Source organism: Globicephala melas, chromosome 8, assembly GCF_963455315.2.
Source record: "Globicephala melas chromosome 8, mGloMel1.2, whole genome shotgun sequence".
NCBI classification, from domain to species: Eukaryota; Metazoa; Chordata; class Mammalia; order Artiodactyla; family Delphinidae; genus Globicephala; species Globicephala melas.
This window is the reverse complement of record NC_083321.1, coordinates 101,480,962-101,553,050: the sequence shown is the minus strand read 5'-3', so window position 1 is coordinate 101,553,050 and position 72,089 is coordinate 101,480,962. Positions and strand designations below refer to the sequence as shown.

Here is a 72,089-nt window from a genome sequence, read left to right as displayed (position 1 = left end):
ACCTGTAGGCAGAAAATTATAAGACACTGATGAAAGAAATTAAAGTTGATACAAACAGTTGGAGAGATATACCATGTTCTTGGGTTGGAAGAATCAACATTGTGAGAATGACTATACTACCCAAAGCAATCTACAGATTCATTGCAATCCCTATCAAACTACCAATGGCATTTTTCACAGAACTAGAACAAAAAATTTCACAATTTGTATGGAAACACAAAAGACTCCAAATAGCCAAAGCCATCTTGAGAAAGAAAAACAGAGTTGGAGGAATCAGGCCCCCTGGCTTCAGACTATACTACAAAGCCCCAGCAATCAAGACAGTATGGTACTGGCACAAAAACAGAAATAGAGATCAATGGAACAGGATAGAAAGACCAGAGGTAAACCCATGCACATATGGTCACCTTATTTTTGATAAAGGAGTCAAGAATATACAATGGAGAAAAGGCAGTCTCTTCAATTATTGGTGCTGGGAAAACTGGACAGCTACATGTAAAAGAATGAAATTAGAACACTCCCTAACACCATACACAAAAATAAACTCAAAATGGATTAAAGACCCAAATGTAAGACCAGACACTATAAAACTCTTAGAGGAAAACATAGGCAGAACACTCTCTGACATAAACCACAGCAACATCCTTTTTTGCCCCATGTCCTAGAGTAATGAAAATTAAAACAAAGATAAACAAATGGGACCTAATGAAACTTAAAAGCTTTTGCACAGGAAAGGAAACCAGAAACAAAGCAAAAAGACAACTTTCAGAATGGGAGAAAATATTTGCAAACGAAGCAACAGACAAAGGATTAATCTCCAAAATATACAAGCAGCTCATGCAGCTCAATATCAAAAAAAACAAACAACCCAATGTAAAAATGGGCAGAAGACCTAAATAGACATTCCTCCAAAGAAGATAAACAGATTGCCAAGAAACACACAAAAGGATGTGCAACATCAGTAATCATTAGAGAAATGCAAATCAAAACTACAATGTGGTATCACCTCACACTGGTCAGAATGGCCATCATGAAAACATCTACAAACAATAAATTCTGCAGAGGGTGTGGAGAAAAGGGAACCCTCATACACTGTTGGTGGGAATGTAAATTGATACAGCTACTATGGAGAACAGTATGGAGGTTCTTTAAAAAACTAAGACTGGAACTACCATATGACCCAGCAATCCCACTACTGGGCATATACCCTAAGAAAACCATAATTCAAAAAGAGTCATGTACCACAATGTTCATTGCAGCTCTATTTACAATAGCCAGGACATGGAAGCAACCTAAGTGTCCATCGACAGATGAATGGATAAAGAAGATGTGGCACATATATAGAATGGAATATTACTGTGCTCAAAAAAGAAATGAAATTGAGTTATTTGTAGTGAGGTGGATGGACCTAGAGTCTGTCATACAGAGTGAAGTAAGTCAGAAAGAGAAAAACAAATACTGTATGCTAACACACATACATGGGATCTAAAAAAAAAATTGTTTCTGAGGAACCTAGAGGCAGGACAGGAATAAGGACGCAGACATAGAGAATGGAATTGAGGACAAGGGGAGGGGAAATGGTAAGCTGGGATGAAGTGAGAGAGGGGCATTGACATATATACACTACCAAATGTAAAATAGATAGCTAGTGGGAAGCAGCTGCATAGCACAGGGAGATCAGCTCAGTGGTTTGTGACCCCCTAGAGGGGTGGAATAGGGAGGGTGGGAGGGAGGGAGATGCAAGAGGGAAGAGATATGGGAACATATGTATATGTATAACTGATTCACTTTGTTATAAAGGAGAAACTAACACACCATTGTAAAGCAATTATACTCCAATAAAGATATTAAAACAAACAAACAAACAAAAACAAAATAAATGTATATCCTTTAAATAAGAGTTCATGTCAACATCTACTCTGGAGACAAAGCAAATAACTTGTTAAAGAGTAATCTTTAGTTGTTATCTTCAAAATAATTTTTATTTACAGAGCCATTTTGAGATGGAGGATAAGTGATATGCTTGCCAAGGGAAACCCTATCATGATTGGAAGAGAGGTCATGACAGGTTTTTACAAAGAAAAGAGGAGGGATGCCTTTATTTCCTAAGATTATTTTTTTCTGCTCTTACAGTAAAAGAAAAAAGAGGCAGAAACAAAAATTGCCTTTTCTGCTCCTTATTCACTCTGTGAATTCATAGAAAGTCTCATGATAATGAGCCTCCAAGAATGTCCAAGCCCCATGACAACATTTTTTAGCATTGTATAATTTATTACTTGAATGTGACATCTTTACCCCTGTATTCATGTTTGTTCTTCCCACCTAGAATGTATACTACTTATAGTAAAGGACTACATTTTATAATTATTTTACCCAAGTGTCTTGTGCATAGTTAAGCACTCAAAAAATGAGTTATTATTTTTAACTTAATCCATCATTTTAATATAGAAAAATAATAATTTTGAATAAAATATGAGACATTCCTATGTCTCTCCATTAGCTATTTAGAAATGTTAACATAAGCTGGATATATACACTCAAAAAGAGGTGTCGTAGGGCAGGGTCTGTGTTTTTCTTCCTGCCTGTATCCCAAGCTCTGGGGACAGTATCTGGCACATATCAATGTTTAATAAATAACTGTTAAATGAATGGATTTCAGTGTTTATGGTTATAACTGATGAGAGTGCAAGTATAGGGTCAACATGCAAATAAGCTTTTCTACTCAGGCAGTCTTTAAAAAGTATTGTTTTAAATCAAAAGTTTAAGTACCAAAGCTCCTTTTAAAAATACAGATAATTTGGGAAATGACTCAGAAACAAGTTAAAGATGTCACAACTGTGAACAAAAATAGGTAGGTGTAAATAATGTATTTATAATCATAAATTTTCTGAATACTTTAGGAGGCTATTAGGAGAGTACCTCTTTAAAAACAGATATCTCTTTTAAAAAATTTAAAGTGATAGACTTACCTGAAAACTTGTCTTCATGTTATGGTGAGAGTTTTTTTTTTTTTCTCTCTAACATTTCATATCAAACTGCTCTCTAGCCTTGAAGATAATGCCTTGGCTAAAAACATTTCACTGAAATCTACCTTTACTTTAGTCAAACCCAGAGAGGGGGTGGTCCAGGGTGTGAACCTACTGAGGATAATTTACCCAAAACATGGAAGATCCAATTCTTCATTCAAGCCTTAATGTGGAGATCAATGGAATATAGGAAATTGATGAGCTAACAATATTAATACCATTTTTCAACAGTTACTGGAGTCCAAAAATTGTGTAAAATATTTTAAATAAGTTATTACTAACCTGTATGATAAAATTACAAGGTAGATATTAGTGTCACATCTTGGAGGTGGGGAAATTGAAAATCAGAGATATAAAATGATTTAGCTAAGGATGCTTTGAGGTGACCAAGCTGAGATTTAAATTTAAGTCTGTTTGGCTAGCAAAGCTCAAATCCCAAGCTTTTCCCTCTACACTACCCAACCTCATATAACTCCAGAAGCTTCACCTCATCCAGCCATATCTTTGATCATCTGTGTCTCAACCAACACTTTTATCCTAATCTTGGCTTTGCCCAATCTCAGTCATTATTCATTCAGCCTCAGATTACCTAAGACACACTGTTGTCATTGTTCAGGTCAACCCCTAACGACCAGGAGAATGATTTATGGAAAAGATTAGCTGAGGCTTAGCACTTATCCCTAGTGGGTGTTTTTAAAGGGAAACTGGAGAGTATAGTGAAAAAAGTTTGGCATTTGAGCTTCATAGTCAGACAGAATTACATTTAAATCTCAACTTTGTTGATTTGCAGCATCCTTAGTTAAGTGACTTCACATCTATGAGCATGATTTCCCCATTTATAAAATCACATCTCTGCTTGAAGACCACTGGCACTGCTTGTTGAAACTAAAACTGAAACATAGAGAAGACACAGAAACTCGGAGCTCCACCAGGCATTCTTGCAGCCAAGAATGAGACCTGCAAGCCTGGTGCTCTGAAAGGAGGTGGCACATGTATTACCGTTCTTAATGATTGTCACTCATTTATTTTGGGATGTCGATATCTATAACTCAAAATAGCCCCTGCCAACGACTCAATGGTGAGTCCAATAATGTGATGCAATTTTTTCTACCTAGAAATATCTGGTGAAGATTGTGGTTGTAAGAAAAAGATATGGGCTTGACCATTGCCTTTGTCACACACATTGTCTTCACAGAGCAGTATAGACATGAGGTATTTAAGATCACAAGGGTAAATAAGATTTAAGGAACCAATGCATCTCTATTCTTTCATTGATATATCTGTCCAATTTATGTAGCAACACCCTAATCAAAGAACTAGAGTCATTTTTCTGATATAATGACCAACTCACAACGGCAAAGGTCAGGCAGGGTGTATGTACCATTTCAGGCATTTAAAAGAGTTTCTATTAAGTTTATTGAGTATGTGAAAAAGGATGTTTTAAGAACTAGTTTTAGATATTATGGATAGCCACACCTATCTTTTCTAACAAAGAGTAGATTTAAGGTAAACTAATAGACACATAGTATAAAAAATCATAACGGTTAAGCTTTTTTAAAAGGGGTGGTGGGGAGAAAAATTAATTGCTAGTGAGAAAAAAGAGAAAAAAAATTACCAGGAGTCCATGATAAAGCTATTAAAATTAGGTACTATGCATTGTGCACTCAGACAAGAAAAGCAGCTTAGATGGTGAGAGGACCACATGTTTTCCTTCCTCTTCAAAAAGTGATTTTTTTCCTTCATAAGAGAAGAAAGGGGAAAAAAAACCCACCTCTTTCTTAATGTTTACTACACATCAGGAATTACCTCATAACTTTACACGTACTAACAGATTTAATTTTCACAACAATCCAATAAATTAAGCAATCTCAGAGGTCAGCAAACTATGACCCATGAATCCAGACAGATGCCTATTTTATTATGACCTGTGAGCTAGGGACATGTTTCACATTTTAAAAAGGTTACATTTTGAATGGTTATATAATTATCTATATAATCTACCTCTTGGCTTGCAAAGTCTGAGTTATCTATTGTCTGATCCTTTCAGGAAAATTTTGCCAACCACTGTGCCATATTTTCATTACACTATTGCAGATGAGAAAATTGAGGCAGTCAGTTCTCTTCTGTTTCCAAACAGTAGGACAAGAATTTGAACTCAGGAGGTTTCATTCTAAAATGTGAGCTCTTCACTGCTTTGCTGCACTGCAGCTCAGAGGTGGGGGCCATCTGACTTGACTATTAGGGGAAAGCCCAGTTAAAAACCAGGCCCTCTGTCGAAATGCTTAGAATCACTGAGTTAGAACTATAGGTGAAAAAGCTGAGCTTTGCCACAGGGAACAATCGGCTTTAACAAAAGCCAAAAATAGGTCCGAGAGAAACCTTGAAGGACAGAGTGGTGGCACTGAAGTAAAGCCAGAACTCCCACAGGACACATACAGAACAGGGACAAAAGAAAGGACATATGATCAACATAGCATCTTCTAGATTTTAACAAGTTTCAGGAACTCAGAGAGCAATTCCCTTTCTTCTCCAGGAGGTGAAAATCAGAATAATGAAGATGGTCAAATGAGGCTGCATGGAGACAGGGCAAAGAAACATGCTCTGAGCTCACCAACCCCTAGACCAGGGCCAATGAGTGACCCACTAGAGCAGCCATAGGACATCTGTGCTTGGCTACCAGTCCAGTTCTGAAACCAACATCTGGTGACATTTGCCTCCCTTGTATCTTTCAAGCATAAATATTTTCTACTCCTGTGTTGTATCTTAGGTTTTGTTTAAGGTGCTACTATACTCCTTCAAGAAATATTGGATGTATGAAATGGAACAAACCAAACTCTGGTACATCTTTAAGTAGAGAGAAAGGGAGAACCTCTGAAGATTGTAGCTCTGGAGACAACAACTCTGATCAATAAGCAACCACAGCCAACACAGAGAGAGGTGGGAAACATCAGAAAACAGATGTGTGTCTGCCCACCAACAGGGCAGACCTGCCTCCCAGTGTGTTCCATCAGGAATGCGTGGTACTGGGGGTTCCAGCCTTCACTGCCAGCCTGCCTGTTCCTGAAGCAAATCTCAGGGGCACGTCTGAATTGAAAGCAGAGGCTGAAGGTGAGGAGGCAGAAGGGTGAAAAGAAGGGCAGTGGTCTGCAAAACAGAGATCCAGACCAGGGCAGCGATAGCCTAGATTTTCTTAACCTGTGAGCCTCTGTTACATCACTGGTAGCATGGGCACGGGCTTCTCTACCACACAGGTATTTTGTTACTATTAGAAAAAGTGAAATATTTGGTCCTCTTGTTTGTATATAGAAGACTGCCTAAATGCCACATACAACACACCAAAATTCTTTCTGTAATTCCATTCTTCTATTAAACATCTCCAAGGAATATCCCACACTCCTCCTTAATAAAATATTAATTGCATCCTAACCTCTTCAAGAAGTTCTGGTGTCTGTTTGAGCATTAAAGAGTACAGAGGGCTTCCCTGGTGGTGCAGTGGTTGAGAGTCCGCCTGCCGATGCAGGGGACACGGGTTCGTGCCCCGGTACGGGAGGATCCCACGTGCCGCGGAGCGGCTGGGCGCGTGAGCCATGGCCGCTGAGCCTGCGCGTCCGGAGCCTGTGCTCCGCAACGGGAGAAGCCACAACAGTGAGAGGCCCGAGTACCGCAAAAAAAAAAGAGTACAGAAAATAGGTAAGAGTCCAAGTTGAAATTTCCTGATTCAATCTGAGCATGTTCTGAAATTGACAAAGCATTGGTCTCCTCTGTTCTCCAGACCCAACAGTCAACTGCCTGCTTTCACTAACAAGGCAGGAAGACCCTTGATTTGCACCATCACTAACTGCTTTGGCAGGAAAGTTTTTGTTTGAACTACCTTTAGAAGGAAAAAGGCCGGTAAAGTAAAAACACTACTTCCCCTATTTAGCCTATTTCTTTTATATATTTTTTTTCCCGCCTTTGGACAAATAAAAAATTTAAAAAGAGAAAATGAGATCAATAAATTGCTGTAGGGCTTCCCTGGTGGCGCATTGGTTGAGAGTCCGCCTGCCGATGCTGGGGACATGGGTTCATGCCTTGGTCCGGGAAGATCCCACATGCCGCGGAGCGGCTGGGCCCGTGAGCCATGGCCGCTGAGCCTGCGCGTCCGGAGCCTGTGCTCTGCAACGGGAGAGGCCACATCAGTGAGAGGCCCGCGTACCGCAAAATAAGTAAATAAATAAATAAATAAATAAATAAATAAATAAATAAATAAATAAATAAATAAATTGCTGTAAGCTCAAAATTATTGATCCTTCTCTAACACTTCACTTGGCATCAAAGGAAATTTATGACAGAGAGTAAAAAAATAAAAATGAAATAAAATAAAACAAGAGGTAAAAATCCTAAACAGTTGGGGAAAATTAAGTTCTACATATTTTCTTACAGAGAAAACTCAATATTCTGGCTGGAGAAACTTAATGAAGAAATGAGAAACTTTATGTTTTATGTGTCCTTGCTTCATTTTAGATTTGAAGTACCTAGAAGTACCTGGAAATTCTGGAACCCCAAAGAATTGTACCTCTTTTTATTGTAATGAGGAGAATTAGTTCTGGCTCAACACAAAACATAAACAAATTAATGCCACAGACATGGTAGAGTTTTAAACAAGCCAAATTGTTTTCTGGCTGAGATGACCTTCAAAGGCTAGTTTTCTGCATATTTGTCTTTTTTTCCCCTCCTCTCTTAGATAATTGAGTCAATTTGCAACAGAAAAAGAATATGATGCCAACATAAGACAAGCCCATTAAAGAGTATCAACTTGTCCATGGTTCTGAAGTAAACGGATGCAAATGTTCTTTACTAGCACAAAAGGTTCATATTTCTAAACATCTGTCCTGTGTGCCTTCACCAAGGAAAGTGGTAGAAGCACATTGCAGCTGTTTCCTTTGGAGTGCTCAGACCAGCTTTTAGTCTTCTGTGGTGAGGAAGCCCCTTACTGCAACTCTATTTTGGGTGTATGCACACGGTTGACCTAATTTTAAAGAACTTCCTCTGAAACAGGGAGCTGCTTCTCCTTGACTGTTGCAATAATGGTTACTCCTCTCAATTGTGTGTGCTTTGGTTTGGTTGATCTCTATAAGCTCAGCAACCCTATTTCCTAAAGTGTCCTGCCCCAGTGACTGGCAGGGAGAGAGCCAGAAGCTTGGGCTATTGCATGTTGAGCAGGGACCATGATGAGCGAGACAGAAGGCCCAACATGCAGGTTTCATGGAAGAGTTTCCTGCATCTACACATCCCCTTATCTTTTAAAAAACTACTCTATTGAGGTAGGATTGAAATGTAAAAACTGTGCATGTTTATATGCAGCTCTCTGACTTTGGGATAATTATACATCCATGAAACCATCACCACCATCAAGTCCATAACCATGTTCGTCATCTACCTAAGTCTCTTCCTTCCCCCTTTATTATTATTATTTGTGTGTGTGTGGTAAGAACACAACATCTTACCATAAGATCAACCCTTTGAGCAATTTTTTTAAACAGCTGAGTAAAGGTTCAGAGAATTTTTATTTTGTTTTTGTCCGAAAACACACACAAGTTTGGAAAAGTGAGAGGATTAGATGTTGAGTCTCTGTTCCCATCTCTTTCCATAACAACACACCACCTCCTCCTTCACCACAAAACCTCGCAGGGCACATGGGTTTGTGTGCTTGATCTGGGTGCATGTGTGCGCACACACACTTTCTGGGAACAGCATCTTGTCTTCCACAGACTTGGAAATGTTGCCCTTTGGTTTGTTACCACAAAGGCTTTTGGCAGATGGTGAATCAGCCTCAGGCTCAAAGTCAGCCTTTACTTAAGAAGAGCTCCCCTGGTATCCCTCCACCTTCCTCTCTGGAGAGCGCCTGTCAGGCTGCTCCCATCTGCTCCCACTGTTTTCCAGGAACTCAGTATCTCATTTCACACAGGGCTGCTACATGCCCAGGAGAATTTTTCCTGACTGCATTGCTTATGCTCATTTCCTTCCTTGGCGCTCTCTAGAGCAAATGTTTCCGTATCTCCCTCAATTAAACATTTAATAAGAAAAGGAGGACCTCATTTTCCTACCACCCAGTTGACCAACCTTCCTTCGATCTGTACCCATATTCTGCCTTCCTTCCTGTTATTGATACAATAACCGTGCCCTCTCTGCTACCAGCAAAAGCCAAGTTCACAACTTGAACATTGGTTGCATCCCATCTCCTTGAGGCTTCCCAAGGACTTTGCTCCTGCATTTCTCCCCTCTCTCCTATGCATCACCAAGTTTACCCTCCCCAGTGTGCTAGTGGGCATTTCCAATAGCACACCAGCACACTATTTTATACAGTGGTACGGTCCACCTGAAAGAGCACATCAACTGCTCCAGTGGCCATCTCATTTTACTCTACTGATAGCAAAACTGTCAAAAGAGTGTTCATATTTTCATGCTCACTATTTTCACTTCCTCACCCCAAATGCCTTTTTAGACCTACTCCACTTTACTCCCTGACACTCTACCTATATTATTCTAACTCTTGTCAAGGTCACCAACCACATCTGGATTTTAAAACCTAATGGTCCATTTCCCATTCTCATCTTCTTTGGCTTCTCAGCATCATCGGACACAGATCTTCCTTCTCATAACATTTTCTGCACTTGGCTTCCAGGTCTCTCGACCCCAGGTTTTCATCTTACCTCACTGGTCCCTCTCCCTCTCTTAGCAATACCTAAAGATGTTGGCATTTCTCAAGTTTATTCCTCAACCACCTTTCCTCCACTAAACTTTCTCTCAAGTAGTCTCCTACAGTCCCAAATATGTGCTTCTATCTCCAACATCTCAGTAGAATTCCAGGCGTATATCTACCTCCTTACCAAAAACTTAATTTTCAGAAAAAACCACCTAACCACCCTATAATTGATTGTACCTGGAGCTTCCTCTAGTTCAGTAAATGTTTCACCCATTCTCCTAGGTGCTCAAGCCAAAATGGGATTTTTCTCATGCCCCACCTCCAACCTGGTAAGCAAGTCCTGGTGGTTCAAGCTTCAAGAAATTTCCTGACTAGACCTAGAATGCTTTTCAGATCCTTTACCACTATACCCTTTTGTGAGACACCATCATCTCTCACCTGGATTAGTTCAAGGATTTCCTAATGATACCTCTACTTTTGTCCTGCTACACTTTATTCTCTACATGAATACTAGAATCCAAAGTCCTAAAAGCACAGCTTACCAGGCCCTATATGGGCAAAGAATTTAAACAAGAGTGGATATATGTATAACTGATTCACTTTGCCATACAGCAGAAAGTAACGCTACGTTTTAAATCAACTGTCAACTATACTCCAATAAAAATTAAAAAAACAAAAAAGAGAACCAGGGTTTCCCTGGTGGCGCAGTGGTTGAGAGTCCGCCTGCCGATGCAGGGGACGCGTGTTCGTGCCCCGGTCCGGGAAGATCCCACATGCCGCGGAGCGGCTGGGCCCGTGAGCCATGGCCGCTGAGCCTGCGCATCCAGAGCCTGTGCTCTGCAACGGGAGAGGCCACCGCAGTGAGAGGCCAGCGTACGGCAAAAAAAAAAGAAAAAGAAAAAGAAAACAGAACCATAAAAAGATCTCCTTTCACTCTCTAGTTCCTGTGCATGAAATCTCACTCTCTCCCCCAAATCGTCACATGACTGTTCCCTCACTTCACTGAGAGTGCTGCTCAAAGTTTATTTATTCAGCAAGAACTACAATATTCTATAATACCTATTCAAAATTGTCCTTATATACCTTTTTAGCCTACTAACTTTTTCTTTACAATACTCACTGTCTGAAATTATATTGTAATGTATTTACATCAAATGTTAATTAAAATATTCCTTCAGGGAAAAGACTCTTTCTTACTGCTGAATCCCCAGAGCCAAGAATGGTACTTAACACACAGTAAGTGCTCAATAAGAACTTGTTGGAAAAAGATGAATAAATAAACAAATTTAAACATAATGTTAGCGATGTCATTGGTTATTTTGTGTGAAGTGTCTGAGCTGAGGATGAGCCTGTCAATTAGGTTGGTGTTAAGGATAGAAGAATGACTGTTGTGATAACCCATAGAGTACCCTCACTCAATGTTCTCCTCCTACAGGAGTCAGAAAAGTAGCTTTAAAAATACATGTAATAAACATTTCTCTGTGCATTACCCTATATTGATTTCCCCCCAAATTTAAAAAGCAGTATATTTGACATTATTTTTATTTGCTTTCCTATGGAACAGTCCACATTTTTCAGCCTGCTAAACCAAGACCACTACAAAACAAACACAACTTTTTTGTCTGTGACTTTTTTCCCCTCCTACCATTAACAACCTTAAAAATGAGCCAGCTTTCATATGAATGAAAGTTTTCTGGAACTATGCTCTAAATACAGTATATCCTTCTAGCTCTAAGGACCTTACAATATATCTCCCTCTCATCTTTTGTTCTCGTTTCACATCCACTACAAGACCCGTCCTCTTTTTTTCATTCTCAGAGCTTCCACAGCATCTTCGCTCTACTTGTAAGTCACTTAATAATTTCTCTTTCATAACGTATATGAGGATCACCTTTTCTATTCAAGATAATACATTTTTGAAAGCAGAGACTATATAAGTGTGCACCCATCAACTAGCAGCCTACCTGGCAAATAATAGATGCTAAATAAATCATGAATGAATGAATTAATCAATAAATAGATGAAGAAATATTGAATAAAATAAAACAGGTTATAGCCTATAAATAAGAGGTGGGGTCAAGGAATGAAAGACCAGGTTAACATTTGGAACCTCAGAAGTTCATGGACATGATGCTAACTACCAAGCAGCTAAGTATGTACAGACTCTTTGACTGTCAAATGCCAGCCTCAGGAGTGTGTTTGTGCATGTGTGTGAAGAATGCTGACAAAAGCAAGGCAATGCTTGGTCTAATACATTTTCCTCCTCATTTGTGATCTAAGAAAGAAATTCTATATCTGGTTTCCTGGTAAGAATGATGTCCCCTGACACATCGATGAGGAAACTTGTTTTTCAGAGAGAAAAATTTTCCCTTCCCCTCTCAGCATAAGTAAGCTCTTCTTATCAGGGGAGGACTGGCCAACCTCACCATGATTGGGGTCTGCATCTGATGTTATTGTTTTCCATGCTGGTCAGCGTGCCCTCTGCCCTGCACATCTCAGCCAAGGGAGAATCTCTCTGGATAGTCTTTGGATAGGATTTTTGTCCCAGTCCACATAGATTTCCACTATTCATTACTACTGTAAGGGCTGTATTACTTGTGGTGTCTTAACCAAGTTTCTGAAATCCCAACAAGTTTCACAAGGTAATGGATCTTAAAGGAACAAAGATGTGAAACAATTTCCAAGTCTACCTCCAGCCTTCAGAGAGAATCACTCACCAACAACTCAGAAACATTGAAGGGAGATAAGCCATCCTGGAAATAGCCACAACCAAAAGTGTTTCAAATTATACTTCTTAGGATATCTTATAAGTTTATTTTACTCTAAATTCATGATATTTTTCAACATGAGAGCCATTTGGTTGCTACTAGCCACCATAGTTAGATAAGTTAGGTATTTAATTTAAAAAGTGTACACCCAATGGCAAACTACAGGAAGTCAAAGGCACAGATGGGACATTTTCTCAACTACTTTTAGAATTTCCTCACACGTTTTGAGTAACTTGTAATGTTTCAGTCTTACTGCCACTGCCATACATGATTCTTTGAAAACAGGTATTAAAGGGAAGCCATTGAGCCATTACTTTTACTTGGAAATTGAAGGTGAAAACCCTGCATTGAAATGGAGGCATCAATTTACAGGATGAAATGACCCTTAACAGGAAAGTCAGCTAACTAGTCCCTCTGGAAATTTCTGTCCTTGAAATGTGAAGCTCGGGCTGGTCTGAGCCCCCCAAGGTGGGAGTAATCCTGCCCCTTCCCTAAGGACCTTCACCATTTTGATCATCATAGCATTTAGAATTGGGGGAGGAAAAAAAATCACAGCCTGACTACAGGCAGTAAATCCCTGCATTTCTTGAGGATTAATGGTAAAGCTTTAACAAAGTGTTTCAGATTCTTAAAACATAGGTATGCTTTCCCACATGGCAAACCAAGACATTTTCTGGCTGAGCTACATTTCATCTGTGTATGGACAGATATTTTTGTGTTGACAGAAGCAGGACTTGCAAGCAACTCCTTTTTGCCTTGGAAAAGCCAACTACAGAATATGCTTCCATGTACAAGAAATAGAAAATGTTCTGGAGTCCCCTGGGTTTCTAGCCAGGATTGTGAATGGAGAAGGACCATACTTCCCAATTAGCTTATTTTGAAATACCTCTAGTTTTCTGGTTTGATAATCCCCACGGATATTCCTCTTCTGTGTGGTATTTTCCTAATGGGCTCTGCTTAGGCAGCAGGAAAGACTGTCACTGCTTAATAGGTTTGAAAATGCAAGACTGACCCAAAAGCACCTACCAAAGGCCTCCTGGCCTATTAGTCTGCAGTTCTGGCAGGTGCCACTTTGGGACCTCTGGGGCTTTATATAACATTGTATGGATGAGCACGGATGACAGAGAGAGGGAGGCTTGCACCATCTAGGTTGATCTGCAGAGATTCAGTAGCTTCACTAAAATATGTTTCATATTTTTGGTACATGTATGCACCTATGTGTACACTTAATGTAATGGTCTCCTTTTCCTCCCCACCATTCACAGTCTGTTATGAAACTGGTGGTGCATTTTAAAATTGATTGTGACTTGGAATCAAGGAAATATGGCATTACTCACCATTTAAAGATCAACGTTATAAGTAACAAATATAACAAAATAAATGCAATGTAAAAAAGACTGTGTTTAAATTGGCTTGCTGAACTTAAACATTATAATTGGTCTGAATATAAGTTTTGAAGTTATCCCCAAATACCTCATGAATTCACCTTCACTCTCTCTCTCTCTCTCTCTCTCTCTCTCTCTCTGGTACAAAGTTAGCTTGGAAGGGTTCCACTTGTTTGTGTGTTACTGTCATTTTTAGAAAATCTATAAATTGGGGGATTTATTTCTGACTTGTTCTTGCATTTCAGGCTTGAAGTCTTGCTCTTAGCTTGTTTATTTGACCTTAACTGGGATCACATCTGTTCTAGTATCTTGGGCATTTGTGATCACAGATCCATTCCAGGCTTCCTTTCATGCTCTGATGAACAAATACCTCTGTATCCTGGTTGCTTTCATGGTTCAACCCCAAAGCAGCTCCTCCTACTTCCTCACGGCAGTAGCACCTCCCCTGTGCTGCCTTTAGGAAACTTGTGAAACATTTCCTGTCATCAGTGTCCCCCACTCTCCTCTCTCTTTCTTCCTTGGACTGACCTAACCCCTCCTTCAGAGGTAGAACCTCCCTTTCAGTAGTAGCTCCTATGAACAGGCAAACTATTTTTCATCACATGTACATTGAATAACTTGTGAGTGTAAATCCTTTTCGTAGATATTTGCATTTTAAACTTTTTAACCTTAATTGTAGAAATTGGAAATGGAATTTAAAACTATTTCCTTCTTAATGCAACTCCATGCATCAGCAGGCCATGAAGACCTGAAGAAATTGATTTTAACCCTAAATTCATAAATCAATATTTTGCATATGCAAAGACAATCTAGGCATAAATTTCTAAGTCTTTTTGTGCAGTGGTTGAGAATGAGTGGAAAAAAAAAAAAGAAAGAAAGAATATGGCCATGCTCACTCCTCTCCAGGTATCCCAGTGTCTTCCTGTAGAAAATCTACTAAACTGAATTGACTGACCACTTCCAAATTATCCATTCTTGGGAGCTATTAAGGGCAGATTAATTCAAGGTGAGTTAGCGGTTGCAGACCTGGACACTGAGCCTACCTACCACCATCTCAATCTTATGTTAGTTGAGAGGTCAGCCTGCCATCATCTGTCTCTTGATCAATATTCATTAAAGACATTGGAATGACCAGGGCCACTTGCAAAGACAGATTCCTTGGGGAGTAGCTCAGGACTCTGTATTTTAATAAAATACTTGAGTGATTATTAAGCACATTCAATTTGGAGAACCATGGCTTTGTGCCCTTTACTAAATTTCTCCTTTACATTTCTTCCCTGCCTCTTTCCACTCTTCAGTTGACTATAACTTATTCTTCCCCTCACCCTGCCACAAAATTCATAGATATTAGTCATGCAAAGTTGTTTCTAGTTTTGTCTGCCCCTTGCCCCATGCCTTCTTCTGACCTATATGTGGATGGAGATCACACTCTCACTTCCAGAACAAATGGAATCAGTTTTGTAGCCTCAATGCCACAAAACCTAAGTTACTATAGGCATGATAAAGCGAGGTAGTTGGGTGGCTGTCAAGACCATTCCAGCCCAATAGGAGTCTACCAGAGAAATCCAGGAATTCTTTGCTAGAGTCCAGGGTTGTAAGTGTGGTAGGTACAAAGGACATTTGGAGGTCTTAGGTTCAAGCCCTTTGTTTTGTATGGATGAGGAGTCTGTGTAGATGCTCATGAGTATAATGAGAAAATTATCCCATATGTAGATAGCATCTGAAAAAAAATGGTGGATGTTGATTTATATAAGGAAAGTTTTTTTTAAGCTATAAAATGTACTTTTTTTTTTTTTTTTTTTTGCGGTACGCGGGCCTCTCACTGTTGTGGCTTCTCCAGTTGCGGAGCACGGGCTCCAGACGCGCAGGCTCAGCGGCCATGGCTCACGGGTCCAGCCGCTCTGCGGCATGTGGGATCTTCCCGGACCGGGGCACGAACCCGTGTCCCCTGCATCGGCAGGCGGCCTCTCAACCACTGCGCTACCAGGGAAGCCCAAAAATGTACCTTTTTTTGTGTGTAAGAGCAATGCTAATTACTGTCATTGATATCTCCTATTTATAGTATTTGCCTAATTGCTATGTAGAATATTTACTATGCACATAATAATTATGCATTATTTTCATCTTCATTAGTTTCTAAATTTCTTAAGGGTAAGGATAAACGTCTTCCATATTTCTGTATACTCCAGCCCACTTCGACAGTAGCTTACATATTGTACATTTTCAGTAAAATACTTAATGAATTAATGAAGGTGTATGTTTTACTCCTGTTACATTTGCGTATATGCATGTTTACACAAAAGACCCCAGTAAATCATTTGATGCCTCTCCACCACAGACACAGGTATACCTTTCCTAGTATTCTCAGGAGTGTTGGAAATAGAAGATGGAGGCCTTTACCTTAGAGCTATCATTAAGAGGAGATAGGGAGAAAGAAGGGGAACACAGACAGGAAGAGAATGGAAGGACATGGGGAAGAAGGAAGGGATGAACTGTGTTACATTGGGCTTGTTATTGACAGAAAATACTCTGCAATGCACATAACAATCATTAAGCACATAAATCTCCAGGTCAAGACCAAGAGTTTTGGTGACCACAGCTGTATGTGTCCCTTCCATCACATACAATGCTCTGCTCCTTTCTCATATTAGGATGTGAGTCACGGTAGTGTGTTTATTTCTCTGTTCAGGCCACACCGTTTACCAGTTTTCCCCCTAAAGCACTGCATACGCTTCCAGATTCACGCTGGATACACTTTAAAGATGTGTGTGTTCCTTCCTTCCTTAGAGCTAGTCGTCACAAGCTTTAAGTACCAAGTCTTAGAAGAAGAAAAATAATTGAAGATGAAGATGAATAAGGAGGAAGAGGAGAAACAGAGCACACACGCACACAGAAAATAAAAAACAAAAATACCTTAACCATATCCTGATCCATCCCAGAAAACAAGGCATCAAGTGTTCTGTGAACTATCTCTTATGTACCTTTCAAAAATCAAATAATGTAATTGTTGGTTAACCAGTGTCTGGTTAACTGGTTGGTTAACCAGTATGCATAAGGATAATCCATGTGGAAACTGAACTATGGTTTTTCTTTTGTTGAAAATTATAATTATCATCTTTTCCTTTACCCCTCATCCCACCACCCCTAATTTCCTTCTAATTTTGCAGCCAAGATTCATGGCATTCAAAATTTTTCAAATCCATTCATTTCCCAATGACTCCCAATTTCTTTATTTTTGCACTTCCTATGAAGCATGACCCTGAGTTTTATTCTTGCTTGATTAGAAGATCAGCTCTATTTATGGATGTTCAGGCTTCAGAGATTTTGCTCACATAACATGGCTTTCTTCTTATAACTCTTAAAAATGAATAAATAAAAGAATACTGTTCATGACTTTCTCTTTCCCAATCAGGGAAAATTTACTTTAGTTACCTTAGTAACCAGAATGTCAGTCATTCTCTCCCTATGCCAAATCCCTTTAGAATTCACATAGAGCACCATTTTAAAAATAGAATTATTTCTATTCTATTTAAACTCTAGATTTTGTTAAAAACAAACTTCTTGCTTACTTGAATGCTTCCTTAAAGAAGCTAATCTATTTCTTCCTCATGAATATATTAAATTTAGGGAGTACAGAAAATTTTGATGTATTATGTGTGTGTGAATTCTGTAAATATATATTATATTCACTGATAGATATAGATAAAGAATTATACAATTTAGGATTAGGATAATTCAATGACTTAGTGACAAGATTAGAATGTAAATTGCCTGAATACAAGAAAATGCATCTGTGAGATGTATGCGAGTGCTTGAATTACTGCAACCTCACCAACGGTGGATATACTTCTATTTTTTCCCAATTTGGTAGGTAAAATAGTGATATTAGATTGAGAGGTATTTTTTGCATTTGTTCAATTTCTAGTATCTCATTGTTTAATTTTTACCCATTGTTATTTCTAATTCTATGTATCAGATATTAAAATTATGTAGTTTTATTAACAGAAAATGGCTTAATTATAATAATAATTAAGCTTATTCCTAAATACTTCCTATTTCACTTATTATTATAAGTGAAGAGAATTTTCTTTTTTTCATAATTTTAACTAGTTTTCAAAATTATTATTGGCCATTTAATGCATCCTTACTATGAATTCTTCATTGGTTTTATACATTCAAATGTGTTCTAGACAGTGACTTGGCTTTTTTGTTTGTTTAAGGTATCTTTTCTGTACAGGAGGTTTAAAGTTATATATATATGCATTATGCAATGTTTTATTAAGATGTGCTCGTTTTTGCATGCTGTTTAAGAAATCCTCCTCTACTTCAAAGGCTGAACGTTATTATGCTAAATTTTCTTCTAAATGTTTTAAGTTTTCCTTCTGTTATATATGTCCTCAATCCTCCTGAAATTTATTTTCGTGTATATGTGAAGTAGAGATCTTGTCGTTTGTTTTCATATAGATAACTCATTGGTCCAGTGCTACTTATACTCTATCTCCCTAGAAATTAATAATGTTAACTCTTCAAATATCAGATTTTCTTGCATACAGGATTTCTTGGTTCCCTCTACTGTGATAGCTTTGCTTTTTAATCCCTGAATAAATAACACACTGTTTTAATTAATGAAGAAAATAGTAAATATTCTTTCCCTTACAAAATGTCCTTGTAGTTTAAAGATTCTATCAACACTTCTTCCTTTTATTATGAAATTTCTGTCTCTGACTTGCTCATTTTCCTATCCTGCTGTTAATAATTTTCCGCTTGAATATATGAGTTTCTTACAAATTAAAGAAATTAACTATTGTCTTTCATAGAATTTACAGATTTTACCTCATGGCTGTTGGTCTCTAAACTTAGTTTTTGATAGTTTTGCCAAACATAAGATCTTTGGATTTTGTTTGTTTTAAATATCATGAAATCAATTTTATTGTTTATTTCCTTTATGACTTCTGGGATAAATTAAAACATCAAATAACATTCAATGACATATTTATCAATGATAAGCAAAAAAAACTCAAAATAATAGCTTTTCCCATGTTTATGACAAATTAATGAATAACTTCATATCCTGTGACACTCCATCCTTCCTTTTTCCCTCATTCAAATTTTCATTATATATAAATTAAATTCTGAGTCACTGACTGAATTTAACATATTTTACTATATATTTTTATATTCAAGAATAGACCTTGATTTTGTACTCAGTTTTGCAATCGTATGTTCAGTAGTTATTTATACTTAAAGTTTTATATTAAATGAACTGTTCTCATTCAGAGGAAAAAATACTTAAGAAATTTCTTCAGAAAATGTACACGTTTACCTATTGCTTTTGCACACCATGGAGAGCTTGGCTGAGTATACAACTCCCAGGTTATCAACCACTTTACCTTGGAAACTGTGAGAGATTGATGTGTATCTTCGGGTAGCTTGGTATTGTAAGTCTGAAGTTTGTTTTATTTATTTATTTTTTTGTACTGTTGTTAATGGTATTCCATGCAACATTCTAAATTTTTCATATTGTGGTTGAAAAAGAAAAGCCAAAATAATCTAGGTAAGGTCTCCTGTTATTAATTTAAGGCAAACTGAGCAAATTCTTTGTAATTGTAGCTTGGTCCCTTTTCTTCAGTTTGGCAATTATTTTTCTCTCTTCTTTGATTATTTCCTCTCTTCCAATTTTTCTGGTTTTCTTTTTTCATAAATACTTCTAATCTTTAAGTTGCATCTCCTCTCTCTTGCTACTCTATTTATAATATTCTACTATTGTTTTCATCCCTTTGTCTTTTCACTCTTCATTTTCAGAGGGAATCACCGGTTTTGACTTTTGCATATCTGATCTGATCGTTATAAGTCTATTCTGACTATTTTCTTTTGCAGTCTTTTCTTTCATCAGTCAGCTTATTTTAATCTTTTTTCATCTTAGTGTAGTCTTCTGCTATACTTTTCTTTCCCACTCATGAAGGTCAAATTTGTTTTTCTACAGCCTTCAAGTAGGGATATTATTTTTTTTCACTGATGTTATTCTGTTTAGAAACTACCTTTCTGAGACACATTAATTTGGGTTTTCTGGGCTATCAGTTCTTCTTATGTTGTAATATGTTTTCTGAAGTCTACTTTCATTTTTTTATGTTCGTTCATCCTGCGTAGGTGAAATTTCTATGCAGGCTTTGCATTTGCCAGAATCTTGGTGGGGGTGGAGGAGGTTACTGTCCTCAGCTCTTTCTAATGTCCTCTTAGGTGCTAGTATCAAACTACTATCAGATGTAAAGGAGAAGGACATTTGCAACCACTACATAAATTATGATATCTAGCACACTCTACTTGGTGTGAATCTACCACTGCATCTGTTACTGCTACTATGTCTTCTGGATAAGAGAATCGAATGCTTATGGGGATCTCTGTGTCAAGCAAAAAATAAAAAGCTACTCTTTCTAGTATGCACTGCTCTTTAGACAATGTCTATCTCTGCCCTTGCCTTTTCATCCTTTTCCTTAAATGGTAAAGGATCCCAATATGTAGATATCATGGCCTGCCCTTACTCCTACTCCCATTCCTTGATACGCTGAATATTGAGAGTCCTGGTCTCTGAACATATGCAGAAAGAGATCCTTCGATGAAAGCACAGGCATTGAATATCTGCCTTGTCTTGCTCATAATGTGCATCTTATGACATTTGGAGTCTGGTGGCTCGTTTGCCTAACAATGTGACCTCCGCATCCTAAACTTAGGGGCAAAAAGCTGGATAAGTTCTATGATCCTTCCACCTTTTCAGGCACTCTTTGGGCCATGCTAGATCAGAAAGTTTCAATTAACTTATAGTGCAAAAGCCTGTGCTTCCGTCAGTTCCCATCAATAAGGCAGCTAAGAAATAATTGTCTCAGCATTGACAATCTATTCTTAACTTTATTTTAATTCTTTTGTCATTAAAAATAATTTTATCATTTGAATGAAATATTTTCTGTAAAAAATGCTCAAGGAGTTGTAGTAGGCAGCATGTGTTAATTGGAAACTAAACCTAGATTATTAATAAAAATTTTTAAAATAGGTCATTGTTATCTTATATTGACTACTGACTTTACAAAATTTGAAACTTCCAACAAAAAGAAATTACAAAAATGTCCTGTTAACATGTCAGTAAACAAAAACTATTGCAATGCGTGAGCCTTCTGTGAAGGACCATACAAATTTTGAGTCCATTGAAAATAAGTTTTTTCAAAGTATCACCTGGATATCCCTGACAAGCTTTGAAATCATCTAGGAGGTGTGCTTATCCGTGTCTGTACTGATTGTGTAATTTAATGTGTGTGTTATTGAAAGCAGTGCTATAATCCCCATTGATTCTGGTGGCATTTTTTTGAAGTAACAGGGGAGAGCTGGTGAAATAAGTGTTCCATGGACTACAAATTGGATATCACTATTTAAAGGGCATAATGGGATATGTGAGTTGCATATCAATGATGGAGTATATTATAAAAAGTTATTTCTTAGAAATATAAAGTTCAAAGGTGTGATGGAAATAACATAGAGTCAGAGAAGTCGAATATTCAGCCCTTTCTTGGCTCCAGTAAACACAGGGTTAAAATATGTAGTTTCTCTCTCCCAGAAGCCTATCTTCTATGTGGTGGCCATCCCTTATAATGTGATAACAGTTTTAATAGGGCTCAGTTCAGGGTCCAAAAAGAGCACCTGGCCAAGTGGTCAGAATCAATACATAGGAATTCACAAGGCCGACCAGCTGGACAAGGGCTTGATAAGGCAAAAAGAATTGCTTGTTCAGAAACAAAGTGGTGAAACAGTATTTGGCTCATGGAAGTGAAAAGATTTGGAAAGCCTAGGGAAATAGGCTGAAAGAATAAATGAGGGGAAGCTGGTGAGAAGCCGTATATACCATGCAAAGGAGATGGTAGTAGTCAAAGTAGCAAAAATCTATGAACAACCCAAATGTCCATCAACAAGAGAACAGAGAGATGAGTTGTGGTATATTTCTCCAATGGAATACTACAGAGTAAGGAAAATACATGAGTTGCAGTTATGTGCATGAACATGGACAAAATGCATCCAGATAGAGTTGAATGGAAACAGCAAATCAGAATCTAAAATGAGTGGATATATGTATATGTATAGCAGATTTACTTTCCTGTATATCTGAAACTAACACAACATTGTAAATCAACTATACTCTAATACAAATTTAAAAGAAAAAGAGCAAATCATTGAAGTATCATAGAATATGTTTCCCTCCATTTATGCCACTTACAAACATACTGTCAAACAATTTTTTGATTAGGAATATATTTATATATACTATATATATGTATGTATACACATATATTAAATATATATTTAAAATAAGAGAAGAAAACCCAAATTTCAGGAAAGTGCTTACCTCTAGGTTTCCCTCTAAGAGGGAAGGGGTTGGACACCACAAGGCCGGGGTGGGGGGTTGGTATTCCAAGAGTATTGGTATTATTCTCTATCTTAGACTGAGTGACAGGTGCTCTAGTGTTAATTTTGCTTATATTATTTATTATGTACATATATATTAAATATTTTTTGTATCTATTGAAAATTTAATAAAAGCAATAAAAAGTATTCTTGTCCTAAATTTAATTACTCCATCCAAATTAGCCTTGCTATTTCAAGGAAAAATGACTTATTGAGAGCTTCTAATTTTCATTATAATAGAAATGTTAACTGTTAAAACTCTTTTGATGCCCAGAAAGTTAATGGGAAGGTTCAAGAGATTTCTTAAAGCCTTTTCTTTTTAAACTAGAAATAAAGAAGTGAAGGAAAAGTCCTCCAGTGTCAAAGCAGGCAAAGGCAGATGGCTGAGAACTAAAGTCCTTGATTGTACTGTGGGTTCATTGCTTTGGCCACAGAGGAGACTTCACCTTTCCATTTAACGGACAAAGAAAATGTAAATTTGTTCTGAATCACAATACACCCAGCATTAAACTTAGTAAGAGAAAATTGCACTAAGAGCTGAATTTTAGGCTTAACTTTCTGACACTCTCTTTTTTGTATGGAATTGATCAGCTCAAACAGAGAGCTCATGACTGGGAAAATGACACAGTCTGCTGTTGCCTTGTTCTAAATTTTAATGGTGCCAGAGCCACTCTGACACTAATTTTACAGCTGCTGTTCCCTCTGATTGTCTAGCAGGAACCAGCATTCTTCCTTGGCTTCCCTGTGAGCAAGGCGGCTGTGGGACAAAGTCCGTTTAGTATTAATCATTGCTGTTTCCCATCTAGCCCTGTGAAAATAAAATCGACTGTCCTCAGAACGAAGAGTAATAATAATTTGAAGAAAGTGTGAAAATGTAAAACTTGGTCCTGACTTAGCAGCTTTGGCAGAAGTGTTTCCTGATGTTGTTGGATCATTTTCCTTTTTTTTTTTTTTTAATCACTATAGAAATAGAATTACATGGGTGGTCCTTTCCATTTTCCCCAAAGAACTAACCCTAACTTCATTTTTTTGTTAAATGATATTTACGAAATATTCTCAATAGCACAATGAGTATGATACGTTGTACCCAAAATTGATTTCTAGACTGGAATCAAGTTCATGATGTGTGCTCATAAGGGTGCTTAATTATACTCACTGCGACACAACTTGTATCACTGGCACAAAACTATCCCCCTCAGCTTTTTCAACATTTCTTCCCATTAGAAAACTGTAACTCAAATCTCTCTTAACTAAATCGTTTTGTCCCTATAGATAATGATCTCATGGGCTTAAAATACATGGTATATGGGAGGTTATCCCTGATAGGATGGGAGTGGGAGCTTAGACTGAAAGTTAGAAGAAGGAATGGTATGAAGGGAAATTGTTGTGATTCCCTTCATTGTAAAAACCAAAAGGTAAAATTATACAGACAGTAAGTAAGTTCATTTGCTATGAATTAATATATATTTGGAAAATGAGAGAGAGAGAAGAAGAGGGGGAGGGTGAGAGTGAGAGAGAAAAAAAATGTTCATACCGAGATGCAAGGGAGGAACATACTTAAAAGAGATAAAAAATATACAGTCCTCTTTTCATAGGTTTATTTCCTATTTCTGTTTTTCATTTATTTTCCAGTGGATTTCCTGTTCATGTTCTTTGACTAGTTGTCTTTTGGTTTGTCCTTGATTTCTCCACTTAACCTATCCTTATACATTTTATATTCTGGGAAGTTTCCTTTGTCATGTGTGCTACTTACATTTCTCGAGTGTCATTTGTTTATGGTAGTTATTTCCATTCCAAAGTTTTTAATTTTTATTGTAGTAAATTGTATCAATCTTTTCCATTATGGGTAATTTTTAAATCACATTATTTGCTGTTTTTTTTTTTTTTTTTTTTTACAGTTCCATCTACGGATGCCATGCCTCCTCAACTATCCTGGAAGTGCTATGCAGGAGGAATGTGGCATGTTTTCCTCATCTCTTGTCCCTTTTAGAATGTCCTTCACACATCTTGAATTAGTCACTCAGTACCAAACTGTTGAGGTGACTAGCTGACTGGAAACTGAGGAGGTGACTTTTGCAAGTGTCAAGTGAGAGATTAGCAAATAGATTGGCCTTTGTTTTATGCTCATGGAAATTGGCTGAGAGTATTTTCATTGTATTTTTCCTTTTCTCCCCCTTTTTCTTCCTAATTTTTTTGAAATATTCGTCAGTTCTTAAGGAAGAATTCTTTCTCCCTTTAGAAAAATTTATTTTTCAAGAACTTAAAATAAGTAGGGCTCACAATTAGTTTCTGAGTAACTGTTAATTCATACAGATGTAGGAGGCAGGTTTCCTACAACTGTGTGTAATTGAGTTCAGTTCATCATCACATGTCATGGGTTACTTTAATATTTAAGCCCCAAGCAACACTTTCAATGCCACCAACTTCTCCAGACTCACAAAGTCTAGAATACAAACAACCCTTGTTGAGAGCTTTGAAGTTTATCCTGTCAGGTATATTTGACAAAGATTACTTGAAGGGGATGTAAATCAAGGTCTCTTGCAGTTATTTCTGTAATAATGTCTACATTTATATGGTACAATGCCTTTGCCAATAACATGCTCATGCAAATAATTTCACTGAGTACTTCAATATCCCTTCAAAATAGGAAGGCGGTTTTTATTTTCCTTTATCAAGTGAGACAACAGGCTCAGCTTCGTTAAGTGACTTGTTTCATTCTAGCTGTCAAATGTTTATTGAGCATACACTAAAGGAAGTTTGTGAGTTAAGCCTTCTGAGTTAAATACAGTCCAGAGGCCAAATGGCTTACTACTATCTAGTAGAGGTGTGGTCATTATGCAAACAGCCCTATTCGTGGCAGAGTGAGGAGTAACTTTTATGAAAAGTATAAGCATCCCATGACATTCATAAAGATGGGAGAATTTGAGCATGAGTTTTGGAACTAGAAATGTACTCTGGACAAGAATTTTACTTCTCTGAGCCTCAGGTTCTTTTCAGTAAAATGGATCTGCCTTCAATAAAATAGGACTGTCAATAAAACAGGACTTAGAGTCTGACTATCTTTGTTTACTATCCACCACTACCACTTACCAACTCTATAAACCTTGTTGTGTTACTGAACCTTTCTATGCTCTGTTTTTTTTTTTTTTGTTCTCATTAAATAGGAATAATAGTACCATCTCACTGGTATTTTGTGGATATTAATGAGATAAAGCTGCATAGTACCTGCTGCTTGAAAAATGCTCAGTGTATGTTAGTTGCCAGCATTATTATAGTACTAATAATAGTATATTTGGAAGCTCAGAAAAGACTTGATTGACATTATGACAATGAATATGTTTTAAACACTTAGTTAGATTGTGATTGTTAGAGAATAAGAAAAAGGTACAACTTCTTGAAATGCAGGATATTCTTGAAGGACACCAAATTATCACCTTTACTGATACATATGCTATTGGTAAGCTACTAGAGGGATGTCAAGTTGAAATAATTTTGAAGGCCTTTGAATGGTAGCTTAGGAATTGAAGGCTTTTGAATGGTAGCTTAGGAATTTGTGGCAAATTTCTTGGGGACTTTTGGAACATTCCCATCTACAGTTAAGATTGTTAGACTTTTAAAGATTGATCAGTCTGGTTGGTATAAAATATGGTATCTGATGGTGGTTTTAATTTGGCTTTTCTTGATTATCAGTAAGATTAGGAATCTTTTTTTTAGATATGAATGGCTAGTAGCCCTAAAACCTACCAAGGTTTCTGGTACCCAATATGGGCTTAATACATAAACATTAAATAAATGAGTAAATGAATGCATGTTCAAAATGAATGCAAGGTATCTCCCTTTCTCACAGACATCAGGGATTTTTAACAGACTTGTACAGAGACGATGTGCTTACTGCCTAAGGGAAAGGTGTAACTTCTGTGATGACCTTCTCTGCTGAGGGAGACACTGTCGTGAAATATCCATCTGGAGCATCCCCCTACAGGCAACAGTGGCCCTTCGATCACACTATGCAGGTACCTATCTCTGCTAGATATGTGAAGCCTTGACCCTTTCCCGAAATGAGCATTATAACGCAGGGAGCAAGCATCACATGATTGAAAGAGGAGATAATTACCAAGCAGCTGTTTTAGTGTGAGCTGATCCTAGACCCGCATTGCCCATTTGAGAATTCTTACTGAGAGGGTTTGGCCTTGCAAATGGATTTCTCAGCCATTCTTTTCCTTATTTTCTTTAATCAAAAGACAATTAAGACCTGACTACAAGTACCCCAGATGATGGAACCTGTTTTAAAATAGATGTTTTATTATTATTCAGGTACGGTGCGATCAGCAGACCAAGAGACAACTGCCATTGAAAAGATGGTTTGTTATACTCACAGATCCCAAGAGAAGAGGACATACCACACTACTGGTGGGTATATGCAGAAGCCCTGGGATAGGTCAGGAGGCAGAGAGAGGGGGAAAGGGTGGGCAGGGGCCTTTCTTGTGGTTTCTGCAGGCAGGAACGGACAAGCAGGGTAAGCAAGCTCAGGGTTGGGTAATTTGTATAATTTCAGTGGGGTCTGGCACATAGAGGTTGTCCCTAGCTGTCCGGCACCTGACTCCAGGGTGATGAGAACAGGTAGATAGTAGCCTGGAAAGTGAGGAGCCCAGTAAAGGAGGTGGTTGTGGCGCAGGCTCTGGACTGGTTGGTTTGCATATGAAAGGCTTGCTCCCAGGCTATTAACTTACTATCTCTAGGAATTAGCTAGCACTGATGAGACAAAGCCTCCAGAGTCAGTGAGGCCACAGACGTCCAAGTATTAGAATTCAGAAAATAAAAGACATGGTTAATACAGACAGTAAGATCATTTGCCATTTTACAGCATCATTTACCCGTATCCTAAAGGAAGCCTGTGAAATAATAATGGCTACAATTTATTGGAAATATAGTATACACTTGATCTTGAAGTAGTTGCTTAACATATTTTTTTCAACAACCTGATGTTAATGTCATTAAAAAAAGGCCTACATTGTCTCAAACTTTTGCAATAGTAAGAAAGAGTATATATAGTCTCTGAGATCCAAAGGGCGGAATGATGGACTGATGGGTGAAAATTACAGGGAGACAGCATAGAGCTTTACATATGGAAGTCATTGCAAACAAGTAGAACTTTCCAAAACGGAACAATGGCATATAACATAAAGAAATCTTCATCAGAGGACATGCTAATTCTCCTACCTCGCACTTGGTCCAGAGAATTCCTGCATTGGCTAGAGTTTTAAATCTAGTGACCCCTAAGATTGCATTAGATTCAAGACTTTAAGATCCCCAAGCATTTTTTTGTTTTGCTCAAAAAGCCTTAAAATGGAGGCAATCTGAAAATAAAATCTGAATGCTGAATGGCCAAGGGATAAAATCAATTTGGGGCATAAACTTGTATTGATGAACTTCTGAAATACAGAAATACTTCAAAATTTTATTCCCTCCTCCCCCCGACATTGGAAGAGCATAGGAGAATATCCTAAGATTTCATACTGACAAAGCAGTCTACTGAAAGAGAGAGTCTGAGTCATTTTAATATTCTCAGCTAAGGGAAATTATGGAGTTAGAATTATATTCAAGATTTAAATTATAATTAGTTAATGACCCTATAAACATTTTGCTTAATAGTATACTCATCTCACCACCTCTCTCCACGAGTTTCCTCTATCCACAATTTTGATTAAACTGAAAGAATTGTGTATAAATAAGAAAGAAATTTTTAAATGATTATGTGCAGGCATACCTTGCTTATATAAAACACAGACTGAAGAAATTTTAAACTGTGACAACATGTTTTAATGATTATAAGGAAATCTGCCAAGCTAACATTTCTACTTTATTTTGCATTATTATTTTTAAAGATTAATCTCATTAAAACACAAATTTATCTTCCTCCATAAATGATCATAGCTTAGCAAGTGAAAGTATGTAATTTCCTCCTAATTCATCTCATACTCAGTGAAAATGATATTTTTTTTGGAATAATTGTCCATTGTTGTAGTGCACCTCAAGCATTGCTTGTATGGCAGCCTTCTAGCTTAATGCCAGAGGGAAAAGATCTTTCCTTAACCATCATCATTTTGCCTCAAAATCAGCAATCTGTGTACATTATATATGTACATTACTTCCCTCTGTCACCTTAAGATGTCTATTGCCTCTTCTCATCACCTTAGTGCTCGGTCCTGCCTAGCAAAAGTCCTAATTGATAGTAGGTGCTCAATAAATATTTAATTAATGTTGAACAGCTACCTCTCTGTCTCATTTGGTAGATCTCAAAGGTCAAGAAGGGAAGAACTTAATTTCAAAAGATAAAGAGTGCTAGCTTACTCCACTTATTTACTTCACTTTTTGGGATCAGCACTGGACTCCCTGGCTGTACCATCTCCACATCATGAGAGCAGACTGGCCAAGACAAAAGGCAGTGTGGCAGAATCAGAGATGTGCCTGGCTCCTGAGCTGCAGGCAAACCTCAGAATGCAGATCATAGCATCTGAGAAGGCAGAACCCATCTGGAACCACCGAACCCTCTGTAGGAAAACAGTCACATGCACAGGTCTCCCTTTACATCTTTGGGACTTGGATTAATTTAAATGAGGAAGAGATCAGTTTGGATTAAATAAGTCTTTTTTATTTTTTTCATGTTGTCTCCCTGGCCACCATGGAAGTTAGGTCCGTGGATTTCTCCAACTTAACTCCAAAGCAAGGGTTCTAAGAGCACTAAGAGCACTAAGAACTGTATAGGCTGAGGCGCCACATAACAACCAAATTGCCTTAAAATAGAGGAAAGGACTTAAGTAGCAAAAGAACAGAAGATATTCCCAAATGAATATTTTTTGTTTATAGTGGCTTTTTTTTTCTATTTCTTCAAAGTTAGAAATTTCTCAGGAAACCTCCTATATTGACAGGTAATTATTTGATAATGAAGGGAATAGTGATGATGAAAATTATAAGGGTGATGACCACTGCACAATGTATAGTAAACACTGTAATGAACCACAATTTTTCTGTACCACCATGGTTTTCTCATCTGGAAGACTAATTTGTCATCAGCTGAAATTATTAGCAAGTACAGTATGGTTTCCAAATCATCTTGTATATATCTGCTATCTGTAAAAACAGTTTGGAGCTTCAAATATAGTCAGTTTCTCCTTAAATATATATTTACTTATATCTATTTATGTATGCAAATATATACTCATGCCTATTGAATATGCATATATGTATGTAGTATGTATTTTAAAAATGAAAAAAGCATTTCCACATACATTATCTCGTTTAAGCTTTAGAGAAACCATGCAAGGCAGATATTTTAATCACACCTTTCTATACAAAGAAACAAAGGCTCAAGGAGTACTGAATATTTTCCAAAGAGTACAGAGGTCGTCATCAGTAATAACACGATTCAAACCCAGATGTCTAGTTGCAAGTTCTGTCCCACCTAAGGGGAGAAGAGTGGGTAAGTTCTGTAGTTTAAGAAAATGTCAAATATTGTCACTACCCATTTGTCCTGTTCAGTGGCCAAGCTACAGCTCCAAATATAGCACTAATTGGTTAGGAATTTATCTCCATTCAGAGTTGGTGCAAGTCCTGATACTACAGTTGAAATAGCATATCATGGTAAAGCAAACATTTATTAAATGTGTGACCAAGGCAAGTCACCTAACCTCAGTAAGACTGATTTCTCATCTGTAGAGATAGTAATACCTACTTAATAACTTAATTTAATTTGATGGTGAGGATAACATATACAACATCTGCGGTGATGATAAGGGATGTAGAGAGCCTAGGATGTTGTTTGTCATTTAGCAAGCAATCATTAAAATTCAACTGCAATGTTTTTATTACTGCCCATCAATACATTTGGTGTCAACACTGCACAGAATTTGTGAGGTACTCCAGAATGACAGTAATATTTTTTACATCTTAATTTTAATATAGACAGTATGGGGAAAAAGTGGACACTAATTTTTCTTAACATCCTATGAGTTGCTATCTAGCCAAGAAGACAAAACACTGAAGTAACTTTTGTAAGAATAGGCACAGTCCCAAAGAGAAAAGTGGCACAGAATGAAAAAATAGGGGCTGATTAAAAAACAACAACAAAAAACAAGATACAGGGTACAGGATCTTGTAGAAGAAAGAAATTGACACATTCATGGATGCTCTGTGACACAAGCTGTATTTAGCCCCTCTGCTGCCTTGTGCCAGTTGATTAAGATGGGGAACATTTTCTCAAGTTGTGTGAGAGAAGCACAGCTGTCTGTTCAGGAACTTAAGTATGAAACGTATGCTTCCTGCCAAGCTTTCATGGGGTACAACCTCAAAGCTTCACAAAAACAGAATGGTTTTAAAAATGATTGGAAAGACTCATTCTCACTGACAGATGGAAAGTATCGGAGATTAGGTGAGTGTGCCTGTGTAAGTGTGTACATATGTGTATAGTGTGTGCACACCCACGCTTCACACATCCATTTGGTGAGGTGGCTGATGATAGGACTTGAAAAGTAAGAGTGTTGAGCTTCTCTGTTGCTGCATTGTGTTTTCTCACAAACCTATTTTTTAAATGAATAATATTCACAATTCGTTTTCTACAGACCAGAATGAAGACTAAGGGTGTTCCCTGGCCTTGGCCTATACATATATATATATATATATATATATATATATGTATTAGTTTGTAGAACCTGCTTCAAACTAATTCACACAAACTCAAACCATGCACACAAACTCAAACAAATACAGAAACATACAATTTTCCCAATTTTCCCATCCCACTATTATAAACTCAAAATGCTTACTCACTTAGCTTTTATAACAAGGAAAATGGACCTGGTTTCAGTTCAAAAAGATATTAGGGAATTTCCCAGCAAAAATGAAAAACAGAAATGAGTTTTTCCCCTAGATACTTCTTTTCTTGGATATTTTAATCCCACCTCCCATGTGGGATGATTACATCAGTCAAGGTAACTATGGAAACGCTCAATCCCAGAGTTGATGCGCTGCCTGAAATTTAGCCAATAGCTGACGGCATCATTACCTCTTTGCTAGCAATTGGAGGTTTCATATGCTTGATATGCTTCATGTGGCCACTGTGATTAAAAGCCATTTTGAGGGACAGCCTTCCATTTTTCTGAAATCTTAAAGCTAACCTGGAGAACAAAATATTGGTATTGCTGGTGTCAGAAGCTATAAATAAACATGTGATCTCATCCTCAGAGGTTCATTCTTGGAATAACTTCCTGGCTGCGTATCGGATACCAGAACATCAGTAACTGCACTGCAATGGCAAGATAGCAGTACCTATCAGTCTCATAAAGCCACAAAAAGCTGGAACACAGGTTTGTTGATGCTTATAAGCGTTGCTATTTGACAGCCATCCTTTTGCAAATAAAGTGATACATCTCACTAGTTTAAATGGAATTTGAAATGTCACTTTAGTTTTCAGCAAAACTAAAAACACCTCAGCATATGACCAAGGGGAAAGGGAATATTTAAGATTCTAAGACTTGGACCTAACCCCATATCACCTGGGACAAAGATATAGGTTAGGAGTTATTCTTTATAAATGACAGTTACCAATGATAAGAATATGTATTCTTTTATCTAAAGTGGGGAAGACATATAGTAGTTCTATTTTTAGTTTTTTAAGGAACCTCCATAATGTTCTCCATGGTAGTTATATCCATTTACATTCCCACCAACAGTGTATGAGGGTTCCCTTTTCTCCACACCCTCTCCAGCATTTACTGTATGTAGATTTTTTATGATGGCCATTCTGACCAGTGTGAGGTGATACTACATTGTAATTTGATATGCATTTCTCTAATAATTAGTGATGTTGAGCACCTTTTCAAGTGTTTGTTGGCCATCTGTATATCTTCTTTAGAGAAATGTCTGTTTAGGTCTTCCACCCATTTATTGTATTGGGTTGTTTGTTTTTTTGATATTGAGCTGCATGAGCTGCTTGTATATTTTGGAGATTAATCCTTTGTCAGTTGCTTCATTTGAGATTATTTTCTCCCGTTCTGAGGGTTGTCTTTTTGTCTTGTTTATGGTCTCCTTTGCTGTGCAAAAGCTTTTAAGTTTAATTAAGTCCCATTTGTTTATCTTTGTTTTAATTTTCATTACTCTAGGAGGTGGGTCAAAAAAGATGTTGCTGTGGTTTATGTCAGAGAGTGTTCTGCCTATGTTTTCCTCTAAGAGTTTTATAGTGTCTGGCCTTACATTTAGGTCTTTAATCCATTTTGAGTTTATTTTTGTGTATGGTGTTAGGGAGTGTTCTAATTTCATTTTTTTTTTACATGTAGCTGTCCAGTTTTCCCAGCACCACTTATTGAAAAGGATATCTTTTCTCCATTGTATATTTTTGCCTCCTTTATCAAAGATAAGGTGACCCTATGTGCATGGTTTATCTCTGGGCTTTCTATCCTGTTCCATTGATCTCTATTTCTGTTTTTGTGCCAGTATCATACTGTCTTGATTACTGTAGCTTTGTAGTACAGTCTGAAGTCCAGGAGCCTGATTCCTCCAGCTCTGTTTTTCTTTCTCAAGATTGCTTTAGCTATATGGGGTCTTTTGTGTTTCCATGTAAATTGTAAAATTTTTTGTTCTAGTTATGGGAAAAATGCCATTGGTAATTTGATATGACCCAGCAATCCCACTACTGGGAATATACCCAGAGAAAACCATAATTCAAAAGAGACATATACCCCAATGTTTATAGCAGCAGTATTTACAATAGCCAGGACATGGAAGCAACCTAAATGTCCATCAACAGAGGAATGGTTAAAGAAGATATGGTACATATATACAATGGAATATTACTCAGCCATAAAAAAGAACAAAATAATGCCATTTGCAGCAGCATGGATGGACCTAGAGATTGTCATACTGAATGAAGCAAATCAGGCAGAGAAAGACGTATTATATGATATTGCTTATATGTGGAATCTAAAAAAAGGGTACAAATGAACTTATTTACGAAAAAAAAGAGTCACAGATGTAGAAAACAAACTTATGGTTACCAGGGAGTAAGGGGGGGAGGGATAAATTGGGAGACTTAGATTGACATATATACATTACTATGTATAAAATAGATAACTAACAAGGACCTACTGTATAGCACAGGGAACTTTAATCAATATTCTGTAAAGGACTATATGGGAAAAGAATCTAAAAAAAAGAATGGTTATATGTATATGTATAACTGTTTCACTTTGCTGTACACCTGAAAGTAATACAACATTGTAAACCAACTATATTCCAATAAAAACTTTTAAAAAGAAAAAAAAAAGTGGGGAAGACAAAGACTCACCAAGCTTGCAATTAAAAGTGCCAGAAAGGTTTAGAAACAGCCAAACCAGAGGTAGACTGAGTATTACTAATCCTGTGAGCCACCTATGTCCAAGCTTAGTCCTAATTAAATCAAGGTCCTTATCTTCCCCCCTATATACTCCGTAGAGGAAAAGGTAAACTATTTCTTCATGAAAATAATATTTTCTAGACCCTCTATAATTTTTAAAATACCATATCTAACTTTTAAAATAAAATTACTAGGCATGTGAGTAGACATGATCAAATAATTGATACATGTGAGAGAGGAAAATGAAAAGATAAAATAAAAACAAGTTCACAAGTTAGCCAGATATTGAAAATAGCATAAAATACTTTTGACTAACTATAAATAATCTATATAAGAAAACAGAGAAATAGTTGAATAGGTATTTTAAAAGATAGAGACTCTACATACAGTACTGGAATCTATAAAAATTAAAACCAATTTAAAAATTAAAAATAAAAAGTAATGTGGTTAGAAGTCAAGAGAGTAATTATTTTTTTGGGAGGGGGGGTTGTGGAGAAGGGAATAAAAGGGCATTAAGTGTAATGGTATTATATTTTCTTTGACGTGTCCTTCTGTGAAAAATGAATTGCTATGACTTAGCAAAGACGTTAAAACACTTAAATATGTTCAAAGAAGTAAAGAAAACTGTGCATACAGAATTAAAGGAAGGTATAGTGACAATGAAGCATCAATAGATAATATAAATAAGGAGATAAAAATTATTTAAAAGAACCAAATGGAAGTTACAGAGTTGAAATAAGCAATAACAAGAAAGACAATTCAAAGGTTCAAGAGTAGATTAGGGATGACAGAAAAAGAAGAATCAGTGAACTTGAATATAGATCAATAGAAATGATGCAATCTGTAAAACAGAAAAGAAAAATAATTCAAACACTGAAAATAACTCTAATTAAAGAAATCAAAAGAATTAAATAATTGGAGGGATATAATAAGTTCATGGCTAGGAATACTCAAGATTATTAAGATGTTAGTTCTTCCCAAGTTGATCTATAGATTTAACACAATCCCAATAAAAATCCTAGCAAGTTATTTTGTGAAGGTTGACAAACTGGTTCTAGAGTTTGTATAGAGAGGCAAAAGATGCAGAATAATCAACACAATAAAGAAAAAAGAACAAAACTGAAGAAAAAGAACAAATTTAGAAGACTGATGATATCTGAATTCAAGACTTACTACATAAAAAACTGCAGTATCAAGACAGTGTGGTACCAGTGAAGAAATGGACAAATAGATCACTGAAACAGAATAGAGATCCAAAAATAGACCCACACAAATAAAAAAAAGTCAACTGATTCTTGACCAGGGAGCAACAAATGGTGGTGAGACAACTCGACATACACTTGCAAAATTAAAATCAGAAACTACTGCTCTGTGAAAGGCATATCAAGAGAATGAAACTGGAAGGAAATATTTGTAAAACAAATATCTGATAAAGGACTGATATTCAAAATATACAAAGAATTCTTAAAATTCTACAGTAAGAAAATGACCAACTCTATTAAAAATGGGTAAAATATATAAACAGATACCTCATTAAGAAGATATACATATGGAAAATAGGCATATGAAAAGATACTTGCAAATTTAAACAGTGAGATACCACTACACACCTATTAGAATGACTAAAATCCAAAATACTGACAGCACCAAATGTTGGCAAGGATGTGGAGAAACAGGCACTCTCAGTCATTACTGGTGGGATTCCAAAATGAAATGGACACTTAAAAACCAGTTTTTCATTTTTTTCAAAACTAAATATACTCTTAACTTATAATCCAGTAATCACACTCCTTTGTATTTACCAAAATGAGCTGAAAACATATGTCCATTCAAAAACTTGTATATAAATGTTTATACTAGCTTCGTTCATAATTGACAAAATTTGGAAGCAACAAAAATGTCCTTCAGTGAATGGATAAACTGTGATATATCCATACAATGGACTGTTATACAATGCTAAAAAGAAATAAAGTGTGAAGACAGAAAAAGACATGGAAGAAACTTAAATGAATATTACTAAGGGAAATAAGCCAATCTGGAAAAGATACATACTGTGTGATTTCAATTATATGACACTCTGGAATATGTAAAACTATGGAGACAGTATAAAGGTCAGTGGTTTCCAGTGTTTGGAAGAAAGAAAAATGAGTAAATGGAACATAAGGGGCTTTTAGGGCCATGAAACTATGATGCAATGTACTATAATGGTAGATACATGTCACTACATGTTTGTCAAAACCCATAGAACATACAAAACTGAGAAGGAACCTTAATGTAAACCATGGGTTTGGGATAATGTGTCAGTGATGGGTTATCAGTTGTAACAAATGTACCACTCTGGTACAAGATTCTGCTGGTGGGGACGTCTGTGTATGGGGAGAGGTAGCATACGGAACCATCTGCGCTTTTTGTTCAATTTTGCCGTAAATCGAAAACTGCTTTTAAAAATAAAGTCTAGGGCTTCCCTGGTGGTGCAGTGGTTGAGAGTCCACCTGCCAATACAGGGGACACGGGTTCATGCCCCGGTCCAGGAAGATCCCACACGCTGCGGAGCGGTTGGGCCAGTGAGCCATGGCCACTGAGCCTGCGCGTCCGGAGCCTGTGCTCCACAATGGGAGAGGCCACAACAGTGAGAGGCCCGCATACCGCAAAAAAAAATTTTAAAATAAAGTCTATGTTTTAAAAAAATGAAAGACCTTCATTGAAATGTGGGACACAATTAGCACTGTAATATACACATAGTGGCAGCATCACTAGTAAAGGAGAAAGAGACAGAAAAATATTTCAAGAAAAAAATGGCTAAAAATTATCATATTTGATGAAAACTATTAATCTACACATCCAAGGAGCTCAATTAATTCCAAATAAGTGAAAAGATATTCACACCCATACATGCATATCATGTGCAATGTTGAAAGTTAAAGATAAAGAGAACACCTTGAAAGCTGTAAAATAAAAATGGCATTATGTATAAAGGAACTCAAACAAAATTAACAGTTAACTTATCAGGAAAAAAAATGAGGCTAGAAGATATTGGGATGACATATTCAAAGTACAGGAAGTAAAAATCTATCAATCAAGAATCTTATATCCAGAAAAACTATCTTCTAAAAAATGAACACAAAATAGAGATATGCCCAGATAAGCTAAAACTAAGAGAACTCATTGGTAGCAGACCTTCCTTACAAGAAGTATGAAGGAAATTCTTCCAGTTGAAAGCAAGCTGTATCAGACAGTAATTCAAATCCAAATGATAGAACAAAAAAGTGCCAGTGAAGGCAATTATGGAAGTAATAAGGAAAGACAATATCATTGCTCACTTTTCTCCATTCTGACTGATTTTAAAAAACAGTATGTTGTATTGTTTTGTTTTGTTGGACCTAAATATATGGAAATGCAATGTGTTCAACAATAACAGTACAAAGGAGGTGAGTAAAACAAAGCTATATTGGAGCAAGAAAATTGGTAGGAAGAGATGGAGAGAATCTGAAAGAATAAAAAAGTAAAGTTATAACAAATTATGTAAATTTATGCTTCCTCTCTTTTCTTTACTCAGCCTTTTTAACTGACATAGATTGTATTAAGTAATAATTATAAGAAAGTATTATATTTGTAACATATTATATTTGTAAAATATATAACCATAGTAGCACAAAAGAATGTGGGGGAAGGAATGGAGATACATAGAAGTAGAGTTTCTATATATCACTGAAACTAACTTTGAATCTGAAATAGATTATAATAAGATGTATTTTGTAAATCTCAGAGGAATCACTAAGAAAATATCTCTAAACATAATTTTTAAATCATTAGAGAAATTAAAATGTAACACTACAAATATCCAGTTAATACAAAATAAGACAATAAAGGAGGAACAAAGGAACAAAGAAGACATAACACATATAGAAAACAAAAAGTAAAATGACAGACATGAATCCAACCATTTCCACACCAAAATTAAATGTGAATGGATTAAACAATTAAGTCAAAATCTTAGTTTGCCATACTGCATTTTAAAAAAGATCAAATTATATATAGGAAACACACTTCAGACTCAAAGATACAAACAGATTGAAAGTAAAAGGATGAGAAAATATATATCATGTAAACAACAATATAAAATAGATGGAGTGAAAATACTAATATCAGACAAACTGTAAAACAAACAAAAAATTAGACAGAAAGTGGGACATTCAATGATATTAAAAGAGTCAATCTCTCAGGAATATTAACAATTATAAACATATATGCACTTAACAACAGAACCTCAAAATAAATGAACAAAAACTGGCTGAATCAAAGGGAGAAATGGATGATACAACAATAATATTTGAAGACATCAAGATCCCAATTTTAATAATAGATAGAGCAACTAGGCATAAACAAAGAATGTAATAGAGAAACTGAACAACACTACAGACAAATTAGACTGAACAGACATCGATAGAACACTCTGCCTAACAGGAGCAGAATGCACATTCTTCCCAAGGACACACAGAACGTAATCCAGTGTAGACTATGTGTTAGGCCAAAACAAAAACTATCCAAAAAAATTTAAACATGGAAATCATGAAAGGTATGCTCTATAATCACAATAAAATGAAATGGAGTAAATTAGAAATCAATAATAGAGGAATATCTGGGAAGTTCACAATATGTGTAAGTTAAGCAACACAGTACTAGATAGCCAATGGATTAAAGGTTTCACATTGAAATTAGAAAATATTTTGAGATAAGAGAGGAAAAATCCCAATTTACCAAAATGTATAGAATGCTGCTAAAGTAGTGATCACAGGAAATATATAGTTAAATATATAGTAATACCTATAATTAAGAAAGAAGAAAAATTTTAAATTAATTATCTAAACTTCAACCATAAGAAAGCAGAGAAAGAAAAACAAATAAGATACAAAACAAGAAGTAGGAAAGAAATAATAAAGACAAGGGAAATTAAATAAAATAGAGAATAGAAAACAAAAAGCAACAGAAAAAAATCAATAAAACCAAAGATGGGTCTTTGGAAAAGATCGATAAAATTGATAAATTTCATCTAGACTGACCCAAAAGAATGAGCAGATTTAGTTACTAAAATCAACCATAATGAAAAAGAATATGAAAAACAATGTATATATATGTATGACTGAGTCACTTTGCTGTACAGCAGTAATTACCACAATGTTGTAATTCAACTCTACTTCAATGAAAAATAAACTTAATAAAATGAAAGAGGGAACACACACACATATACACACATGTCTATGAATACTATGAATAACTATGTCACAAATTAGATAACTTAGATGAAGTGGACAAATATCATGGGCAACAATTACTAAAACTGACTCAAGAAAACTCAGCAAATCTGAATAGTCCTATAACAGGTAAGGAGATCAAACATCAAAACTTCCCAAAAAGTAAAAAACAAGGCCCAGATGGCTTCACTTGTGAATTCTACTAAACATTTTATATATATTTAGTATATATATATATATAAACTAATTCTTCCCAAATAATAGAACAGGAAGGAACACACCTCAACTTATTCTATGAAACTAGCACTATCCTGATGCCAAACTGAAGACATCACTGAAAAAATGTAGATCAACATCTCTTACACACATTACCAAAAAAAAAAAAAAAAGCACCAAATCCAGCAACATATATGAAAGATCATAAAATTTGACAAAGTAAGATTTATACCAAGAGTGAAAGGTTTGTTTAACATCCCAAAATCTATTAATAGGATATACCATAGTAATAATGGATAAAAGTCAAGTGATCATCTCAAGAGATGCAGAAAAAGCATTTGAAAAACCCAACACTAATTCATTATTAAAATGTTCAATGAACTCTGAATGGAAAAAAATGCTCCCTCAAGTTGATTGAAGGCATCTGTAAAAAAATAAAGTTAATGTCATATTTAATGTTGAAAGATATGAATTCAAGGAGGTGGAAATCATTTGGGGCATTTTAGAAGTCTGCCTTCTTCAGAAAGCTTTACTTTTAACATCAGAATAAAAAATTAATTATCACTATTTCCATTTCTATTCAACAGTGACTGGAGGTAAACCTAAATAAATAAAGAAATGAACCTTGTTTACAGATCAGTATTTGAAAGAGACCAAGTTTTCCAGTCTTCGATCATTAATCCCATTTCTCCCTTTGCCCAACATTGAACTCATAGCTCTATTAGATATCAAGGTCTATTATAAAGCTATACTAAGATAACATAGTGTTGGAATAAAAGTAGACAAATAGACCCATGAAACAGAACAGAAACCCTTGAAACTGATCCAGGTATATAATGACAGCTATTTCTGACAGAGTTGTCATTTTAGATCACTAGAATCCTATACCCTTTAAACAGTGTTTCCAAAACAATTGGATATCTCTACCAAAAAAAGAAAGGAAGAAGGGAGAAAGGAATTGAAGCCTTATCTCACATACAAAAATCATATTAAAAATCAGTTCCAGCAGGAATAAAGACGCAGACATAGAGAATGGACTTGAGGACACAGGGAGAGGGAAGAATAAGCTGGGACGAAGTGAGAGAGTGGCATTGACATATACACACTACGGAATGTAAAATAGATAGCTAGTGGGAAGCAGCCGCATAGCACAGGGAGATCACCTCGGTGCTTTGTAACCACCTAGAGGGGTGGGATAGGGAGGATGGAAGGGAGACACAAGTGGGAGGGGGTATGGGGATATATGTATACTTATAGCTGATACAGAACAATGTAAAGCTATTATACTCCAATAAAGATATTTTAAAAAAAAATCAGTTCCAAGTCAAGAATTTTAAAAATCCAAAAATAAAAAGTACAGATATCCTAAATGACAATATAGGAAAATATCTTCATTATTTCAAGGTGGTAAAGAATTTATTTATTAAAAAAGAAACAGCATCAATGATGACTTGCATTATGTCAAAGACTTCTGTTCATCAAAAGACAGCATAAAGTGAAAAAACAATATACAAAGAGAATATCTTTGTAATTTATACAACTGACAAAGAGCATGCATACAGAATAAAGAAAAGATAAAAAGTGAAATAAACCAAAGATGTGAACAGGCACTTCACAAAAGTAGAAATCCAAATGACTAATAAATATGTGAAAATGTGTTTAATTCATTAGTAATGGAGAAATGCAAATTAAAACCACAATGAGTTACCACCAAATTACCAGAAACTAAAGCATGTTAGGATACCATGGGCTCCATGAAAGAAGCCAAACCAAAATAATACATATAATATGATTCCAATCATATAGTATATAAAGCAGGTTGTAGATAGATAGATAGATAGATAGATTTTTTTTTTTTTTATGGTATGAATACACAGCTGTGTTGAGGAGTTTCCCTGGTGAAATCTGAAACTGGCCTCTCACATGGAAGGCAGAGAGAGACAGAAGAGTCAGCCACTCCAGATTGGCAGGTGGCAGATTTAATAAGCAAGGGAACTTACCTATAAGGCTTGTCTGGGGTGGACGGAAGATGCATAGATCCTCGCATCAGCCCACCAGAATCTTAAAAGTTCATATAGAAGCCTTAAATGGGTTCAGTGATGCATACAGTTCAGATGCTCTCTCAGGATCATGTCCTTGTAAACGTGGGAATGGTGGGCAGAGCTTACATTCCAAGGACAGGGGATGGGTGAGGAGCCTCCGACTGCTTGGGAACAGCTCGCGGGTGACCCAGTGGTCATGTCCTCTCAATGACCTCCTCCAACAGGTGGAATAAGATTTTAAAAGAGAAGCAGGAAATGATTATCACTAAATCCAGGAGAGTGGAGGCAAGGCATTGTGCTCAAGGAGGGGCATAAGGGGAAAGGTGTTGGTGATGCTCTATTTTTATCTATTTCTCTGTTCAAGGAATGAAGATAGGTGTTAGTTTTATGATTATGTGTTCAATTATACACATGCTTTGTTTTTCTGTACTTGTGTTCTTTCATGAAAGGAAAAAATACTTAGAGACACAAAATTTACTTCTTGTCAGGATAGAGATGGTGTAATATATGGAGGGAAGACCAGTGGTTCAAAGGTATGAGCAATTTCTACTTTTTTTTTTTTTTTTTCCGTACGCGGGCCTCTCACTGCCGTGGCCTCTCCCTTTGCGGAGCACAGGCTCCGGACGCGCAGGCTCAGCGGCCACGGCTCACGGGCCCAGCCACTCCACAGCATGTGGGATCCTCCCGGACTGGAGCACGAACCTGTGTCCCCTGCATTGGCAGGCGGACTCTCAACCACTGCACCACCAGGGAAGCCCGAGCAATTTATACTTTTTAAGGTGGTGTTAGTTACACATTTGTTCATATTAATACTATTAGTTACAGCTTTTTCATATACGTGTGTGTATATATATATATATTTACTTTTATATATAAGAATTATTTTATAATTAAAAAAAAAATCGAAGATCCTAACCTAGAAAAATAAAGTGCACAGCCCAATCCCTGGTCTATTATGTACACTCAAAAATTATTAGCTGCTATTATAAATTAAAAATTAAAAATATTATGAATGTCTAAAACAGAGGTTGGCAAACTACAGCCCACAGGCCAAGTCTGACCCAACGCCTGCTAAGAATGGCTGTAAGCTAAGAATAGTTTTTACATTTAAAATGGTGGGGGGGAAAGTCAAAAAAATATATGTTGTATTACATGAAAATTATATGAAATTCAAATTTCAATGTCTATAAATAAAGTTTTGCTGTAACAGAGGCACACCCAATTGTTGGCACATTGTGTATGTCTGCTTTCTCGAGAGCAACCCACTTGAGCAGTTGTGAGGGACCATATGGTTTACTAAGCCTAAAATATCTGCTACCTGCCCTTTTACAGAGAGTTGGCCAACTCTGTTCTAAAATATTTTATCCTTCCCTTTTCAAAGCCAAGTTACCCTCTGCAATCAGAAGACTACCATGCTGAGTGGCTCCCCCTTGGCTCAGCTGCCTGGGGAAGATCCCACGTGGATTCTGGCCGCTTGTATGGACAGGAGCCATCATCAGTCGAACAGGGGCTGTTTCTGAAAATAGCCTGCAGCCTCCATCTCTCTGTTCCACCTTCCACCCCCAGCTGTCACTGGAGCTGTTGGGAACCAGGGGCCTCTCTGAGCTCCATAAACTGCTTTCCCCTGGGGATGCTGCTTTAGAGATTTGGGCCAAGTTGAGAAGTAAGGGAAAGCCAGGGCTTCTGGATTGGAATTCCAACTCTGTGGCTTATCAAGTATAAAATCATAGGACACTTGTATTCACTTTTATGGTGTTTGGTTTCTCCTTCTATAAAAATAGGACTAATAACACCCACTTTAAAGAGTGTTTATGAGAATTAAGGATAATATAAGTAAAATTCCTGCCGATAATAGACGTTCAATTAATAGAAGCTATTAGTATTCATAATCATCAATTCAGAAGGTATCAGGGCAGAGGAAAGAAGATCCCAACTAGCCTCTGTGGTAATACTAAATTTCGGCTCTAAGTCCCTTAAAGACCTTAGTTGCCAGGAAATGGCACAAGAGTGCAATTAATTAATTCAAGAAGACAAGGCCTCCATGGCTCTGATCAGCTCTTTTATCATCCTAAGTGATTTAACAGCCCCTTATCCACTCTACTCTGAATTCAGTTTTATAGGGACTCTCCCAAGGCACTTACGCACCTCTACACTCACATATCTCAACACACTTTACAATTCCTGGTTATTCTCATTGTATCTGGGGCACTAAGATTAAGAGCCAAGGTTTTTGCAAGTTACCAAGAAAATAAAAAGTGAATTTCTCAGGCAGTGGTTCACCTTTTAGGGCCATTGAAGAAGAAAGGCAGTTTCAACCTGAGGTGTGAAAGTAGAGGAAAGCCCCTGGAATTATGTATTTATTCACATCAGAATACTTGATAATTGGGATAAAACATGGACATCAGAGAGTTAGAAAGACTGTGATTAGGATGAGACTGAATTCCATTTGCTTTCAATTTAACTAGGTATAAAATTATATTATTAACGTATTGAAACATGACATAATAAATTATCCCTTGTTGCTAATTCTTTGAGTCCTGCATTAGAAGCCTTGTTTAAAAGGCTTAGATTTAAATAAGAAAATTATCTCAAGATTATTTCAAACAAAGCAAGGTATCAGGTAGAGGGAAGTTAAAAGTCCTCATTTCTGGGAAGGTGGTGATGGGTCAGGAGGGAACTTGGCACCTCTGGTAGAGCTGGACAGCCACACCCCTTGCACAAGGTTAAGAGCCTACCATAGAACCACAGTTGGGCAGTGGCTAGGTTGTGCCCACTTGGGGCCACTGGGAACGGAAAGATGGTTCTCCTTACTAAATGCCTAAGAACTGAGTCTAGGCATCAAGTCTGTGGGATGCTTCTACCTCTCTTCTTCCATGGGGGAAGCCTGGAAGAAAACATAGGTTCCCTTTGAACTTTATACTCCTCATGGATCAAGGAAAGGTTGATGGTCTTTCCAGGGCCCTCACAAGTCTGTGCTAAGAAATCACAATGATTAGAACAATAGCAATACTTAACAGTTCCCATGTAATCACTGTTAGAACTTGTGCTAGGTATTTTATGAGCACTCACTCATTTAATCTTCAAAACAGCCTCATGAGGTCCTAAAAGTGTTCCTATTTATAGATGAGGAAACTGAGGCTTAGCAAGGTGAAGTAAGTTTGTCTCCAAAGTCTATACTCTTTACCTAAACACTCTCCATGCTTCGTTGCCATCAGACTCTCCTCATCCTCCTCCCAGTTAGGCACTCACCCACCCGCTTACCACATATGATATTATTTGATAAATGCATTGTCCTGGACTTCATGGACTTCTTCAATTCATGCTTTGTCTGTACCCATAAGTGTCTGTGACACTGGCTATTTATTTCTGAGTTCTTGGAGAACGTGACTTCTCTACCATTCAGCACAGAGTCACACACTAAGATATAAATAAAACATGTTTTTGGCCAAAAGGATGTGCTTTCACTCTGCTTGCTGCTTGACTTCACTTCTCAGGGAGAAGAAAAGAAGCACAGAGGATCTGCCCACTGTCCAAGTGACACAGAGCGCGGTCCCTCTGAGCCAGTCGGAGAATGTGTTGTGTGATAAACAAATTGATGGCTTTTCACCTGTTGAGTAGCCATCCCAGAAGACCTCACAAAGCCTCCACTGTAGCCTAGACCTCACATTGAGTTCTGGCTTCACCACGTATCGTGTGTGTAATCTTGAGTGAGTTACTTAACCAAGCCAAGCCTTGGCATTCTCATTTGGAAATAGATTTGGGATGGTGATTGTACAGGTTGTTATTTTGGCTTGGTCAGGACTTTCTGGCCCACCTTGCTGACCAGACCCACTTCATCTCCTGGTACTAAAGACGCCTTTGGGCCTTGCCCACATTCCTCATCTTGCCTGGGGTTTAGGCTAAGCACCCTTCAGTGGAGAGGTGGTGGGGACATCTCTCTGCTAGACTTGGCATCTCCATGGCAGGTCCCAGGGCTCTGAAATTGGCCACCTCTGCTTATACTGAAGACCATTCAGAGACCCATAGATCACTTCCACAGGAGCTGACAGATGCCCAAGAAGGCTAATGTGTGCCGTCTCTCTGCCCAAATATGCAGTGTTTCCATTTTTATTCTATTGGTGTCCACTGTTGGCAAGAGATAATCCTGTGTAGTGTTCTCCTCCTAGACTGTGTATGAGGAAAGAGCATTTACCTCCTCATCTTCAGCTCTCCCCTCAACCCTCCTAGCTCTACCCCTCCAGGATTTTCCCTAAACTAGGGATACAAATATTGAAACCCACCCTCGCCACACATCTGCATCTTCTGCTTCAGTTATGCTCCCTGCTAACTGAAAGGGCCTTCTTTTCTTCCCATCCTTTTTTTTTTTTAAGAGTTTTTTTGATGTGGACCATTTTTAAAGTCTTTATTGAATTTGTCACAATAGTGCTTCAAAATAGTTTTATGTTTTGGTTTTTTGGCCATGAGGCATGTGGGATCTTAGCTCCCTGACCAGGGATTGAACCCGCATTCCCTGCATTGGAAGGTGAAGTCTTAAGCACTGGACCTCCAGGGAAGTCCCTTTCCCCATTCTTGATGGAGTTGACATCCCTTATATGACATCTTCTTCAAGAGGTGGCCATCACCTCTTGTTCTTAAGGATTCTAATAGTGGAATGGCTGTAGTGGGACATGACTTGTGATTGGGAGGGTGAAGAGGATGAAATTATTATAAATTTAATATTTTCAAAATGTTGTTCTCATTGTACAGTTTTATACGAGTAGTCATGGAAATCCAGGGAGCTAAGCATTATCATTCCCGTTTCACAAAGAAACTGAGGCCCAGGGAGACTTAAGTCTCTTGTCTAGGTCCCTCAGGAATTGATCACCATTTTGTCTGAACACGAAGACTTTGCTTTTCCCACTACACAACCCACCTAACACCACTGAAGATATTCAAGCTAAGGCCAAACACTCACTTCACATGTCTTTTATTTCAGGTGATTAGACCATTAGGAATTTGAACCCTGTGACCTCTGAGGTCTTTCTGGGGTAAAATTTCAACAATTCTATATTTCTGCTTCTCTGTCTGTCACCTGAGTTTGCAGAGTCCAAAGATTTTTTTTTCCTTTCTCATCTCTTCTCTTCAAGGCATGCCTGAAAAGCCCCAAATAAATGAATTGGACCCCCCTTAAAACTCTCCGAAGGGCCCTGCAATCACATCAAACCAGCCACATAATAATCCTGAGAGGAGGTTTTCTCTATAATCCACTCAGTGCCTCAGAGCTGGAACTGGACAAGAGATACATAATTTATACAGGCAATTACACATCAATTGGTTATTAAAAGTGCCCTCATTGAGATGTACTGTATTGAGGACACAGAGATAAATCTGGTTCCCTAGGTAACAAGCTCTAGCTCACAGACAGAAGGCAAATTTTCTGATTTGGGATTGGCGTAGTTTCTCTTGACCCTGCTCTTCTTTGCCTACAGTGTGTTTGTTCTGCCTGTGCGTGGGCAGGTGAAGACAGGATCAGCAGTGAGAAATCCATGATAGGAATCATAGCTCGGTGTTTCTCTTGGAGCCATTTCTTCTTGGTGAAAATAATTATTTTCCTAATTAATTGAGCATCCACCCAAGAATTCACTTATTCATCAATTCATTCATTTAAATCATGTTTTAAATGTGCTTGATGCTGGAGGAGACATAAGAATGAAAATGACATTAACTCTCCCTTGGAAGAGCTGACTGTTTAGTAGCAAAGACACAGGAAAACAAATAATTTCAAATATTTTGATACATGCTGAAATGGAGAGAAATACAAATGAAAATGTGATGGAGGGGGAGATTGGCTCTTCAGGGCTGCTGGGAAAGGCTTCCTACAGGAGAGTAGGAATGAGCAGATCCCTGTGATGATAAACAACAGTTCACCAGATAGAGTGGAGAGGTATAAGCTATATGTTGAGGAAACAACCATAAAGAACACTCCAATGCCTTTACACACTTGGCCAACAAAAAGTGAACAATGAGTGATTCTGTGGTTAATGGGGAGGGGGGGAGTGTGTGCACCAAGATCTTCGGGAAGTTTTTTTTTTTATTGTCTTTGTTTTGCTTAAATACAGAAATCTTGATTCAGAGGGTCTAGGGCTGGACTTACGGATCCATCTTTTAAAAATTCTCCTGATGATTCTTTTGAACATGGAGCTCAGAAAATACTTGAGAAAAACTGGTTTAGTGTCTAGGCTGTTACCTTCCTGAATTCTCTTTTTTAACTACTGGGCTGCAACCTCAAGGCTGTGTTTAGTCATCAACACTCAAGCAGTTTGCTTAATGTCATCTAGTCAATTGTATCCCCAGAAGAGCCTAATGTTTTTCCGGTTATGTTTAAAATTTGGGAGAATGCCGAGATACACTGACAGTCCTTTGGCACCAGCTCCCAATGAGCTTCCCCAGAAATACGGCAGCAGTGAATCCAGAGACCCAGGCATTCCAGCGGCACAGAAGAGCAAGCCACCTCTGACTTTACTGTGTAAACTACCTTGGGAATTCCCATGACGGGGGCCAGATATAAGTCTAATGGGTTGAACAGGTAGGGACTAAGGGGAGCTTCTCTTCAGAAAGCACAGTGTGGGAAGTTTAACAACACAGTGGAGAATCTTCACTAAACAACCTATGAACAAAATGTACTGAACACTTCTATACAAAACTTATCAAGTACTATGGGAGACAAAGGTAGCTTTTATAATCTAGCTGAAGGAGGGGGTACCATACACACATATGAAAAATAACTGTAGTAATTCAATAATCAAATGATATTTTTTAGCTTGTCCCAATAAGATAGGTTAATGACCTGAAAAGCAATTTTTAGTGATGATATAAATATTTTCTTTAAGTACGCAGAAATAAGAAGCTGTCAAGAATTCATAAAAGAAATAATGCTTACCCCCAGGAGCTGTTGCTGGGAAAATGCATTACTTTATAGCTTGTTTTCCCCTTGGTTTTATTGCCTATCAAAGTAAGAAGAGAGGAATTAACATTTGTTGAATGCATATTATATGACAGACAACCAACTAGGTGCTTGGTGCATGTATTATTTCATTTTAGGTTCTCAAAAAGCCAGTTGGTATTATTATCATTCATTACAGATGCAGAAACTAAGTTTCAGGACATATATGCACCTTATCTTGGATCACTGCCCAGGTAGTCAGTGAAAGAGCGGCAATCACTCAGCTCATACTCCTTCATTAAAAGCTTCCTAGGGGGCTTCCCTGCTGGCACAGTGATTGAGAGTCCACCTGCCGATGCAGGGGACACGGGTTTGTGCCCCTGTCCGGGAAGATCCCACCTGCTGCGGAGCGGCTGGGCCCGTGAGCCATGGCCGCTGAGCCTGCGTGTCCGGAGCCTGTGCTCCGCAACAGGAGAGGCCACAACAGTGAGAGTCCCGCGTACCGCAAAAAAAAAAAAAAAAAAAAAAAAATCTTCCTAGGGTCGTGTCATCCTGTATAGTTCTTCTAGGTAGGTAGGTGGATATGAAGAACCCCTGATATTCTGTGTATCCATTCTGCAACTAGAACAGGGTGGAGAACAGAGTAAGAACTCTGCAACAAATTATTGACTTGAATTGAAACTTTCTGTAAATACTCATTCATTTATTTGTTTTGTACAATATATAATGTACTTCCTAAACTGCTCTAGATGTTTGGGTTATAACAATGAGGAAAATATTAAAATTCTTCTGTTCTCATGGAGCTCATGTTCTAGTAGGGGAGACTAACAAAATACAATAAACACCACCAATAAGTAAATAATATCATATATTAGAAAATATATGATGGAAAAAGAAGTAAAGACTGTGGCATCAAAGCCAATCATAGCTTCTGATCAGCTTCAGATAAATGCCACACTGGGCTGATTTAATTCCAAGAGAAAGAAAAGATTCAGACATTTTAGTTAACCATTATAACTTTTCCCAAATAAATATTTCTCATGCTTGAAAAAGTAAAAGTAGCTCATGGACTTTCTAATTATCTTTATGAACCTCTAGGTTGGGACTCATTTCCCTGTTTGTCTCTTTTTTCACTCCCCCAAATAGTCATCAAATCTCAGTGGCAAGAGAATCAGAGACAGAAACATGGAGATCAAAAAAAAAAAAAGAAAGTTCAAGAGTGGGAGACTCAAAGGTATGCCTAAGGCAAGTCCACCACTTCACCCATATCTTCTCTTCTCTTGACCAAGAGTGAAAGGTGAGTAAGATCTCATCCCCGTGCAAAAGATGCAGGAAGTCTATTGTATCAAGACGCAGGGCCAATAGAATGCACTCATCCAAGAACTCTGGGACATTTACTATTTCCCAGAAGCAACAAACTCAGTAACCTCTGGAATTATAAGATCCCTAACTTTGAAAATAGAGTTACATCCGGTCACTGAGTTACCATTCAACTTTAGTGGCAAACTGGAAATTCCCAACAGCCCCCAAAGGGAGGCTTTGTGTGGAGAGTATCTGGGGAAGCCCAGATCTGCAGCAATCTTATTGGTCGGGATAGACTCCTCTTAGAAAGATCCAGGTCAAGAAGAGAAGTGAAGCTGAGGAGGTTTCTGGACTTCAGAGCTTTTCATTAGAGCGAGAAAAGAAGCTGGGGGGCATTTTCTGTCTCAGGTCAGGGAAGAAGTTACTCCTCCCTCTAACCCAATGCTTGGAGGACCTGAGCCCCACCCTTCCAGAAACGGGTCTTACCTCAAGAGTATTTCTTTAAGGATACAGAAGGAATATTGAATGAGGTCTCAAAAAGCTACACTCCATATTAAAGGAGAGAAATAAGCTGATTTTCCCTCCCAAAAGTCTCCTGTGGTACAAAGGGACCCAATTAACAGGAGAAGGTGAATCAGAATAATTCGGTTTTCTCTACCTTTTCCTGGGGCCATCCTCCTAGGACTGTTTGTCGCTAGGTGTTTTTGAAGCACGGGCTCCCCTCGGTCTAAGATCCCTTTCATCCCTCCCTGTGCTGGGCGAGGTGTGCTAAATGTGCTGGGACATGACAGACACGTCTCTGAGGCCACTAACGGGAGGGGCCAAGACCACGCAGGTCTGGGTGAGGCGCTTCGCTGTGGCCTCTGTATCCATAGCTGACAGCCCACATCACTCTTCCTCTCTGATGCCTTTTCACTTGGGCAATGTTAATGGGCTGAATGTAGCCTTACTGTAAAAAAATAATGTCTGTCCTCATCTGGGATTACTAATCATTTCCTTCCTTGTACTTCACGACCTTCAATTTTTTTTCAAACATCCTCTTCTTAACAGACCTACTGGCCGACACTACCCTGATCCTCCTTACTCTGTTCTGTTTTTGTTTTTCCATCACACTTTTGATTTACTAACATATACACCAGTGTCCTCCACACATTCTCATGCCACTCCTTCCTGGTGTTTAGTGAGTCCCAAACTGATAACCAGGCTACACTCATAATCAAAGATAAAAAGTGCACTAATTTGAGCATTATAATCGAATAAAATCCCAAACAAATGAACTTATTTACAAAACAGAAACAGACTTAGAGAATGAACCTTATGGTTACCAGGGGGAGAAGGGTGGAGGGGAAGGGTAGATTGGGAGTTTGGGATTGACATGTACACTCTGCTATATTTAAAATAGATGACTGGTCTTCCCTGGTGGCGCAGTGGTTGAGAGTCCACCTGCCAATGCAGGGGACACGGGTTCGTGCCCCGGTCCGGGAGGATCCCACATGCCGCGGAGCAGCTGGGCCCATGAGCCACGGCCTCTGAGCCTGCGCGTCCGGAGCCTGTGCTCCACAACAGGAGAGGCCACAACAGTGAGAGGCCCGCGAACCACAAAAAAAAATAAAATAAAATAAAAATAAAAATAAAATAAAATAGATGACCAGCAAGGACCTACTGTAAAAATAAATAATTTTTAAAAATGTTATAATAAAGGATAAAACAATAAACTTCAGGTATATGCAATTCATAAAAAAGATTAAAAGTGCACTAATATGAATATCATGGTCAAACAGAATTCAAAACAAACTGAATTTTCTCCCTAGTAAAGGTATACATAAAAGTTACTGCATATGTGTGTTTCAGGGGGGAGGGTAACTAATCACAAATACTTTCACGGGTCTCACAATAATCTGGATGAGCACATATTATTTTTAAAATAAATCTTGTACTATTTCTCTTTTTTCTTGTTGCAGGTCTATGTTTATAGCCAGCACGGATGGTAACAGAGTCTCTGATCCCATGTCCATTGACGTCCTCACTTCCTGCTCACCTGATGGCACTGAGAAGTGTTAATAAACAGAGTCCTTGCCCTGTCTTTCTAAAACTTCTCTCCATCTTTCAACCCCCTTCTCCATCCTAGTGCCCCCTATACCAGCCTTATGAGAACCCCGGGGACCCCCACAATGCCCAGGAGGCTGGCCTATTGTTCCCAGTTTAATTACTTCTCCCTGGGGTCTCCCACTCAGAGCACCCCTACTTGCTGTCCCTCACCTCTGAGCAGCGGGACCCCGATGAGATGGGAAAAGGAAAAAGAAAGAAGAGACCAGAGGCCTTCAAGACAAGCTTATTCACCTACATCCTATTTTATCAAAGGCCACCTTCTAACTCTCCAAATATGTTTGAATAAATAAAAGCTATAGACAGAAGTTTGGCTTTTTTGACCTTTATGCCTGAGTACCTGGCAGAAAAACTGCTATTAACTACTACCCTTAAATCATTCTCAGTGTGGCCTTCTGAAGTCCTTACCCTAAACTATAATTATTTCTTCTATCTTAAACGTTCCTCTGACCATCAGTGTCCCCTCTTACTCTTTTCCCCTTGAGGGCTGTGCTTCTGGAAGAGAGAGAAACCCTTCGTAGGGTGCTGAGGTTCTGGACGAGATAGCATGAAGTTAAATCAGGGACAGCACCACCTTGAGCAAAAACATAAAAACAGCCCATAAATTTCTGGCAACAACACATGAAAGATATTGCTAGGTGAGACCTGCTGCCGCTCAGGAAAGCGAATAATGTTGCCCTATATTTGCATAACACTTTATCATTTACCAAGGGTTTCGCCTAATGACCCCACTTAATTATTCCATCCTGTGTGGGCAAGACCATAATCCCTTTACGGATAAGGAACCTGAGACTTTGAGAAGTTGAGTGATGTGCTGAAGGTCCCATACGGCTGGATAGGACCTGCTACATAATTTTCAGGGTACCAGGCAAAGTGAAAATCCAGAGTCTCCTGTTTAAAAAAATTACCGAGGAATTCAAGATGGCAACAGCAGATCATTAAACCAAGTGTGGAGCCTGTCTAAGCCTGGGGTCTGTGTGACTGCACAGGTCACACACTCAGGAAGCTGGCCCCTACTGCTACATGGAGGTGGAGCCAGCTCTCACATTCAAATCTTTGAAGTCCAAGCCCATCTTTCTCAGGACTCCTCCCCTGTTCTGCCTCCAGCCATCTCTGTGATGTTGCACATACACAGTGTAACTGACATAAATGCCAGTTTCCCCTAATGTACACCCAGGGGTGAAAGTAAATAATCATTGCAGTCTCTTGCCTCTCCAGAGTTCTATGATATTTACCCCCTAGACCCTTGAGCTCTAGTGGGTAACTATCTCTACAATGATTCTGAGATGAAGGCAGAAAAATATGCCTTGTGGATGGATTTCTCTGTATTTTAAAACGGTCAATACATCTTCCATTCTTTTGAAATCCCGCAGCTCATATCCACCTCTTCCTCTTCCTCTGATTTAATCTATTCTTTAAGTCTGATCATTTGGAGAAGGAAAATAAAGGGAAGGAGAAAGGAAGAGGGAAGAGAGAGAGAGAGAGAAAGAGAGAGAAGGGAAGGAAAAAAGAAATAGAAAGAAAGAACTAAAAAAAAAAACCCCTAGAAGGTGCCCACAGCACAGATGGCTCCCGACCTCCTCTTCTACTCTATTATCAGCAGACTTCACTCCAGGGATGATGTACTCTGAAATTTGTATGGCAAAGACACGTTTTTGAAACCAAACTCGTTATTATTGCAGAGGCTCTTGCTTCAAGCAATGGTCTGAATGTTTCTCTCCCTGAAATCTGAACATATTCATCAAACTGCGTTGTGCTCCTGGACTTGCAATTAATCACAGCTCATTTCAAGCTTTGTTAATTAATACCAAGGCCAGGGACGCAGTGGAGGCCACAAATTTAATCTGCGGTGTTTTAAAATTATTATAATCTGTTAGAGGAAGAGCTGCTGGATTTTAAATAGACTTTTTTTTTTTAAATTCCAATACTGCATTGCCAAGAAAGTAAAAGAAATCATATGAGAGCCTTGCTGAAGGAGCTCCACTGAAAAAGCCTCCCTTTGCTTTTGTGAGGTGACATCTGGCCAGCAGAGGGAGTTGCACTGAACCATTAAGTCCCACGCCCTCAGAGCTAAACACAGTCAACAATTTGAAGACAGAAAGAAAACCAAAGGGAGACCACCAGGCAGCTTCTGGCAATAACAGAACCAGAGCCGCCCAGTGGAATCTGGTTTGATGAAACTGGAAAAAACAGTTTCTGTCTCTTTTTCTCACCTTTGAACTACCATATGGGAAGAATCCCTGAGTATAAAATCCACCCAGTCAGAGAGGGGGAATTGTTAAAACAAATGATTCCAAAGGAGTAAGGGACAGTTTAAGTGAAATGATGCTCAGTGCTTAATGGTTAATCTCACTAGATTGAGATCACTAGTGCCTTTCATGCTCTGTTTTCTTGGGTTGTCTTCCTCCCTAATCTGGAGCAAGGTAGGCACACCTCTGTTTCTGATGAGTATTTATTTTTTCACACCCCAACATTTGTAGCAACTCTACCTAGCTGTAATTTATACTTACTCCCTACCAGTGCTTCACCTGTTAGCTCAGTTGTCTAAAAATTTTGGTTCTGAAATGAACCTTAAGAGGATAAGTGATCTTCAGTCATTAGTAGAACAACACCAAAATGTTCCAGAAAAATATGAGAATTTGTGCATAAATAAGTATTTCTGTGCAAAGACTTCCAAAGGAATGACTTTCTAAAATGCTTAGCATGGGATATACATCTATATAAACCCTTCTCTGATGGAATCTTGAGTCCTGTTTTCCCATACTTCCTGCCCCACTTCAGCCATTCCAAAGTTCCTACATCCCAAACCATCTTGACTTTTATGCATCTGGGGCTTCACACAGGATACCTTCTTAGCCTGGAATCCCATTGGGTTTCCATTCATACTTCAGGACCCGCACAACACTCACCTTTTAACTCTGAAAATTTCCCTGCTTCCTGCAAGAGCTCCTATTCAATGATTGCACATTTTTTCTGTGCATACTTACCCTTGCCCTTTTCACACTGCTTTGTAAATAATATGGATATATTTTCTTCACTATACGTGTATAGATACTTATAATAGATTATGATAGATAAAAAAAAGGTAAATAGACATAAAGATGTAGGTCTCTACTTCCAGACTTAAGTTGCCCAAGAGCAGTGCCATTATGCTTCTCATCTTTTATATACTCAGTCCCTAGGACAGTGTCTCTGACATAGTACGTGTTTGCTACATATTATGTGAATAAATCATTTGAATGAATAAGCAGAGGTCAGTCTAGGTCTAGTCTTATTTTATAAAAGGAAACTGAAGCACTAGCAGGGCAAGTTACTTGTCTAAAGTCACATAATTAATTATCAAATACATTTGGCATAATTCCAAGCCACAGTTGGCTCATTTCTAAGGGTAGACAAGCTCAGACAAATTTCTGTTCTTTAGAGGTGAGTAGTCTGCAAGAAACCACATAGTCTCATGCATGGGGATTGGTTGGGGAGTGGAGAGGATGAAGAATACTTAAGTCAGCTATGAGTGAGCGATACACAGAACCATAAAATAGAGCTCCAAGTTAATCTGGGAGGCGCAGTCCAATTTAAGAGTACAGCTTGAGAAAGCTGTCAGGTAGGTTAAAATCTCCAGATTATAGGGCTAATGAGTCTTGTCTCTGCACCCTCCATTTCTGAGACCCAGGGAGAACAATTCGAAGCTTTAGATGAAAACACCCAAATGCAATCTGAAGTACTATTTCCACAAGCAAATGCTCCCAAATATTTTCTAGATGAGGAGATGGACCAACCCATAGGACTTATGACTATACACTCAAGCCCAAGCCCAGACATTTGCTAGGGACCAAGAGCAGAAGCTCCTGCTCTAAGACAAGGTCACAACACTTTCAAGGACCTTGATGGTAACATGAAGGAGAAGAGCTGGTAGAGAGTGACAAAAACAAAGAAACGTGAAGCATGGTTCCAGTCTTGCCTCAGTGTCAGAGATGCCATGTGAAATGGAGGGGGCTGGTGAGCCTGACAGCTGTCAGATCTCAAGGAAGCAGTACACGACACGTGGTTCAATGTTGCTAGACCTTCCTGTAGTCCAAAAGAAGCAAAAAGCCAGATATCTGTGTGTCCTCTTTTGATATTTTTAATGTCAATAAGTATTTCTCTGTGTGGAGCAACTGAAAATGAAGCATTTCTGCAAGACAAATCTGTGCTGTGAACTCACATGCACATAGAGCAATCCATTTATTATTGGAGCTTGAAGAAGAGAATCCCCTCTCCAAGCAACTTTTGGGGGATGGTAGGTGTTAATGGGGAGGAGGGGAGAATATATGGATTTTCACTTGAACAGTTTAGAAATTCATAGAATTTCTTCCACATCCTGTCCAAAAGTAACCTCTGCCTCAGGACCATAGGCCAAACCATAAGTGCTGGTTAACTGAGAAGCTCCCAGTTTAAAATGTCCTTATTATAGTGAAATCATGTAACAAATACTGTGTCCTGATTTGAAGGTTGGGAAATACAGTGAGAGCAGATGTTGCTCTGTTGCTACACAAGTGACGCTGAGTCACAAATGAACAGATTTCTGCAGCGTGACACTCTGCTTCTTCAAGAGCAGATGCTTTCTTCCACAATTCTGCCAGGAGACCATGGCCGCCCTCCTTCTCTTGGGGCTTCCACGTAGCTTGGAACTTTGCAAGGTGAGAGTTCTCCACATGGGCTGTGACCAGGGATCAAGCCAAGTCTCCTAATGTAGATGGCTGCCAAGTAGTCCCTGCAAGAGGGGCTGCTTACTGTGGGAGGGAAAGCATTCTCTGTCTCTGGCAGATGTTAAGAGAAGGTGGTGGCCGGCAGTGGTGCTCAGGATGAACAGCCTCCATGCAGAGGCTGCCTGACTTTAGGGAGGTCTTCAGACAATGACCCGCATCATCTGGGCATCCAATCTGTGCTCCCCCGGCTCAGTCCTCTCCTCTTGGACTCCCGTGAACCCCATTCTCATCTTTTCTTCTGTGTCCCTCTTCCTACCCTACACTTTGCTTTTGCTCTTGGGAAAGATGGAGAAGGAACCCTTTTCTCTCTTAAATGATTCTAGACATTTCCCTCAGAGAAGGAATGTTCTCACTCAAAGTAATGTTTCTTCTTTCCAGGCACTAGTATCATCTGCTCCACGGTTTGGGCATTTGGAAACACCGAAAATCAGAGATTCACAGACTATTCCCTGCTATTGGCCCTGTCATACCCGTTCCTGAGGCAAATCCATACCTGAATATCTGCTTAAAATGAAAATTCTGTGAACCCACGAGCCCCAGGAGCTGTCTGTAAGCTCTCAATTCTCTCTCACCAAGCACTGCACTCACCATGCAAACAGAACAGTACCAAGGTCTCCAGAATCCACCTCTGCAAGTCTCCAAACGAGGTTTTGATTGGATTGGTCTCTGAATGTCCAAAAAGAAGGCTTGTTAAGATCAGGCAAGAAGTAAAAAGGGGGTGGGGTGGTGGCAGCTGTGAACCTGGCCCAAGCACAGTGCCTCTGCGGGCAGAGCCGACAAGGGGGACTGTCTTTCCATCCCAACCGGCTGCCTCCTGATGGAAAGGCCTGTACAAATCCCACTTTCTCTCCTAAGCTCCTTTATTCCTGTGGCCTCACGCAGTGACAGGAGAAAAGTTGGAAGGGAAGAGAGAGCTGAACAGCTAGCTGTGAGGACATATTAAAGATTTCACCGAGCAACGGCAATACCCAGCATCGCCCCTTTGGTCCTTCTCAGCACCTCAATCCTCCACCCCACCCAAGTATAAAGAAGTGTGTTCACGAAAGAGGCCTGAGGGTTAAGAGTATGAATTTCAACCTGCAACTTGAGGGATGAAGAAAGGTTCCCCTGCCTCTGAAAAGAATTCTCCTCTTGCCCGCCAGAGAGTCTGACCATAAGAAGGGCATGGTTTTGGGACCAGATGTCCATCTCCATGGCACTCTTTGTTAAAACGTAGATCACTCATTCACCCAGGAGAACCATATGTATGTATACACATGTACATGCATGCATACTATATATGTACATATATGTATATATGTGTGTGATGTTCATGTGTATACATGAGCTGAGAAAAACAAACAAAAAAGACAATATTGCTTTTGCCTCCCAGAAGCTTACAATCTAGCAAAGCTTACAACCTAAAAACAAAGTACATTTACATAAGTAATATGCATTTGCATTGATAAATTACAGATATGGTACTTTAAGATTTTGTTTGTAGTATGGTGAGAAGGGGTCTGGGTTTAAAATCAAAAGACTTAGGTCTGAATTTCAGCTTTTCCATTTACTATTAGCTGTGAAAACTTGGACAACTCACTGTACTTCTTAGAAGAGTCCCTGGCAGAGAATATACACTTAATAAATGTTAGTTATTTTCATGGTTTAGCATTATTACTATTAGCATTATCAGTAATGCTATTGTTATTATTAAGTGGAGGCAGTAGTACATACTGCACACAGCTCTGTAGCTTCCCATAGCATTCTACCAACACTAACCTGTCCCAATATTTACTAACTTGCATGGTTATCACATGTTAATAGCTTTCTAAATGGATTCCATGCTTGAAGTCTGTTTTGCTTCTAATCTATGTTGTATACTGTTTCCAAAGTTATCTTTCTGAAATAGAAATCTATTTGTCATGTCAATCAACTCCTTGAAAACCTCCAAAATCTCCTTTTGCTTACAGAATAAATTCTCACCTTAGTGTGTGTGTGGGAGGGGGTCTTGACAAAACAGTTATTTCATCTTCAAGTGGGAAGAGAAGGAATAGAGATAAGACAGGGCCATACCTAACTTTAGGTTTTCACTTTTATAACTTTGAACCTTTTTTATTATTAATACTCTGGAATGAAAGAAGACAACGACCTAAATATTCCCAAGAATGTTTTCACTTGTTCATTCAATGGTTATTTATGGAGCACTCAACTACGTGCCCTATACTGGAGATACAGGAGTGAAAAGACAGAAGATTCCCTGTCTCTATGGAACTTACCTTCTATTGGGAAAGAGAGACGTAAACAGACAAATAAATAGATAAGGTGACAGCAAATGATCTCAAACTCCAAGCTGAGGGCTCAGAAACCTTCTGAAAGCTAAGATCCAGGCACTGTCCAAGTGCATATGTGTCATATCCATTTGCCATATTTCACCATGGTTTGTATTCTTTTTCATCTGCAGAGCCAGTTCTCAAGTACTTGAGCCAATTCTAATTCTCTGAAGCATAGCTGTCCATGTTGATAAGTGTGTGTGTGTGTGCCTTCCTCCGTGTGTGAGTGTGTGTACGTGTGTGTTGGTGAAAACGTGTTCCTGAAAATGGAGACACTAGCTAAATCAGTGCAGTATGGGGCCTGAGAGCAGGGACTTCAAGGAGATACCTTATTCCTGACTTCCTACACTAGAAAAATCACTCTCCCCTTCTTTTCAAATGCCCTGAAGTCTCTGCTCTGGCCATAGTTTCTTAAAGTTTCCCTTCATTCAACTGTTTTGATCACTATTTCCAGACTTCAGCAAAACCTTTATAATGTCAAAAATGTCCACAAATCCTACCTGCAACGAGACTAGTGCACTGCAGTACTCTGGCTGGTGGAGTCTGGAATTAATCTTGCCAACATAAATACAACATCTGTTATGGCTTGGGCAAAACTTGAGTATCCACATGCCTGCATGTTCACAAATTCTTCCCTTGAGTCTTCCCCCTCATGGCGCCGGGCCCTCATCTGTTGCTACATTAATCTATAGGACTGAACTTTCATCAAGTTCTGTAACTTGAGTACTTGTAGGCACATAAACTGTTGGGATGACACCTGGATTTCGCTGAACAGCCTCCTTCCTCCTTCCTCCCTGGGCACAGCGTTGCCTCGTTTCCCCTATTTTTCAGTGCCTTGTTGGAGGAATGTGATAAACGGACCCATCAACTAAGATAACGTTGCCAGGATTTAGGTATTGCTTACAACTTGGAACCCCAAAGCTCATCCTCATCCGATTGAAATATTTATCTTGCCTGATATTTTGCACACATTATCAATTGTAGCTTTCAAAATATCCCTTCAAAGTCATTATTATTCCCATTTTATAGATGGAGACACTGAGGCTCAATGTAGTTTAATAATTCTGCCAAAGTGTCCCAGCCAGGAATTTTGAAAGGCATGGTGTTTACTACCACATAGTGTGAGGGAACCAAGATGCCCTTACTTTAGCTGTCGGATACCGTGCATCCCAGTGGTGCAAGGACAGGCTCTTTCTTTATACACCTGGGTTTGGACCCCTGTTCTACCACTTGCCAGCAGTATGAACTTGGGTTAAATCCACTTCAAGTTTTGGTTTTCCTACCTTAAGCAGATAAAACAATACTTGATTCATAAACTTGAGTTAAGGATTATATGAGATACTACAGGTAAAACACTTAGCACAGTGACGGGAGTGTGCTATGGAGAGCACAAAATATATTTTAGTTATTTATTAGCAATGCCATTGTTATTGTTCTTATTATTGCCACCTGAACTCCTTGAGCTATACTTTACCTAAGAAATTACAGTCCCTAATTACAGTACCTAAGGCATGTAGCAAATTAACAAATTCCCCTTATCTGTGAGGAACACGTTCCAAGTCCCCCAGTGGATGCCTGAAACCTCAGATAGTACCAAACTCTCTCTCTATGTCTATACTATGTGTTTTCTTCCCCTATACATTATATACCTATGATAAAGTTTAATTTATAAATTAGGCAAGGTAGGGGATTCACAACAATAACAAATAATAAAATAGAACAATCGTAACAATACACTGCAATATAGAAGTTATGTGAACATGATCGCTCACTCGTTCAAAATATCTCATTGCATAAATTTAATGCCTTTTCCATCTTAACTAAGCACTTATCACGCACAGTGGCTTTAACTTTTGCAGTTTAAGGATCAACAGCAAAACTAGCATACATTTCTTTTCCCTTCCTCACAATTTCAAAGATGGAAGATTCTTCTTACTGCAGATCTTAGCAACCTCAGCATATATATATATATATATTTTTTTTTTCTTTCCTTGTTATGTTGAGAAATTTCACCCTTTCACTTAAAGGAAGTACTTTACAGCTTTTCACTGGTGTATGAAAATGGCCAGCTACTCTTGCACTTTGGGGCCATTATGAAGTAAAATAAAGGTTACTTGAACGCAAGCACTGCTACACTGAGAAAGTCAATCTGACAACGGGGATGGCTATTAGGTGACTTAGTGGGATATGCTGGACAGAGGGATGATTCACATCCCTGTCAAGATGGAGCGGGGGAGCTTGAGAGTTCATCACGCTACTCAGAATGACATGCAATTTAAAACTTATGAATTCTTTATTTCTGGAATTTTCCATTTTATATTTTCAGACCAAGGTTGATGGTGGGTAACTAAAACTGCGGATAAAGGGAGACTACTGTAGACCTCTTTTACATTCAGATCTCCTGAGCCAGCCTGTGCTACTGAGGTTCCAGCACATCTCACTAAGTTTAATGGCAGCGACTGCCAGGCTTGGTATTTTTCCACATTAGCAGCAACCACGGGTGCAGACAAGACAGGAGTAACACTTATCTAGACTTGACAGAAGGTTCTTAGCTAGGGAAACCTTTACCCCAAGCATTTTCCCAACCTCACTTAGCACTACCTGTTGCTAATATCTCCCTGAAACAGGTCATATCTTATCGATCTCCTACCTTAAAAATTAATATTTCCCCATGCTTAAAAAACAATCAGTGTAAAACTGCATATCTCGTCATTTAAATTTTCAAAAAATATTGCCAATGTTTCTAATTTTTATCTCACTACTATAGTCATCCACTCTATAAATCCATGATTAACTCTTTTGTGAACGTGTGGGGAACCTCTCATGCAGCCCTTTTCTGAAGCTGTGTCTTTCTCTAAAGGCCTTCACTTACCTTCCTCCTTAACTATCTAAGTCCATGTCATCAACTTTTAAGGTTTAACTAAAATTTAAAATCTTCCAAAAGCTTAGTTAATCCTCCCTCCTGGGCTGTAATTCATGAAGACAACATGGAAAGGACACAGCATGTGGAGTGTAGGTCCCGCTCCAGCTCAGCACAAGCACAGACATTAACTTGATGCAATAGAGTTACCTTGGGCTACAGAGTATTGCAAACCAACAAATGTTTAATCTGTTGTTTTCCCAAATCCTTCCAGGTATTTCTAGAGGTGTAAAATGTGAAATGAGCCAGCCTTATATTAGACCCAAGAATCAGAAGGAGTTATACTTGACTGAAGAGGAACATTTGATGAAATGTGTTTCATTTTATAATATAGGAAGATATAAGCCAGCCCCCCAACCCTGCCAAAAAAGCATTGGAGTAATTATTTTTGATATGACATGACATGAGTGTATAAAATATTTCATTATATTGGCAACTGACGTCTCTTAAGTCCAGGACTGAATGCAATTCTGAGAAAGACATTCTGAATGGCATACTTAGATCTCTCCCAGAAAAGAAAAGCACTGTGTGGCATTGTTGTCTGCACCACTCGTATTGCACTGATCATGATCTTTTTATATTGCAGATGTTTTTGCTCATGCCTAATCTTGTACACTCAATTTCACATTCCTGGAAGTCAGAGCCCACATCTGACTTATCTCTGCCAAGCGTCACAGAGCCCATTAAAAAGGTCTATGCATATTAGTCACACAGGTAATGTGTTCTGAGTGACAGCTGCAAGTTGAAAGAATATATCATGGACTTTGGTGTCAGCTTATCTTGGGTTTGCTTTGCCTGTTATCTTTACTGGTAAACAGCTCTGTAACCCAATAATACCCACTTTTTAGAATTGTTGTAAAGATAAGTAGGATGCGATTTGTAAAATATCATTTTAGTGTCTTCCACATAGTAGGTGAACTGTTATAATAGCTTTATTGTAATTATATGTGAAAAGACAAAAAAATTTTAATATACCATTGACTTTTCCCTTCACTGTCTTCTGAAAATTCCTTTCAATTTTTAAATGTCCCTGTCTTAATCTCACTATCTTCAAAAAAGTGTCATGCTTTGTCAGGATAATGCTTGGGCTTTTCTAGGGCAGGACTAGAAGAGAAGGAGAAATAGGAGGGCAAATAGCACTGAGGTTAAGACTGGGGAGAAGAAGTATACATGAGGCAGCAGGGAATGATGCAAGCAGATGGCGGGAGAGGGGATTTCAGAGGTATTACTGTGATCTGTGTATCCCCAGTATTTACAGGCATGGCTACAATCTAAATAGTCCCTACTAAAGGTCTTGAATTATTGTGAAATTATTTCTTTGGCTGGTTGAGATTGGCACCTACAGGTTGCAAATCTTGAAACACTAATATATATGCTTGAATAATAGATTCTACTAATTACCAGTCTCCATAATGTGGTCAAGAATACACACATCTGGAAAAGCCAACTAAAGAGATGTTTATCCTCTGAGGTAAATGCTTCTCCATAGACTTGCACATCCACGGGTTATGCCAGCTCCCCCATCCCTGGATGACGGGCACAGAGGAAACAGTGGTAGAAACATCCTCTTTCAAGCTCTGACCTGTTGCAAGAGTTCTTCATTGATCAGTTTAGATCTATATTTTTGGCTCCCACAGTGTTACTCTTTACAAATAAAGCCTGTTGAATCCTGAAACTTTCAGTAAAGACTTTGGGGATCAAAAAATACAAAGTAAGAAAAGACAGACAGAAAGATGGAACAAACCTAGTTTAATCTCCTGAGATTTCAAGAGTTCTTGATTTCAGACAATCAAAGGGCTATGAAATCCCAGGACCCTGTGAGATGATTTTATCCCCATTCATTTGTACAACAAATATTTACTGAGGTCATACTTTTGACAGTGGCTAAGGTAAGTGCTTTAGGTACAATATTATATTTATTTTATTTATTATTTTTTGAATTTTATTTTATTTTTCTTTATACAGCAGGTTCTTATTAGTTATCCATATCATACATATTAGTGTATATATGTCAATCTCAATCTCCCAATCCATCACACCACCAAACCCTCCCCACCACCTTCCCCCCCTTGGTGTCCATATGTTTGTTCTCTACATCTGTGTCTCTATTTCTCCCCTGCAAACCAGTTAATCTGTACCTTTTTCTAGGTTCCACATATATACGTCAATATACAATATTTGTTTTACTCTTTCTCACTTACTTCACTCTGTATGACAGTCTCTAGATCCATCTACATCTCTAAAAATGACCCAAAAACATCTTGCTATGATTTATGTCAAAGAGTGTTCTTCCTATGTTTTCCTCTAAGAGTTTTATAGTGTCTGGTCTTACATTTAAGTCTCTAATCCATTTTGAGTTTATTTTTGTGTATGGTGTTAGGGAGTGTTCTAATTTCATTCTTTTACATGTAGCTATACAGTTTACCCAGCACTGCTTATTGAAGAGACTGTCTTTTCTCCATTGGATATTCTTGCCTCCTTTGTCATAGATTAGTTCACCATGGGTGTGTGGGTTTATCTCTGGGCTTTCTATCCTGTTCTATTAATCTATATTCCTGTTTTTGTGTCAGTACCATATTGTCTTGATTACTGCAGATTTGTAGTATAGTCTGAAGTCAGAGAGTCTGATTCCTTCAGCTCCGTTTTTTTCCCTCAAGGTTGCTTTGGCTATTCGAGGTCTTTTATGTCTCCATACAAATTTTAAGATTTTTTGTTCTAGTTCTGTAAAAAATGCCATTGGTAATTTGATAGGGATTGCATTGAATCTGTAGATTGCTTTGGGTAGTATAGTCATTTTCACAGTACTTATTCTTCCAATCCAAGAACATGATATATCTCTCCATCTGTTTGTATCATCTTTAATTTCTTTCATCAGTGTCTTAGAGTTTTCTGCATACAGGTCTTTTGTCTCCCTAGGTAGGTTTATTCCTAGGTATTTTATTCTTTTTGTTGCAATGGTAAATGGGAGTGTTTCCTGAATTTCCCTTTCAGATTTTTCATCATTAGTGTATAGGAATGCAAGAGATTTCTGTGCATTGATTCTGTATCCTGCAACTTTACTAAATTCATTGATTAGCTCTAGTAGTTTTCTGGTGGCATCTTTAGGACTCTCTATGTATAGTATCATCTCATCTGCAAACAGAGACAGTTTTACTTCTTCTTTTTCCAATTTGGATTCCTTTTATTTCTTTTTCTTCTCTGATTGCCATGGCTAGGACTTCCAAAATTATGTTGAATAATAGTGGCGAGAGTGGACATCCTTGTCTTGTTCCTGATCTTAGAGGAAAAGCTTTCAGTTTTTCACCACTGAGAATGATGTTTGCTGTGGGTTTGTTGTATATGGCCTTTATTATGTTGAGGTAGGTTCCCTCTATGCCCACTTCCTGGAGAGTTTTTATCATATATGGGTGTTGAATTTTGTCAAAAGCTTTTTCTGCATCTATTGAGATGATCATATGGTTTTTCTCCTTCAGTTTGTTAATATGGTGTATCACATTGATTAATTTGCGTATATTGGAGAATCCTTGCATCCCTGGGATAAATCCCACTTGATCATGGTGTATGATCCTTTAATGTGCTGTTGGATTCTGTTTGCTAGTATTTTGTTGAGGATTTTGCATCTATATTCATCTATATTAAATAAATATATTCGTATATTTCTTTTTGTAGTATCTTTGTCTGGTTTTGGTATCAGGGTAATGGTGGCCTCATAGAATGAGTTTGGGAGTGTTCCTCCCTCTGCAATTTTTTGGAAGAGTTTGAGAAAGATGGGTGTTAACTCTTCTCTAAATGTTTGATAGAATTCACCTATGAAGCCTTCTGGTCATGGACTTTTGTTTCTTGGAAGATTTTTAATCACAGTTTCAATTTCATTACTTGTGATTGGTCTGTTCATATTTTCTATTGCTTCCCGGTTCACTTGGAAAGTTGTACCTTTCTAAGAATTTGTCCATTTCTTCCAGGTTGTCCATTCCATTGGCATAGAGTTGCTTGTAGTAGTCTCTTAGGATGCTTTGCATTTCTGCGGTGTCTGTTGTAACTTCTCCTTTTTCATTTCTAATTTTATTGATTTAAGTCCTCTCCCTCTTTTTCTTGATGAGTCTGGCTAATGGCTTATCAATTTTGTTTATCTTCTCAAAGCACCATCTTTTAGTTTTATTGATCTTTGCTATTGTTTTCTTTGTTTCTATTTCATTTATTTCTGCTCTGAACTTTATGATGTCTTTCCTTCTACTAACTTTGGGTTTTGTTTATTCTTCTTTCTCTTGTTCCTTTAGGTGTAAAGTTAGATTGTTTATTTGAGATTTTTCTTGTTTCTTGAGGTAGGATTGTATTGCTATAAATTTCCCTCTTAGAACTGCTTTTGCTGCATCCCATAGGTTTTGGGTTGTTGTGTTTTCATTGTAATTTGTCTCTAGGTATTTTTTGATTTCTTCAGTGATCTATTGGTTATTTAGTAATGTGTTTTTTAGCTTTCATGTGTTTGTATTTTTTACATTTTTTCCCCTGTAATTGATTTCTAATCTCATAGAGTCATGGTCAGAAAAGATGCTTGATATGATTTCAATTTTCCAAATTTACTGAGGTTTGGTTTGTGACCCAAGATGTGATCAATCCTGGAGAATGTTCCATGTGCACTTGAGAAGAAAGTGTAATCTGCTGTTTTTGGATGGAATGTCCTATAAATATCAATTAAATCTACCTGGTCTATTGTGTCATTTTAAGCTTGTGTTTCCTTATTAATTTTCTGTTTGGATGATCTGTCCATTGGTGTAAGTGAGGTGTTAAAGTCCCCCACTATTATTGTGTTACTGTCGATTTCCTCTTTTATAGCTGTTAGCAGTTGCCTTATGTATTCAGGTGCTCCTATGTTGGGTTCATATATATTCATAATTGTTATACTTCTTCTTGGATTGATCCATTGATCATTATGTAGTGTCCTTCCTCGTCTCTTGTAACATTCTTTATTTTAAGGTCTATTTTATCTTCTTTGAATATTGCTACTCCAGCTTTCTTTTGATTTCCATTTGCATGGAATATCTTTTTCCATTCCCTCACTTTCAGTCTGTATGTGTCTCTAGGTCTGAAGTGGGTCTCTTGTAGACAGCATATATATGGGTTTTGTTTTTTGTATCCATTCAGCAAGCCTGTCTTTTGGTTGGAGCATTTAATCCATTCACTTTAAGGTAATTATCAATATGTATGTCCCTATTACCAATTTCTCAACTGTTATGGGTTTGTTTCTGTAGGTCCTTTTCTTCTCTTGTTTTTCCCACTTAGAGAAGTTCCTTTAGCATTTGTTGTAGAGCTGGTTTTGTGGTGCTGAATTCTCTTAACTTTTGCTTCTCTGTAAAGCTTTTGATTTCTCTATCAAATCTGAATGAGATACCTGCTGAGTAGAGTAATCTTTGTTGTAGGTTCTTCCCTTTCATCTCTTTAACTATATCATGCCACTACCTTCTAGCTTGTAGAGTTTCTGCTGGGAAATCAGCAGTTAACCTTATGGGAGTTCCCTTGTATGTTATTTGTCATTTTTCCCTTGTTGCTTTTAATAATTTTTCTGTCAATTTGATTACTATGTGTCTCGGCATGTTTCTCCTTGGGTTTATCCTGCCTGGGACTCTCTGCACTTCCTGGACTTGGGTGGCTATTTCCTTTCCCATGTTAGGGAATTTTTCGACTATAATCTTTTCAAATATTTTCTCAGGTCTTTCTTTCTCTCTTCTCCTTCTGGGACCCCTATAACGTGAATGTTGTTGTGTTTAATGTTGTCCCAGAGGTCTCTTAGGCTGTCTTCATTTCTTTTCATTCTTTTTTCTTTATTCTGTTCTGTGGCAGTGAATTCCACCATTCTGTCTTCCAGGTCCCTTATCCATTCTTCTGCCTCAGTTATTCTGCTATTGATTCCTTCTAGTGTATTTTTCATTTCAGTTATTGTATTGTTCATCTCTGCTTGTTTGTTCTTTAATTCTTCTAGGTCTTTGTTAAACATTTTTTGCATCTTCTTGATCTTTGCCTGCATTCTTTTTTGAGGTCCTGGATCATCTTTACTATCATTATTCTGAATTATTTTTCTGGAAGGTTGCCTGTCTCCACTTCATTTAGTTGTTTTTCTGGGTTTTTATCTTATTACTTCATCTGGTACATAGCCCTCTGCCGTTTCATCTTGCCTATCTTTCTGTGAATGTGGTTTTTGTTCCACAGGCTGCAGGGTTGTAGTTCTTCTTGCTTCTGCTACCTGCCCTCTGGTGGATGAGGCTGTCTAAGAGGCTTGTGCAAGGTTCCTGATAGGAGGGACTGGAGGTGGGTAGAGCTGGGTGTTGCTCTGGTGGGCAGAGCTCACTAAAACTTTAATCCACTTGTCTGATGTTGGGTGGGTCTGGGTTCCCTCCTTGCTGGTTGTTTGGCCTGAGGTGACCCAACACTGGCGCCTACCCAGCTCTTTATTGGGGCTAATGGCAGACTCTGGGAGGGCTTACACCAAGGAGTACTTCCCAGAATTTCTGCTGCCAGTGTCCTTGTCTTCTCAGTGAGCCACAGCCACCCCCTGTCTCTTCAGGAGAGCCTCCAACATTAGCAGGTAGGTCTGGTTCAGTCTCCTGTGGGGTCACTGTTCCTTCCCCTGGGTCTCAATGTGCACACTACTTTGTGTGTGCCCTCCAAGAGTGGAGTCTCTATTTCCCACAGTTCTGTTGGAGTCCTGCAATCAAATCCCACTAGGCTTCAAGGTCTGATTCTCTAGGAATTCCTCCTCCCGTTGCTGGATCCCCAGGTTGGGAAGCCTGATGTGGGGCTCAGAACCTTCACTCCAGTGAGTGGACTTCTGTCATATAAGTGTTCTCCAGTTTGTGAGTCACCCACCCAGCAGTTATGGGATTTGATTTTACTGTGATTGTGCCTCTCCTACCATCTTATTGTGGCTACTCCTTTGTCTTTGGATGTGGGGTATCTTTTTATGTGAGTTCCAGTGTCTTCCTGTCAGTGATTGTTCAGCAGTTTGTTGTGATTCCAGTGCTCTCACAAAAGGGAGTAAGCGCACATCCTTCTACTCTGCCATCTTGAATCAATCTCCATTGTGGTTATTTATTGTTATTTTAATTTTTTTGATTGTGTTGGGTGTTTGTTGCTGCACGTGGGCTTTCTCTAGTTGTGGCTAGTGGGGGCTACCCTTTGTTGTGGTGTGTGGACCTCTCACTGTGGTGGCCTCTCTCATTGTGGAGCAAGGGCTCTAGGTGCATGCTTCAGTCACCATATTACATTTAATCCTCCAAAGTGATATGATAGATCGTATTACTATGCCCATTATAAAGATTAAGAAACTGAAGCTTCAAAAGAAGTAGTAAACTCACCTTAACTTGAACAATTAATAAGTGAGTGTCTGATTCCAGTGTTTCAATGTGATAGGATAACCAGAGATGTCCCAAAGAATTCCATGACATTCTCTACAAGGCTGGATACTTAATTTGCAGGGCCCACTGTAAATAAAAATGCAAGGTCCCTTGTTCATAAATTATAATATCAAGATGGCAATAACAGAGCATTAAACCAAACAAGGTTCCAGACCCACGAGGCCAGCTCTGGTTTTCTGATTCATCATACAAACTTTATCCTACAGGCTTAACTTCCCCAAGGACAAAGATTTTTAATTGTGAAGAATTTGGGATTTTTTTAATTCAATCTCCTTAATTTTGTTAGTGATTCCATCTGCATCCTTAAGTTGGAAGAAGCAGGGCTTGGCCAAATGGTAGGCTGAGAAGAATTGGACTGGCTCCTACTAGCCAGAAAAAGCCAGGCTTCTGAAGTAATGACATGTGCTCAAGCTTCAATGTAAGAGTCCCTTAAACATGTTTTTTCTTCTGAGGGAAAAAAAACCGAAAAAACTAAAAGAACAAAACAAAAGAAAAATGGCTCAGAGAAAGGGAAAATACAGCTCCTTTCTGGCAAGAAAGATCCACCACTCTGGACTCTGCAGAATAAAAGTGATGCTTATGACTGCCTAAGCTGGCCTGAGCCCCAGACTCACAAGAAGATTTTATAATACAAACCCACTGCCTTTTGACAGCCATCACACTTGCTGAGATTTGGGCTTTAAGGATCCTGTGTATTATTACATGAGTATTATCTTTAATGCACAGTAGTGCTGTATTTTGAGTGGAGCCATCCAGGTTGATAGAATATGGTACCAATACCACATGTTCTCTGTATTGTATTTATTCATTTATTTTATAGAATATATTCCTTGGGTTCCTTGTGCTGTGACAGCTAGAAACTCTTACAAAATTTAAGGGACACATATGTTATCTATAGCTGCTCACAACTATTGGCACTAAAACTCTAGTTACTGCCACACCACAGGACTTTCTTTTACTAGATTTATCAGAAGTCAGGTTAGTTATCAAATCATATCTTTCTGGCCTCCAGTTCCCAAAGCATCCCAGAGGTTGAGATTCCAGCCAGCCCAAGAAGCCCAAACAAGCCATTAGGGCATAAATCAATACAGAAAGCATTATTAAAATCAATAGGATTTGGCAGGTGCTATCATATATCAAAGAATGCAGAAAACAGGAAAGAAGTAGTCATCACCCTCTGTGACTTTACACCACATTTCATTCACCTGTCACTCAAGCTAGTCTGTGAGTCGGGAAATGTTCTTGCCTTGTTCCTGGAGTGACCATATATTATGGGTTTTCTGGGATAGTCTCAATTTCAAGTATTCTGTCCTGTTGTCCCCATAAGTGTATTTGGACTTGTCAGACCCTGTGACTTGATTTTTTGGTGGAGAAAATATGTTCTCTGTGATTGCTTCTCATCATATCTGTAGTGGAATTGGGCTGTGGAAACTTGCATGAGTTTTTTAAACCTAGCTGGGCCTCAAAATTTCTTACCTGAAAACTGTTGGGAAAGTGAAGGGGCTGTCTAGAGCCTGTTATATCCAATTTTTTTAAAAGCACTAGAACAGGTTTTAAACATTATCTTATATGGAACCACAATATGTGATATGGATGAAAATGGAGATGATGTGGTTGAAGTTGGTGACTCACCCAGATGCATACCTGAGAAGTGCCCTCTAATGCATTTCCTTTGAAACCTCTGCCTCTGAAACATGCAGTTTGAAAATCCTTGGACTGATGATCTCTAAATCCTCTTCCAACTCTAATGAAGGCAGCAGAACCCTGGAAAGTGTACTGAGCTCAAAGGTGATGGGTGGTCAGGTAGGAGAAAAGCTGGACAGAGATACGGAGGTGAGTAAGCACAGCTCCTCAGAGGGGCTCTTGTGCAACTTACAGATGATCACAGTTTTAACTAAGTGTCACTGGTCTGTTGTCCAGTGTGTTGGGTCACTAGAGAAATGACTTGTGATTTTCTTGGAGTGAAATGGATATCTTGGTGCAGATTAATGGAAAGTTGTTTGTTTGGGCATGAAAAGATTTGACTTCTGGTCTTGGTTCTGCCACAAAGTCATCTGATCTTCTTGGAGGTCCAATTTCTAAAACTATAGAACTGTTCATTTGTAGTATGTGATCAGAAAGATCTCTTTCACCTAACAAATTCAATGATTGCACTAAGAGAAGTAAAAAAAAAAATGTGTTAGGAATTCAACCCCATTTCTTAATCTAAGGAGGGAGAAATAACAGTATGTATAATTCTTTTTTCTCATTTTCACCCCAATCCAACTCTCAGCTCTGTTCTATTAAGTTGTACATTCTGGTTGCCCTTGCCTGAGGTTCAAGAGATATAAACAGCAATTTCACTGGGAAAAAATGGTAATTATCTCATACATGGTAGAAGGCAAAGAGAAAAGAGCACAGGGCTTGGAGTCAGATAAACTTGGCCTCCCATATCCACCTGCTACTGAGAGAACCTTGGAAGAGGGTCAATGATCTCTAAGGATTCTCCCCAATTAAAGTGTTCACATCTAAAGAGAAAGATAATTTAGTAATTGAAGGGCAATCTTCAAAACAGATTCAGGAGCATTCCCTTATTCACACATTAGTGGGAAAACCTTAGATATTCCAGCTTTAACTGTCACTTGCTATAGTCCATGACAGCTGACACTGGACAATCCAGTGCATCCAAGACCTAGACAGAATTCACACAAGGATGGTAGCCCTGGATTGCCTTATCTCAATTCCCATTCTCTTCGATTTTATCAAGTGGAAACATTTTGCCAAATATTATTAAATAATAGACACTGGTGTTATCAACAAACCCAGTCCTCAGGCAATTCTTGTTCTTGCTAATGAATGGCAGAGTCAAAAAAACAAGTGTAGAAATTCAGAAACTGAATATGTGACTGAAAGATATTTTCCCTCAAGGCCATCTGCTAACATGATGTGCTTTAGGATCATTCATAAAATTCCTTGTGCTTACGTGTGAAAGTTTATACATGGAACACACAGTGCTCATAAATGGGTGGTGATTTTAAAAAGGTCCCTCCAAATACCCGTGGACCTCTGTGACTTCTTAGTGTGTCTATGAGGTTGCACAGTTAGAGGAGACCTAAAACAGTTTCTCAAACACTAATGTGTTTCTGGATCACTTGGGGAACCTTGATAAAACAGAGTTGGACTCGGTAGGTC

At 38.2% G+C, this 72,089-nt stretch overlaps 1 long non-coding RNA gene across 1 annotated transcript; it reads left to right on the top strand.

Moving 5' to 3' along the window:
* Positions 1-31,434: 31,434 nt before the first annotated feature.
* Positions 31,435-51,785, top strand: LOC132597641 (uncharacterized). Its single transcript, XR_009564688.1, has 3 exons — positions 31,435-31,671; positions 49,274-49,424; positions 51,391-51,785. It is a non-coding gene; the product is annotated as an uncharacterized lncRNA (long non-coding RNA).
* The last annotated feature ends 20,304 nt before the right edge of the window (positions 51,786-72,089 follow it).